This window comes from Somniosus microcephalus, unplaced genomic scaffold (assembly GCF_052327205.1).
Source record: "Somniosus microcephalus isolate GS21.2 unplaced genomic scaffold, FLI_Smic_1.0 unresolved_chr8, whole genome shotgun sequence".
In the NCBI taxonomy this organism is placed as follows: Eukaryota; Metazoa; Chordata; class Chondrichthyes; order Squaliformes; family Somniosidae; genus Somniosus; species Somniosus microcephalus.
Genome location: NW_028225186.1, coordinates 31,534,060 through 31,606,148, shown reverse-complemented (window position 1 = coordinate 31,606,148; position 72,089 = coordinate 31,534,060). Strand labels below are relative to the sequence as shown.

Sequence of the window (72,089 nt, the reverse complement as noted above, 5' to 3'; positions counted from 1 at the left end):
CCAAGCCTTGCCAGTGACCCTGTCCCTAGTCCCAGAATGATCGAGGACTGACAGTTGATCCCTTTTATACACACACAGAATGAATCACTTTATTACTGGGACAAGCAAATCGTATGCATCATTCAGTCCAAAAAAGCTGTTGGTTAGGAACGTCCTGAATTGATGAATCACAGGCAGCCATCAGTTGTCTGTGAAGAAGCAGACTGTCTAACATGCACCATGCACATTCAGCCACCAGGGTGCACACTACCTTTACTTACACTGCAGATCTGCTTACATGCACCGTGCCTATTTACCCACCAGGTGGGTCACACTCGCCATCCTTTTTAAAGTACACTTATATTAATAGAAATTTTTGTTAAACAAGTCTGTTATTTTCCCCTAATAACCTGATCTAGCAAAAGTCTATCGATCTCAGATAAACAATCATTAAATGATCTAGCAACAACTACCGTTTGTTGGAGGGAGCTCCACACTTCGACCTTTTTTGTATGAAGAAATGGTTCCTAAATTCTCTCTTGAACGGCCTGGTTCCTATTTTAGGGTAAGGTCCCCTTGACCTAGACTCCACCTCCCCCCAACTCACTGGAGTTTAGAAGAATGAGAGGGGATCTCATTGAAACTTATAAAATTATAACAGGATTAGACAGACTGGATGCAGGAAGGATGTTCCCGATGGTCAGGGAGTCCAGAACCAGGGGTCACATTCTAAGGATAAGGGGTAAGCCATTTAGGACTGAAATGAGGAGGAATTTCTTCATCCAGCGAGTGATGAACCTGTGGAATTCTCTACCACAGAAGACAGTAGAGGCCAATTCATTAAATATATTCAAGAAGGAGTTGGATATATTTCTTAAGGCTAAAGGGATCAACGGTTATGGGGAGAAAGCAGGGACCGGGTCCTGAATGTGGATGATCAGGCATAATCGCATTGAATGGTGGAGCAGGCTCGAGGGGCCGAATGGGCTACTCCTGCTCCTATCTTCTATGTTTCTATGTTTCTATTAGCCAAGGTATAGAATTCAAGAACTGAGTTGTTATGTTTGAACTGTATAAAACATTAGTTAGGCCACAGCTAGAGTACTGCAGACAGTTTTGGTCAGCACAGTACAGGAAAGATGTTATTGCACGAGAGAGGGTACAGAGGAGATTTACTAGGATGTTGCCAGGACTGGAAAATTTTAGCTATAAGTAAAGATTGGATGGGGTTGGGTTTTTACTTTGGAGCAGAGGAGGTGGAGGGGAAACACAATTGAGGTGCATAAAATACTGAGGGGCCAAGATACAGTGGATAGGAAGGACCTATTTCCCTCAGCAGAAATGTCAATGATCAGGGGCGTAGATTGAAAGTAACTGGTAAAATGATTAAAGAGGAGTTGACAAGAACCATTTTCACACAGAGAGTGGAGCGGATCTGGAAGTCACTACCGATCACATTAATAGAAAGCACTATGGATATGCACTTGAAGTGCTGTAACCTACAGGGCTACGGACCCAGAGCTGGAAAGTGGGATTAGGCAAAATATCTCTTTTTCATCTGGCAAAGACCCGATGGGCCTAATGGCCTCCTTCTCTGGCGTTAATTTCTGTATTTTAAGCCTAGATTATGTAATCTCTGCTCATAGTCTAACTTTTGGAGCCCTGGTAACTCCACTCGTGAACCTGCACCGCACTTCCTCCAAGGTGCAGTGCGCAGAACTGTACACAGATGCCTAACCAGGCCTCTGGACAGCTGTCACACAACTTCCTTCCATTTATATTGTGCAGGGCTGTTGTCTAATAGTTTGCACCAGTCATTCCAATGTTGAACATTTACATTTGCCCAGCTGCGATGGCCGAGTGGTTAAGGCGTTGGACTTGAAATCCAATGGGGTTTCGCTGCGCAGTTTCGAAACCTGCTCGCAGTGATTCTACTGCAAATTCTTTATTTTATTTCATCGGTTCCCTGTGGAGATCACTGGCCCCGAAACTGATCAGAATTCCATCCACTGCACGTTATGACACTGATTAACACAAAGCTGTTGTTCCAATTGAAAACACTAATTTGTCATCAATTAGATATTGTGGATTTGTTTGAAACTATTTGCAAAGATCAGTGAGAAATTTACACGTAAGAACACGTAAAAATTCCATTTAATAACGAACCCTGCAATGTTTGGAAGGACAAGAGTGGAAACGCGGTTTGGTTTTCTAAAGTTGAACACAAATTAAAAAGTGTATAAAAGGACCGTGGCAGGACTCGAACCTGTAATCTTCTGATGGCATCAAAATTTATACCGAAGTCAGACGCCTTATCCATTAGGCCACGCAGCCACCCAAATATAAGCTAAACAAATCCTAATAATGAGTGATTAAACTCCGTCGTTGTGTTCATTTCAATAACAACAGAGAATGCTGGAAACACTCAGCAGGTCAGGCAGCACCGAGTGAGGCAGAAACAGAGTTAACCTTTCAGGCCGAACCCTTCGTCAGAACAGGAAAAGGTTAGGGAAGAGGGATTTTTAAGCAGGGGTGGGTGGAGGCGAGGTAAGAACAAAGGGAATGTCTGTGATAGAATGGAAGGCAGGAGAGATTGACTGACAAAAGGGATGATGGTGCAAGGCAAAAGGAGAGGTAATAGGACAAGTTAATGAACAAAGGATGGCTCAAGATGAGGTGTGAATGATTATGGCAGAAACATTAACAACTGTCATGTCAGGAAATATGAGAACAAATTAAAAAATTAAAAGACAAACAGGGGCCAATTTATAGCCTGAAATTGTTGAACTCGATGTTAAGTCCAGAAGGCTGTAAAGTGCCTAATAGAAAGATGAGGTGCTGTTCCTCGAGCTTACGTAAAGCTTCATTGGAACAGTGTAACAGGCCAAGGAAGGAGAGATCAGAGAGGGAGTGGAGCAGATAATTATAGTGGCAGGCGACCAGAAGCTCGGGGTCACACTTGCCGACTGTTCTGCAAAGCGGTCACCCAATCTGCTGTTGGTGTCACAATGTAGATTCAGCGAATACAGTAACTAAATTGTAAGAAGTACAGGTAATCGCTGATTCACCTGGAAGGAGTGTTTGGTTCCCTGGGCGAAGGGAAGGAAGGAGGTAAAAGGGGAGGTGTTGCATCATCTGCACATGCATGGGATGGTGCTGGGCGAAGGAGAAGGGGTGTTTGCGTGATAGAGGAGTGGACCAGGCTGTCATGGAGAGAGCGGTCCCTTCGAAATGCAGAAAGGGAGGAGGGGAAGATGTGTTTGGTGGTGGGATCATGCTGGTGGTGGTGGAAATGGCGCAGAATGATCCGTTGAATGTGAAGGCGGGTGGGGTGAAAGGTGAGGACAAGGGGGGAACGCTATTATGTTTCTGGGAGTGAGCGGAAGGGGTGAGAGCAGTAGTGCGGGAAATGGAACAGACTCGGTCGAGTGTCATGTCAACCATGGTAGAGGGTGATCCTCAGTTGAGGAAAATGGAAGACATACCGAAAGCACTGGTATGGAAGGTGGCCTCATCAGAACAGATGCCATGGAGACAGAGAAACTGGGAGAATTGAATATAATGGAATGGATAAATCCACAGGGACTGATAATCTACATCCTAGTGTACTTAAGGAAGTGGCCCTAGAAATAGTAGATGCATTGCTGGTCATCTTCCAAAATTCGATAGACTCTGGAACAGTTCCCATGGATTGGAGGGTAGCTAATGTTACCCCACTATTCAAAAAAGGTGGTAGAGAGAAAATGGGGAATTATAGACCGGTAAGACTGACATCGGTAGTGGGAAAAATGCTATGTGGATGTGGTGTATTTGGACTTTCAGAAGGCTTTCGATAAGGTCCCGCAAAAGAGATTAGCGTGTAAAGTTAAGGCACATGGGATTGGGGGCAAGTTACTGACTTGGATAGATAACTGGTTGGCAGACAGGAAGCAAAGAGTTGGAAAAAACAGGTCTTTTTCCGAGTGGCAGGCAGTGACAAGTGGGGTACCGCAGGGATCGGTGCTAGGACCCCAGTTATTCACAATATACATTAATGATCTTGACGAGATAAATGGATGTAATATCTCCAAGTTTGCAGATGACACAAAGCTGGGTGGGCATGTGTGCTGTGAGGAGGATGCCGAGAAACTCCAGTATGATTTGGACAGGCTGGGTGATTGGAAAGAAGCATGTCTGATGTAGTATAATGTGGATAAATGCGAGGTTGTCCATTTTGGTGGCAAAAACAGGAAGGCAGATTATTATCTGAACGTCAATTGATTGGGACAATGGGAAGTGCAACTAGACCTGGGTGCCCTTGTGCACCAGTCGCTGAAGGTAAGCATGCAGGTGCAGCAGGCGGTTAAGAAGGCAAATGGTATGTTGGCCTTCGTAGCGAGAGGGTTAGAATGCAGGAACAAGGATGTCTTGCTGCATTTGTACAGGGCCTTGGTGAGACCACATCTTGAGTGTTGTGTGCAGTTTTGGTCGCCTTATCTGAGGAAGGATGTTCTTGCCATGGAGGGAGTGCAGTGAAGATTCACCAGACCGATACCTGGGATGGTAGGAATGACGTATGAGGAGAGTTTGGGTCGATTGTTCTTATACTCGCTGGAGTTTAGTAGAATGAGAGGTGACCTCATTGATACTTATAAAATACTAACAGGACTAGACAGACTAGATGCAGTAAGGATGTTCCCGATGGCCGGGGATTCCAGAACCAGGGGTCACAGTCTAAGGATAAGGGGTAAGCCATTTAGGACAGAGATGAGGAGGAATTTCTTCACCCAGAGAGTGGTGAACCTGTGGAATTCACTACAACAGAAGGCAGTTGAGGCCAATTCAGGAAATATATTCAAGAAGGAGTTAGATATATTTCTTAAGGCTAAAGGGATCAAGGGATATGGGGAGAAGGCAGGGACAGGGCCCTGAATTTGGATGATCAGCCATGATCTCATTGAATGGTGGAGCAGGCTCGAGGGGCCGAATGGCCTACTCCTGCTCCTATCTTCCATGTCTCTATGTTTCTATGTTTCTATGAGTCCTTACAGCAAGTGTGGTGGGGGGAAGTGTGGTCCAGGTAGCTGTGGGAGTCAGTGGGCTTATAGTGGATGTTGGTCGATTGCCTAGCCCCAGAAATGGAGACAGAGAAGTCGAGGAAGGGAAGGGAAGAGTCGGAGATGGACCATGTGGAGGTGAGGGAAGGGTGGAAATTGGAAACAAAATGAAAGAAATAATCTAGTTCAGGGCGAGTGCAGGAAATAGCACCAATACAGTAATCGATGCACTGGAAAAAGAGGTGAGGAAGGAGACCTGAGTAGGACTGGAGCAAAGAATGTTCCACATGTCCCACAAAAAGGCAGGCATAGCTGGGGCCCATGGAGGTACCCATAGCAACACCTTTAATTTGGAGGAAGTGAGTGGAATCAAAGGAGAAGTTGTACAATGTGAGAACAAGTTCAGCCAGGTGGATGAAGGTGGTGGTGGATGGGGACTGGTGGGGCCTCTGTTCAAGGAAGAAGTGGAGCCGCATAAGGCCGTCCTGGTGGTGGATGGAGGTGTAGAGGGAATGGACATCCAGAGTGGAAAGGTGATGTTTGGGGCCAGAAAATTGGAAACTGTTAAAGTACGGAGGGTGTTGGAAGAGTCGCGCATGTAGGTGGGAAGGGGCTGGACAAGTCGAGAAAAAATAGAGTGAAGATACGAATAAATCAGTTCTGTGGAGCAAGAACAGGCTGCAACAATTGGTCAACCAGGGCAGTCCTGTTTGTGGATGTTTGGAAGGTTGTGGAAGTGGGCAGTGCAGTGTTGAGGAACTGAGAGATTGGCGGCCATGGGGGGAAGATCTCCAGAGGAGATGAGGTCAGTGACAGTCTTGGAAACAATTGCTTGATGTTCAGTAGTGGGGTCATGGTCCAGGGGGAGGTAGGAGGAGCTGTCAGAGAGTTGCCGTTCAGCCTCTGGATGGTAGAGGATGGTTCTCCAAACAACAACAGCACCACCTTTGTTAGCAGGTTTAATGACAATGTTAGGGTTGGATCGGAGAGAAAGGAGTGCTGCAAGTTCAGAGGGAGTTAGGTTGGAGTGGGTGAGGGGAGCAGGGAACTGGAGATGGCCGATGTCATTTCAGTCCCATTCTTTGCACTCCAAACCAACAGAGAGAGTAGACAATGGTAATGCAGTAGATGCAGTTTATCCGGATTTTCAGAAGGCCTTCGATATCGTACCCCATAATAGACTGATGAACAAGGTCAGAGAATTCAGAGTCAGGTGAGAAGTAGCGCAATGGATTGCTGACTGGCTTAAGGAGAGAAGGCAGATAGTCCAACTAACGGGTAGCTTATTCACAGTGGCAGAAGTTGGGTAGTGGTGTTCCACAAGTATCAGAGCTGGAGCCACTGCTGTTCGCAATTTGTATTAACGATTTAGAATTAGTAATCAGAAACACAATTTATAAATTTGCAGATGACACCAAATTGGGGTGATATTCAATACTGAGGAGGACTGCAACAAGTTGCAGGAGGACATTAATAAACTTGCAGAATGGGCATGGAATCGGCAAATGAATTTGAACACAGATAAGTGTGACGTATTTCATTGTGTTAGGAAGAATAGGCAGGTCACTTATTTCTTGGAGGGTGTGAGTTTAGGTGGGGTAGAGGAACAAAGTGATCTCGGAGTACAAATACACAAATCACTGAAAGTTGTTCCATATATAAAGCAAACCAAGCAGTACGGTTTATTTCTAGAGGGTAGAAATGAAAAGTAGGGAAATTATGCTAAACCTGTAACAAACCTTGGTTATACCAAGGGTACAGAGAAGATTTACAAGGAAGATACCAGAAATGTGAGGGTATGCATACCAGGAAAGGATTTACGGGCTGGGTCCCTTTTCTCTTGAAAGAAGAAGGCTGAGAAGTGTGCTAATAGAGATCTGTAAAATTATGAAAGGTTTTTACAGAGTGAATATAGAGAGAAAGTTTCCACTTGTGGGGAAGAGCATAACTAGAGGCCATCAATATAAGATAGTCAGCAAGAAATCCAGTCGGGAATTCAGCAGAAACTTCTTTACCCAGAGTGCTGAGAATGTGGAGCTCGCTACCACAGGGAGTGGTTGAAGCGAATTGCATAGATGCATTTTAGGGGAGGCTAGGTAAGCACATGAGGGAGAAGTGAACAGAGGGTTGTGCTGATAGATTTGGACGAGGAAAGACGGGAGGAGGCTCGAGTGGAGCATAAACGTCGGCATGGACTGGTTGGACCGAACGGTCTGTTTCTTGCGATATGTTAATAATGAGTGATTAAACCCCGGGATTGTATTTATTTCAGTTCTATTCTTTGCACTCCAAGCCAATAAGCGGCTGTGAACCGTTCACTGACTGAAATATGAGAAGTCCCGATGGATCTGGAATTGTTCATTTAATGTTGGAAACGCTACACAGGTCATAACTCAGGATTTCCAGCTTTGCTTCAAAGTATTACAGGTCCCGTGTGAGTTTCCATCCAAACTTTTCAAAAAATAACAAAATAAAGAAACTACCCTCTCTAACAAGAAGCAAATAATCCTTACGGGAACCGAACCCGCGACATTGCTGTTATTTGCATCACAGTCTAACCAACTGAGCTAACCAGCCTTTTGGACTTTTTTATTCAGTTTATTTTTGGTTGATTTTTCCTTTTTTGTCGGCTCATTCACTTTTTTCTCAGCAGGCTCTAAAAGAAAGATTTGTATTGATAGAGTCTTTTATAAGAATGGTTACTGCACAGGAGGAGGCCATTCGGCCCGACGAGCCCGTGCCGTGTCTCTACAAGATCACTTCAGCTTGTCCCACTCACCCGCCCTTTCCCTGCAGCCCTGCAATGTTTTTCCCTTTTGAATGCCACTCTTGAATCTGCCTGCACCATCCTTTCAGTCACTGCACTCCTGATCATGACCACAACATTTGTATTTCTTTATAGAAGCGGGGACACTGCAGTAAAATAAAGCAAATTGCAGCAGATGCTGGTTCTGGAATTGTTCATTAAATGCTGGAAACTCTCCACAGGTCAGGGAACATCTGTGGACGTCGAAACACAGCGTTAACCTTTCAGGTCCATGAGCTCTCGGCAGAACTAACTCGGCAGCTTTGCATCAAAATATTACAGGTCCCATGTGACTCTCCTTCCAAAGTTTTTAAGCTGCTCAAAAAGAACAAGAAGAGACTAACCTCAAAACAAAAATATTAATGGCCCATACGGGGATCGAACCCGCAACCTTAGCATCATTAGCATCATGCCCGAACCAAATGAGCTAACCGGCCATCGGATTTGATGCATATCTGTATGCTTATATTTTCGAGACTCCATCTGACAATTTCCTGTATTAATCTTTCAGCATACAACCTGCAGTTGTCAATCATACACCATCCGATCGGCAAATACTGTACATATGTCACTCTGTGCCACACATGACAACAGCCAACACAAGTGCCAGGCAATGGCCAGCTCCAACAAGCGAAAGTCGAACCACCGCCCCTTCACATTCAACAGCATAACCATCACCGAATCCGCTACCACCATCATCAACAACAACTTGCATTTATATAGCACCTTTAACATAGTTAAACGTCCCAAGGCGCTGCACAGGAGTATTTTCAGACAAAACATTTGACACCAATCCACATAAGGAGAAATTAGGGCAGGTGACCAAAAGCTTGGTCAAAGAGATAGGTTATAAGGAGCGTCTTAAAGGAGGAAAGAGAGGTGGACATGTTTAGGCAGGGCAATTCCAAAGCTTAGGTTGGGAAAGGTTGAGCGATTATACTCAGGGATGCTCAAGAGGGCAGGATTAGAGGAGTGCAGATATCTCAGGGGGTTGTGGGGCTGAAGGAGATTACAGAGATAGGGAGGGGTGAGGCCATGGAGGGAATAGAAAAGCAAAATATTATTAAAATGGAGAGAGACTACAGAATGCTGCGGTTAAGAGGGATCTGGGTGTCCTCGTACATGAAACACAAAAAGTTAGCATGCAGTAATGAAGTAGGCAAATGGAATGTTGGCCTTTATTGCAAGGGGCATGGAGTATAAAAGTAGGGAAGTCTTGCTACAACTGTACAGGTGAGGCCACGCCTGGAGTACTGCATACATTTTTGTTCTCCTTATTTAAGGAGGGATATACTTGCATTGGAGACAGTTCAGAGAAGGTTCTCTAGGTTGATTCCTGGGAGGAAGGGATTGTCTTATGAGGAAAGGTTGAGCAGGTTGGGCCTATACTCATTGGGGGTTAGAAGAATGAGAGGTGATCTTATTGAAACATATAAGATTCTGAGGGGGCTTGACAGGGTAGATGCTGAGAGGCTGTTTTCCCTCATGGGGGAATCTAGAATCAGGTGGCATAGTTTCAGAATAAGGGTTTGTCCATTTAAGAGGCAGATGAGGAGGAATTTCTTCTCTCAGAGGGTTGTGAATCTTTGGAATTATCTAGCCCAGAGAGATGTGGAGCCTGAATCATTGGTTATATTCAAGCCTGAGATAGACAGACTGTTGAACTATCGGAGAGTCAAGGGTAAAGGGGGAACAGGCAGAAAAGTGGAGTTGAGGCCCAGATCAGATCAGCCATGACCTTATTGAATGGTGAAGCAGGTGCGAGGGGCCAAATGGCCTACTCCTGCTCCTATTTCTTATGTTCTTATGTTCTTATAAGGGCAGCAGGTGCATGGGAACACCACCACCTCCAAGTTCCCCTTCAAGTTACACAACATCCCGACGTGAAAATATATCACCATAACTTCAGCGTCGCTAGGATAAAATCCTGGAAATCCCTCCCTAACAGTACTATTGGAGTACCTTCACCTAATTGACTGCAGCGGGTCAAGATGGCTTCTCACTACCACCTTCTCAAGGCCAATTAGGGATGGGCAATTAATGCTGGCCTTGCCAACAGCGATGCCCAAATCCTAGGCACAAATTAAATTAAATTAAAATAGTCACGACTGGATGTGGTAGGATTGCAGAGCTTTGATCTGATCCGTTGGTTGTTGGATCGCTTCGCTCTGTCGACACATGCGGTTTCCATAGCTTAGCATGTGTGTAGTCCTGTGTTTTAGCTTCATGAGGTTGGCACCTCATTTTAGATACGCCTGGTGCTGCTCCTGAAATGCTCTTCTTCACTCCTCATTGAACCAGGGTTGGTCCCCTGTCTTGATGCTAATGGTAGGGTGAGGGATATGCCGGTCCATAAGGGTACCGATTGTGGTGGAATACAATTCCAAAACTGAGGCCCCCTCTGCCCTCTCGGGTGGACATAAAAGATCCCATGGCACTATTGGAAGAAGAGCAGGGGGTGGTGAGATTTACCCCGGAGTCCTGTAGCCAAAATTTATCCTCAAATCAGCATCACTAAAACAGGTTATCCTCGATTATCACATTGTTGGAGCATGCTGTGCACAAATTGGCTGCTGCTGCTTTTCCTACATTACAACAGTGACTACAACTTCATTGGCTTTAAAGTGCTTTGAGACGTCCTGAGGTGAAAGGCGCTGTTGAAATCAGAGTCTTTCTTTTACAGCCTTCGAAGTCAACTGACAAAAATCAAAAATCAACATAAATTGAATTTAACAGCAAATTACATGAAGTCAGGCCGGTTAGCTCAGTAAGTTAGAACGTATTGCTAATCACGCCAAGGTCGCGGGTTCGATCCCCGTGTGGGCCATTTACTTTTTGATGGTGTGGGTAGTTTCTTAATTTTGCTATTTGCTGAAAAGATTGTAGCCGCAATACTTTGAAGCAAAGCTTCAAAACCTTAGTTCTGCCGAGAGCTCAAGGAACTGGAAGGTTGACCCTGTATTTCTCTGTCCACAGATGTCATCTGATCTGCACGCTGCTGCTAGTGCCCGCGTGGCCTAATGGATAAGGCATCTGACTTTGCTACTTAATTCTGTGGTTATCAGAAAATTGCAGGTTCGAGTCCTGTCGTAGTCTTATTACACACTTTTTAATTCGTGTTCAGTTTTATAAAACCAAACCGTGTTCCCACTTAATAGCTGAAGGTGAATCCCTACCAAACGCTGCAGGGCTCTTTATTAATTTTTTTTTGATGCTGCTTTGTCTGTGTATTGCTCACTAGTTCCCAACAAATCCACAATATCTAACTAATGCCGATAATTTATTAGTGTTTCAATTGGAACAACAGCTTTGGGTTAATCAGTGTAATAAAGTGCAGTGGAGGGAATTCAGATCAATTTCGGGGCCAGTGATCGCCACAGGGAGCCGATGAAATAAAATAAAGACTTTGCATCAAAGTTGCTGCGAGCAGCTCGAACCTGCGCGGGGAAACCCCATTGCATTTCGAGTCCAACGCTTTAACCACTCGACCATCGCAGCTGCACATTAGCTGTATGAAAATACTTCCTACTGTGAGTGAGTCAGGAAATAGCTCAGAGAAGACAGGTCACAACAACTCACCGATAATTCCATCAGGGAATTCAGGATTAACTTCTTTGCCCAAAGAGTGCTGAGAATGCAGTAGTTCAGGCGAATACTACAGATGCATTTAAGAGGAAGGGAGAAAGGAATAGAAGGATATGCTGATAGGACTTTTTTAAATTCGTTTATGGGATGTGGGCGCGCTGTCAAGACCAGCATTAAATTCCCATCCCTAATTGCACCTTCAGAAGGTTGTGGTGAGCCGCCTTCTTGAACCGCTGCAGTCCGTGTGGTGAAGGTACTCCCACACTGCTGTTAGGGAGGGAGTTCCAGGATTTTGACCCAGCGACGATGAAGGATCGGCCGAAATACTTCTAAGTCAGGATGGTGTGTGACTTGCAGGGGAACTTGGAGGTGGTGGTGTTCCCATGCGCCTGCTGCCCTTGTCCTTCTAGGTGGAAGAGGTTGCGTGTTTGGCAGGTGCTGCCGAAGAAGCCTTGGTGAGTTGCTGCAGTGCATCTTGTAGATGGTACGCTGTGCAGCCATGGTGCGCCGGTGGTGGAGGGAGTGAATGTTTAAAATGGTAGATGGGGTGCCAATCAAGCGGGCTGCATTGTCCTGGATGGTGTCGAACTTCTTGAGTGTTGTTGGAGCTGCATTCATCCAGGCAAGTGGAGAGTATTCCATCACACTCCTTACTTGTGCCTTGTAGATGGTAGAAAGGCTTTGGGGAGTCAGGAGGTGAGACACCCGACGCAGAATGCCTAGCCTCTGACCTTCTCTTGTTGTCACAGTATTTATGGTCAATGGTAACCCCCAGGATGTCGATGGTCAGCTCTTTTGTTCATGTTGGACCAAAGTTTTAAGGAAGTCGGGAGTCGAGTGCTCTTGGCAGAACCCAAACCAGGCATCAATGAGCAGGTTATTGGTCAGTAAGTGCCACTTTACAGCACTGTGGATGACACCTTCCATCACTTTGCTGATGATTGAGAGTAGAGAGTAGACTGATGTGGTGGTAATTGGCTGGATTGGATTTGTCCTGCTTTTTGTGGACAGGACATACCTGGGCAGTCTTGCACATTGTTGCATAGATGCCAGTGTTGTAGCTGTACCAGAACAGCTTGGCTGGAGCACAAGTCTTCAGAATGATAGCCGGGGTGTTGTCAGGGCCCAGAGCCATTGCTGTATCCAGTGTGCTCAGCCTTTTCTTGATATCACGTGGAGTGAATCGAATTGGCTGAACACTGGCTTCTGTGATGGTGGGGACCTCAGGAGGAGGCTGATATGGATCAGGCCTGGTGGTCCGTCCAGTTACATTTTTATTATTTTGTTTCGTAGCGGTTTGTTACAACTGAGTGGATTGCTAGGCCATTTCACAGGGCAGTTAAGAATCAACCACATTGCTATGGGACTGGAGTCACACAAAGGCCAGACCAGGTAAGGACGCAGATTTACTTCCCTGAAAGACATTAGTGAACCAGATGGGTTTTTACGACAATTCGATAGTTTCATGGTTACCATTACTGATTCTAGTTTTTTCGGGGGGTGAGGAGAAATAGAGAAGGAGGAGCCTCGTGTGGAGACCAGTTCGTGCAAATGGACTGTTTCTGTGGGGCAGACTTTATAATATTATGTAACATCCGCTTTAATCAGATACAGAATGATCCGGGACTGACAGCACATCCCTTTTAAACAGACACAGAATGACCAGGGACTGACAGAACATCCCTTATAAACAGACACAGAATGAGCAGGGACTGACAGAACATCCCTTTTAAACAGACACAGAATGATCCGGGACTGATAGCACATCCCTTGTAAACAGACACAGAATGATCCGGGACTGACAGCATGTCCCTTTTAAACAGACACAGAATAATCCGGGACTGAAAGCATGTCCCTTTTAAACAGACACAGAATGATCCGGGACTGTCAGCACATCCCTTTTAAACAGACACAGAATAATCCGGAACTGAAATCATGTCCTTTTTAAACAGACGCAGAATGATCCGGGACTGACAGCACATCCCTTTTAAACAGACACAGAATGATCCGGGGCTGACAGCATGTCCCTTTTAAACAGACACAGAATAATCCGGGACTGACAGCATGTCCCTTTTATACAGACACAGAATAATCCGGGACTGACAGCATGTCCCTTTTAAACAGACACAGAATGATCCGGGACTGACAGCATGTCCCTTTTAAACAGACACAGAATGATCCGGGACTGAAAGTAGATCCCTTTTAAAGAGACATGGAATGCTGCCTGACCTGCAGAGTGTTTCCAGCATTTCATCTGTTTATATTTCAGATTTCCAGCATCAACACTATTTTGCTTTTGTAATAGAGTTTGACGTAATTGGCTCTGTGGCGCAATGGATAGCGCATTGGACTTCTAGTTGTATGACAGATTAAGACATTCAAAGGTTGTGGGTTTAAGTCCCACCAGAGTCGGATTTTGGATCAGGGTTTGGTGTTTCCTTCGCTAATTCAGAGAAGGGAATCTGCCGCCCCGACACTTTCTATCTGAGTCCTCTCAAACCCTGACTCTGTTACACAGGAGCAGCAGGAGGCCATTCCGTTCCATGGCCGTTTCACATAGGAACAGGAGGAGGTCATTCAGTCCCATGGCCGATTTATATAGGAACAGGAGGAGGCCATTCAGTCCCATGACCCTTTTACACAGGAACAGGAGGAGGCCATTCAGCCCCTCGAACTTGTTACACAGGGACAAGAGGAGGCTTTTAACGCCTCGAGCCTGTTGCATTGGACAGGAGGAAGCCGTTCAGCGATACAAGATCTGTACAAGAACAGTAGAACTCCATTCAGCGCCTCGAACCTGTTACATAGGATGAAGAGGAGGCAAATCAGACCCATGATCCAGTTAAAAAGGAACAGGAGGAGGCAATTCAGACCCACAAGTCTGTTTCACAGGAACAGCAGGAGGCCATTCAGCCCCTCAAACCTGCCACACATGAACAGGAGGAGGCCATTCAGTCCCTCAAGCCTGCTACACAGGAACAGGAGGCGGCAATTCAAACACACGAGTCTGTTATACAGGAACAGGAGGAGGCCATTCAGCCCCTCAAGCCTGTTATACGTGAACAGGATGAGGCCATTCAGCCCCTCGAGCCTGTTATATATGCACAGGAGCATGCCATTCAGCCCCCCGAGCCTGTTACACGGTAACAGAAGGAGGCCATTCAGCCCCTCAAGCCTGTTACACAGGAACAAGAGGAGACAATTCAGACACACGAGCCTGTTATACAGGAACAGGAGGAGGCTATTCAGCCTGTCGAGCGTGTTATACAGGAAAAGGAGGAAGCCACTCAGCCCCTCAAGCCTGTTAGACAGGAACAGGAGGAGGCCATACAGCCCCTCGAGCCGGTTACTCAGGAATAGAAGGAGGCCATTCAGCTCCGCAAGCTCGTTATGCATGAACAAAAGGAGGCCATTCAGCCCCTCGAGCCTGTTATACATGCACAGGAGGATGCCATTCAGCCCCTTGAGCCTGTTACACAGGAGCAGGAGGAGGCCATTCAGCCCCTTGAGTCTGTTATACAGGAACAGGAGGAGGCCATTCAGCCCTTCGAGTCTGTTATAAAGGAACAGGAGGAGGACAATCAGCTTATCGGGTATGTTACACATAAACAGGAACAGGCCATTCAGCCCATCGAGCCTATCAAACAGGAACAGGAGGAGGCCATTCAGCCCCTCGAGCCTGTTATGCAGGAACAGGAGGAAGCTATTCAGTCTGTTAAGCCTGTTATGCAGGAAAAGGAGGAAGCCATTCAGCCCCTCAAGCCTGTTACACAGGAACATCATGGGCAAGGAAACCTCCTGCTGATTACCACCTACCACCCTCCCTCAGCTGATGAATCAGTACTCCTCTATGATTAAAGCAACTACAAGCATGCACACATCTATAAACTTAACTCTATAGAAATGGGGAACACACGGCACATCGTGAAAGGGGCAACACATTACAATTACCCTTAACCCCCTCCCCTAAACCTAACTAAGTTTCGATTTGAGAGACGCGGGATCATGCTCACCACTTTAAGAATTGCGAAAAATGCTTTGCAGCCTTTCAACACAGCTTTCCGTCATCACATGGGTTTGGAAGCTTCTGGCGCAGCTTGTTTTCCTCTTGGTTCTCCTGCGAGGAGGCAGCCAATACAGCCTTGGTGAGCGCTCGCCACGGATGGATCCATTACCGATGTGATGTTGAATAACTGGAGTACCCGGGCCCTGAGTGTCTTCTTCTCCGGCCTAGGTCGTCGATGATCTCCCGACAAAAGTACCCGGGCCTCCCTCGTCATCTTCCCATCGTGGCCGAGCCTTGCCTGGCCGAGCTGGCTTCCAAGCCGAATTCTTCTCGTCGTCTTCTTGTCATGGCCGGGACTTGCTTGGCCGAACCTCCCAAAGTCGCGAAACACATGGCTGAACACCCCGCTGGACACCGTTTACCGAACCACGAAACAAACACATTCCGTACCGAAGCAGAAGAGTCGAAGCAGAAGAGTCGAACCCCTGATGGACTTTACTCAATCAACAGTTATACTTTTTGGAACATTCTGATCTCCCGCCAAATCATAGTCCTGTCTTTGTAATAATTTTGGCGGGCAGAACTCTCTGCAGGGGCGTTTTGTCTTCATAACGGCAGTCGGTGATAGCTTAACTGGCCTTCCTGGGCCGATAATGTCTTTGCATTGTTACCGTAACTTGGTTTGTATATTGATCGGTATGGAGATTGCCCTGGATGGCTGTTAAACGGCTTCTCTTTGTACAGTGTAATGGGTTAAAGCGTTCGTTCAATTGTCTGCCCATTTCTTGATGGGTCTCATCCTGCCACCCAAATCTGTCCTGTACTTATAATGCAATCAATATGTATGCTCAGTTCCATGAGTTTCAGCTTCCCGAAACTGGTTTTCGCGGGCTTTTAATGTCCTCAATCCACAAACCTATCTGGCTTGCAGTAACAGAAATTCAAACGGTCCCAGAAGCTGGTCATGAGGTCCGGCGGCCATTTTGTGTGCCCTTTTATCCAAAGTTTCTCTGTATAAGCTTCTTTTGGTCAATAAAGCTGTTTTATTAACCCTATTTTCCTACGTGATTATTTAATGAAAATTTCGCGAATCTTACAGTGGGGACCTCAATGCCCATCACCAAGAGTGGCTCGGTAGCAGCACTTCTGACCAAGCTGGTCGAGTCCTGAAGGAGATGGCTGCCAGTCTGGGCCTGCGGCATGTGGTGAGGGAACCAACACGAGGGGAAAACCTGCTTGACCTCCTCCTGACCAATCTACCTGTCACAGATGCAAAACAGTTCAAAAAGTATTCATTGGCTGTAAAGCACTTTGGGATGTCCTGAGGTCGTGAAAGCCCTGTAGAAATTCAAGTCCTTCTTTTACAGCCTTCCAAGACAAAGTGACTTAGCTTGCAAAGACCAGAAACAGGGATGTTACTATAGGTTAACGCTATGGATGGGCTGGTTAGCTCAGTTGGTTAGAGCGTGGAGGAAATAATGCCAAGGTCGCGGGTTCGAACCCAGTATGGGCCATTTATTTTTCGGGGGCAGTTTAATTTCTCAATTTTGTAATTTTTGAGCAGTTTAAAAGTTTAAAAATTTGGAAGGAAGCTCACACGGGACCTACAAAGCTGCAAAATCTTAGTTCTACCGAGAGCTCATGGACCTGAAAGGTTAACCCTGTGTTTTTCTGTCCATACATGTTCCCTGACCTGTGGAGTGTTTCCAACATTTAATGAACAAATTCAGATCCAGCATCTGCTGCATTTCGCTTTTTATTTTACCGCAGTGTCCTTGCGTCTATTAACAAAAGTCAAAAATAAATTGCAGCTACCGGAAAATGGAGCTTGTTATCAATGTGAGCATTGGTGGTTCAGGGATAGAATTTTTGCCTGCCATGTGGTGAGACCCGGGTTCGAATCCCAGCCAATGCAGGCTAAACTTTTTAATAATTTATTTCAGAGCAAACACATCACATGAAACATTAATAATAAATTAGCTGTTCCTGTGCAACTGGGCCAAGGGAATGAATGGCTTCCACCTGTTCCTTTGTAACAGGCTTGTGGGGCTGAATGGCCTCCTCCTGTTCCTGTTTGACAGGCTCAAGGGGCTGAATGGCCTCCTCCTGTTCCTGTTTGACAGGCTCGAGGGGCTGAATGGCCTCCTCATGTTCCTGTTTGTCAGGCTCAAGTGGCTGAATGGCCTCCTCCTGTTCCTGTTTGACAGGCTCGAGGGGCTGAATGGCCTCCTCCTGTTCCTGTTCGAAAGGCTCGAGGGGCTGAATGGCCTCCTACTGTTCCGGTTTGACAGGCTCGAGGGGCTGAATGGCCTCCTCCAGTTCCGGTTTGACAGGCTCGAGGGGCTGAATGGCCTCCTCCAGTTCCTATTGAACCATGTTTCAGGCACTGATGTGGCTGATGTTCCGATTGTGCCCTCTGCTGTCCCGGCGCAGAAAGAAACACAGTGCCAGAGTATAAAACCCCAAGTCCTTGTACTTTCTTTCTTTCTTTGAATCTTTCTTTCATTTCTTCCTTTTCTGTGCCATATGCTCCTTATTCTATTGCTGCTTAGTGATAAATATGTTTATATTTGCCGGTTTCAATGTGTTCATTGCTTCTGCTGCTTTGAATTGTGTCGAAAAAGTGAACTGAATTTCTCCACCTGTGTGACGTATCCTCGGGTTTGAAGCCGTTTTGGTTTCAATCAAACAAATGCACAGGTTTCTCGAACTCGCTGAGACTTTCCTGGCCAGTATTTGTTTCTTACTTCTTTGCATTTGGAAAGCTCCAGGCTCCATTCCGGCCTGTGCTGAGGGTGCTGGCCTGAGCCTGGCAGCGGTTACAATTGGTGTCAGTGGCCCTGTGTTAGGGAGAGGGTGAATGACCCTGGCGTCTTGTCCACTCGCCCTGCTGGCTGTGGGCAATGGCTGAGCAGAGGACCAGCTGTGATGGGTTTCAGCAGGAGGGGAGAGGTGGAGAAGGGAAGTTGTCAAGATAAAGAAAGGGGCTCCCAGCTGTTACAGCTGCTGCTGCCCACAGCAGGCAGTTTGGACAGTGGGTGACCACAGCCCATGACACACACGAGCCAATCCAGCCTCCTCGTGGACTGCCTTCACTTACACGTCTCCTTTTTAAGATGAAACTGTCATTTCATTCATGTGACTTCTAAACCACATCCCCTCTGATAGTCATTTCATAACCATTGCACTTACAGTCTCAGCTCAACATCGGCAAACCCCAGCAGCAAGCAGGTGAGATTTACAATCTCTTAATGATCAATGACCTTTCACAGGAACGTGCCAAATCAGTGCTATGCTATTAAAGTCAACACAGGATGTCAAGTTCTTAGAGAGGGTGCAGAGGAGATTTACCAGAATGGTACCAGGGATGAGGGAATTCAATTATGTGGAGAGACTGGAGAAGCTGTGATTGTTCTCCTTACAGCAGAGAGGGTTAAGAGGAGATTTGATAGTGATGTTCAAAATTTTGAATAGTTTTGATAGCGTAAATAAGAAGAAAGTGTTTCCACTGGCAGAAGGTTCGGTAACCAGAGAACACAGATTTATGGTGATTAGCAAAAGAACCAGAGGTGACATGAGGAAACATTTTTTTTAAGCAGCAAGTTGCTGTGATCTGGAATGCACTGCCTGAAAGGGCGGTGGAAGCAGATTCAATCGTAACTTTCAAAAGGAAGTTGAATAAATACTTGAAGCAAAAACATTACAGGGCTATGGGGAAAGGGCAGGTGAATGAAATTAATTGCAAAGCTCTTTCAAAGTGCCGGCGCAGGGCTATGGGCAGAGAGTGGAGCACTGGGATTAGTTTGTGATTGATACAGGTCTATGGGGTGTGAGCGGGGCACTGGGATTTGTTTGGGGTTTGATACAGGTCTATGGGGAGATAGCAGGGCAGAGGGATTAGTTTGTGATTGATTCAGGGCTTTGGGGAGAGAGCGGGACAGTGGGATTAGCTTGTGATTGATACAGGTCTATGGGGTGTGAGCGGGAAAGTGTGATTAGTTTGGGATTGAATCAGGGCTATGGGGTGAGAGCGGGGCAGTGGGATTAGCTTGTGATTGATACAGGTCTATGGGGTGTGAGCGGGGCAGTGTGATTAGTTTGGGATTGATTCAGGGCTATGGGGTGAGAGCGGGGCAGTGGGATTAGTTTGTGATTGATACAGGCCTATGGGGTGTGAGCGGGGCAGTGGGATTAGTTTGGGGATTGATGCAGGTCTATGGGGAGATAGCGGGTCAGTGGGATTAGTTTGGGATTGTTACAGGGCTTTGGGGAGAGAGCGGGACAGTGGGACTGGTTTGGGATTGTTACAGTGCTTTGGGGGGAGAGTGGGGCAGTGGGATTAGTTTGCGTTTCATCCAGGTCGATGGGGAGATAGTGGGTCAGTGGGTTTAGTTTAGTATTGCTGTGTCAAAGACCCAGAATTAACGCAGTGGGCCGAATGGTCTCCTCTGCTCTATAAATATCTATTTTTGGGGACTCCTCGGCAGCTTTTAACACACCATTTGGTGTACATTTCCTCTCCATATTCTTCTCTAAATGTTCACTGACGGTTCCTTCACAGCTACCCAGGCTCCCTGTTTTTCGTGTTAGCAGCAAATGTCAATACGTCTGCCTTCTGTACCCAAGTTGAAATAGCAAGAAGGGCAACGGTCGCAGCAGTGATGCAGGGGGGCCCACTCTTTACATCGTCCAGTCAAAAAAACACCCAATAACTAGCGCACTCTGCTTCTGCCTTTTAACCAGCTTCCTGGTTTCTAGAACGGTTTCTAGTTGAGTATTAATTTTATCCCATATAAGGTCATAGAAACATAGAAACATAGAAGATAGGAGCAGGAGTAGGCCATTCGGCCCCTCGAGCCTGCTCCGCCATTCAATGCGATCATGGCTGATCATCCAAATTCAGTACCCGGTCCCTGCTTTCTCCCCATACCCTTTAGCCTTAAGAAATATATCCAATTGCTTCTTGAATATATTTAATGAACTGGCCTCTACTGCCTTCTGTGGTAGAGAACTCCACAGGTTCACCACTCTCTCGGTGAAGAAATTCCTCCTCATTTCTGTCCAAAATGGCTTACCCCTTATCCTTAGACCGTGACCTCTCGTTCTGGACTCCCCGACCATCGAGATCATCCTTCCTCCATCTGGTCTGTCCAGTCCTGTCAGAATTTTATAAGTTTCAATGAGATCCCCACTCATTCTTCTAAATTCCAGCGACTATAAGCCCAATCGACCCAACCTCTCCTCATACGTCAGTCCTGCCATCCCAGATATCAGCATGGTGAATCTTCGCTGAACTCCTTCCATGGCAAGAACATCCTTCCTCAGATAAGGCGAACAAAATTGCGCACATTACTCACGATGTGGTCTCACCAAGGCCCAGTATAACTGCAGCAAGACATCCTTGTTCCTGTACTCAAACCCTCTCGCTGCGAAGGCCAACATACCATTTGCCTTCTTAACTGCCTGCTGCACCTGCATGCTTACCTTCAGCGACTGCTGTACAAGGACAGCCAGGTCTCGATTCACTTCCCCTTCTCCCACTCTATTGCTATTCAGATAATAATCTGCCTTCCTGTTTTTGACACCAAAGTGGATAACCTCGCATTTATCCTCGTTATATTGCATCTGCCATGCTTTTGCTCAATCACCCAACCTGTCCAAATCATACTGGAGTTTCTCGGCATCCTCCTCACAGCACACATGCCCACCCAGCTTTGTGTCATCTGCAAACTTGGCGATATTACATCTAGCTCCCTTGTCTAGATCATTACTATATATTGTGAATAGATGGGGTCCAAGGACCAATCCCTGCTGTGCCCCACAAGTCACTGCCTGCCGCTCGGAAAAAGAACCATTTATTCCAACTCTTTGCTTTCTGTCTGCCAACCAGTTCTCTCTCCAAGTCAATACCTTGCCCCCAATCCCATGTGCCTTAACTTTACACGCTAATCTCTTATGCGGGACCTTATCGAAAGCCTTTTGAAAGTCCAAATACACCACATCCACTGGTTCTCCATTATCTATTTTAGCAGTAACATCCTCAAAAAATTCCAGTAGATTAGTCAAGCATGATTTACCTTCTATAAATCCATGTTGACTTTGTCCGATCCTGTCACTGTTTTCCAAGTGCTCTGCTATTACATCTTTTATAATGGACTCTAGCATTTCCCCACTACCGATGTCAGGTTTACCGGTCTGTAATTCCCATTTTTCTCTCTACCACCTGTTTTGAATAGTGGGGTAACATTAGCTACCCTCGAATCTATGGGTACTGTTCCAGATTCCATCGAATGTTGGAAGATGATCAGTAATGCATCTACTATTTCTAGGGCCACTTCCTGAAGTACCCTAGGATGTAGATTATCAGCCCCTGGGGATTTATCGGCCTTCAATCCCGTCAATTTCCCTAACACCATTTCCCTACAAATACTGATTTCTTTCAGTTCCTCCCTTTCATCAGACCCTTTAAGAACATAAGAACATAAGAAATAGGTGCAGGAGTAGGCCAATCGGCCCCTCGAGCCTGCTCCACCATTCAATAAGATCATGGCTGATCTGATCCTAACCGCCAATCTACTATCGCAGAACCATCTCCTGAATCTAAAAGAATTAGACACACGAAATAGGAGCAGGATCAGGCAACACGGCCCTTGGGCCCGCTCCGCTACCCACAGGGCCATGTCCGATCCGAACCTAGACTTATGTCCAAATTCCTGCCCGCTCCCCGTAACCCTTTATTCCCTTTACTTCTAGGAAACTGTCTATTTTTGTTTTAAATTTATGTAATGATGTAGCTTCTACAGCTTTTTGGGGCATCATATTCCATGGACCTACCACCCTCTGAGTGAAGTAGTTCCTCCTCATCTCAGTTTTGAAAGAGCAGCCCCTTATTCTAAGACTATGCCCCCTAGTTCTAATTTCACCCATCATCGGGATCATTCTCCCTGCATCCACCCGATCCAAACCTTTCACAATCTTATATGTTTCAATAAGATCGCCTCTCATTCTTCTGAACTCCAATGAGTAGAATCCCAATCTACAAATCCTCTCCTCATATGCCCATTCCCTCATCCCCGGGATTTACCGAGTGAACCTTCTTTGTACTGACTCGAGAGCAAGTATGTTTCTTCTTATGTATGAACACCAAAACTATATGCAGGATTCCAGGTGCGGTCTCACCAATACCTTGTACAACTGAAGCAATACCTCCCTATTTTTATATTCTATCCCTCTAGCAATGAAAGTCAACATTCCATTTGCCTTCTTAATCACTTGCTGCACCTGCATACTAACCTTTTGAGTTTCGTGCACCAGGACCCCCAGATCCCTTTGTACGTCAGTACTTTCAAGTTTCTTGCCATTAAGATAATAACTTGCTGTACGATTTTTCCTGCCAAAGTGCATAACCTCACACTTTCCGGTATTGTATTCCATCTGCCAAATCTCTGCCCGCTTACTTAGCCTGTCTATGTCCACTTGCAGGTTTTTTATGTCCTCCTCACTCACTACTTTCCCTCCCATCTTAGTATCATCTGCAAACTTTGATATATTACACTCGGTCCCCTCCTCCAAATCGTTAATATAGATTGTAAAGAGTTGGGGACCCAGCACTGACCCCTGCGGATCACCACTGGTTACTGATTGGCAGTCTGAGAATGAACCATATATCCCAACTCTCTGCCTTCTGTTAGATAGCCAATATCTATCCATGCCAGAATATTACCCCCAATCCCGTGATTTTTTTATCTTAAGCAATAATCTTTTGTGTGGCACCTTGTCAAATGCCTTTTGGAAGTCTAAATACACTACATCCACTGGTTGCCCTTTATCCACCCTATATGTTACTTCCCCAAAGAACTCCAGCAAATTTGTCAAACATGACTTCCCCTTCATAAAACCATGATGACTTTGACCTATTAAATTATGATTATCCAAATGTCCTGTTACTGTCTCCTTAATAATGGATTCCAAAATTATACCTACCTCAGTTGTTAGGCTAACCGGTCTATAGTTTCCAGCCTTCTGTCTGCGGCCCTTTTTAAATAAGGGTGTTACATTAGCAGTTTTACAGTCTGCCGGGACCTTTGCTGAGTCCAGGGAGTTTTGGAAATTATTACCAATGCATCCACAATCCCTACCGCCACTTCCCTCAAGACCCTAGGATGTAAGCCATCAGGTCCAGGTGATTTATCCACCTTGAGTCCCATTATTTTACCGAGAACCACTTCCTTAGTGATTTTGATCGTGCTTAGCTCCTCCCCCCCTTTAGCCCCCTGTTTGTCCAGTGTTGGGATATTCTTAGTGTCCTCTACTGTAAAGACTGATACAAAATATTCATTCAGTGTTTTTGCCATCTCCATATTTCCCACCATTATTTTCCCGGTCTCATCCTCTAAGGGAACAACATTTACTTTAGCCACCCTTTTTCTTTTTATATAAATATAAAAACTCTTACTATCTGTTTTTATATTATTGCTAATTTACTTTCATAATCTATCTTCCCTTTCTTAATCAATTTTTTTGTTATTTTTTGCTGTCTTTTAAAGTTTTCCCAATCCTCTATCCTCCCACTAGATTTGGCTACCTTATATGCCCTTGTTTTTAGTCGAATACTATCCTTAATTTCTTTACTTAGCCACGGATGGCTGTCTTTTCTTTTACACCCTTTTCTTCTCAGTGGAATATATTTTTTTTGGAAGTTGTAAAGTAACTCCTTAAATGTACAACACTGATCATGTATCGTCTTACCCTTTAATCTATTTTCCCAATCCACTCTACTCAATTCCGCTCTCATACCTTCATACTCTCCTTTATTCAAGCTTAGCACGCTTGTTTGAGATCCAACCTTCTCACCCTCTAATTGAATATGGAATTCAACCATGTTATGATCACTCATTCCAAGGGGATCCTTTACTAGGACATTTTAAATTAATCCTGTCTCGTTACACAGGACCAGATCTAAGGTTGCTTGCCCCCTGGTCGGTTCAGTTACATACTGCTCAAGAAACCCATCCCTAATACACTCAATCAACTCATCCTCAAGGCAGCCCAACCCAATTTGATTTGTCCAATTCATATGATTGTTAAAATCCCCCATAATTATAGATGTTCCCTTACTACAAGCCTCAACTATCTCCTGATTGATACTCCGTCCAAAAAAGTTGCAACTGTTTGGAGGCCGATAGACTACGCCCACTAGTGTTTTTTTCCCCTTATTATTCCTTACCTCCATCCAAACTGTTTCATTATCCTGATCTTTTGACCCAATATCATTTCTCTGTATTAAAGTGATTCCTTCCTTTATTGACATAGCCACCCCACCTCCCCTTCCTTCCTGCCTGTCCTTCCTGATCGTTAAATAACCTGGTATATTTAATTCCCAGGCATTGTCACCCTGCAGCCATGTTTCTGTAATGGTCACAAGATCATACCCATATGTAGTTATTTGTGCCATTAACTCGTCTATTTTCTTACGAATGCTACGTGCATTCAGATAGAGAACTTTCATATATGTTTTGTGACACTTTGTTCCTGCTTTTGCCCTTTTTATTACTTTACCTTTTACTCCATACCTTCTGCCCCTTCCTGACACGCTCTGGTTTTTAATTTCCCCACTACCCAAGTCTATGACCTTCTCAGTTGTCATTTTTATTATTTGCACTCTAGGAACCTCCCCCCGACTAGTTAGTTTAATAGCCCTCTCTACAGCCCTAGTTATATGATCCGCCAGGACTCTAGCCCCAGCACTGGCCAAGTGAAGCCCGTCCCAATGGAAAAGCTCCCTCCTGCCCCAGTACTGGTGCCAGTGTCCCAGGAAGCAAAACCCATTGCTCCCACACCAGTCTTTGAGCCACGCATTTAACTCTCTAGTTTTATTTGCCCTTGCCAAATTCGCTCGTGGCTCTGTTTTTTAATTTGACCACTAGCTGCTCATACTCCTTTAGCAGAACCGGCTTCCTAATACTATCTACCTCGTTTGTACCAACATGGACCATGACAACTGGATCCACCCCCTCCCACTGCAAGTTTCTTTCCAGCCCAGAGGAGATGTCCTTAACCCTGGCACCGGGTAGGCAACACAGCCTTCGGGACTCTCGCTTTCGGCTGCAGAGAAATCTATCTATCCCCCTAATAATACTATCCCCTACCACTACAACATTTCTATTTACTCCCCCCTCTTGAATGGCCCTCCGTTCCACGGTGCTGTGGCCAGGTTGCTCATCCTCCCTGCAGTCCCTGCTCCCGTCAGCCGTGCCTCAGTTGGAAGCACCCTTGACCTGAGTCACTCTCGCTCTCCCCACTCCAGTGACTTGAGCACCAAAATCCAGGCTGACACTCCAATGCAGTAGAGAGAGTGTGCTGCACTGTCGGAGGCTCTGTCTTTCAGATGAGATGTTAAACCGAGGCCACGTCTGTCCTCTCAGGTGGGCGTAAAAGATCCTATGGCACTATTTCGAAGAAGAGCAGGAGAGTTCTCCCCTGGGTCCTGGGCCAATACTCAATCAACATAACTAAAACAAATTATCTAGTCATTATCACACTGCTGTTTCTGGGAGCTTGCTGTGCGCAAATTGGCTACCACATTTCCAACATTACAACAGTGACTACACTTCATTGGCGCTAAAAAGTTGGGACGTCCTGAGGTCATGAAAGGCGCTGTAGAAATGCAAGACTTTCTTTTTTCTTTCTCTGGGAGCTCACCCACCACCAATGTTAGGCCGACTGGTCTGTAGTTATCTGATTTATCCCTTTCACTCTGATTGAAGAGAGTTGTTATATTGGCAACTGCAGGCATGTGGCACAACTTCCATATCCAAGGCTTACATGGAATTTTACAGCACAGACACAGGCCATTCGGCTCGACCTGTCCACGCCAGCGTTTATGCTCCACACGAGCCTCCTCCAACCCTACTTCATCTCACAATATCACCACATCCTTCCATTCCTTTCGCCCTCAGGTCCTTATCTAGCTTCCCCTCAAATGACATTCGCCTCAATCACTCCTTCTGATAGCATCATCCACATTCTCACCACTCCCTGGGTAAAAAAATTTCTCCTGAATTCCATTTTGGATTAATTAGTGACTATCTCATATGTATGGCCCCCAGTTTTGGTCTCCCCCCACAACTAGAAATATCTTCTCTCTGTCTACCCTATCGAACCCCTTCATAATTTTAAAGACCTCTATCAGGCCACCTCTCAGTCTCTTTTCTAAAGAGCCCCAGCCTGTTTAATCTTTCCTGATAGTTGAAACCTCTCAGTTCTGGTAGAAAACTTTTTTGCAGCTTCTCCAGTGCCTCTATATCCGTTTTATAATATGGGGACCAGTGCACAGGATGTTTGGAGCATTGTCCTCAAGGCCTCTTTTATCTCCTCTCTGTCTTCCCTCAGTATTCGAGAACACAGTCATCAGGTTCTGGGGCCTTTGGCACTTCAATACAAAGAGGAAGCAGACATTAATGAGAAAATAGCCGTGGCCTGGGAGAGCCGCAGGTGATGATGGAATGGGCGAGGTATGCGAGAGCGTGAGGTGCTCAGAGGAGTAAGGGGTCTTCAGGGAGCTGGTAATATCTGGACAGAAAGGAGCCTTCCGCATATCACAAATATTTAACATGGTAATGGCTTTTCAGAGCAGTGGAGAACAGAGTATCCATGGAAGCAGGTTAACTGATTTGCTTAATTTCTACTAAACTGACAATGTAAACCATCTCTGACTTTACAGGCTGTTCTGGCAGCGACAGAGAAAAAACATCTCACACCCACAGAATTTTTCTTGAGTGAGGTCTTGCAAAACATCTGATCCCTCGGATGGAAGAAGGAGGCTGTGAAGCTGAGACTGAGCGTTCACTGCCTGCTGCTTCTCTGTGCCCTCTCCTGCAATGTGTTGCTGCCCACAGTCCCCGGGTACAGTTTCAATAACTGCATGCAGGATGCCAACCACAATGGTACCTTTAAGTGCATCCACCGCTTCCTGACACAGGTCTCTAGTGCCGTGTCCGACCTCCCAGCCAGCACCGTGCACTTGAACATCTCCCACAACTGGCTCACCCAACTGCAAGCGGACAGCTTCCACAGCCTGCCCAATCTGCTCACCCTGCGGCTGGATTACAATTGGATTGAGAATGTTTACTGCAGTTTGTTCAGTAATCTCACCAGCCTACTGACCCTCAACCTGTCCTACAACAGTATCTCTCGTCTGAACTCTTCGGTCTTCCAAGAACTTGAAAAGTTAGATCAACTCCTGCTCCATCACAACCGCTTAGCCACAGTTGAACCCAAAGCCTTCGCTGCATTGGACAATCTTCAAACACTTGTCTTAAGCTCCAATAAACTCCAGAATTTCTCCCATCTGGTGAGCGCTGTCTCTGGGCTCAGTAATCTGATGGTCCTTGATCTGGGCAACAGTCAACTCGCCTCCCTGCAACATCGCACCGCCCTCCCACCCTCCCTCCGAAACCTCTCCCTCTCTAACAACTCTCTCACAACATTTGACTGCCAGCGGGACTTCCTCAGCAACATTCTCAAGTTGGATCTGTCCAATAACAAACTCTCCGAAGCTTTGGAATTTTCTGAAGTTGACCTGAGGAACATCTCGTGTTTGATCATCAAGAACAACCCCTTAAATGTCACTGAGTTTCTCAAATCTGCAAACCTGGATCTACAGAATGTTCAATTATCTGGGTTAAGGCTGCACAACCAGAGTAAGCTGTCCAACCTTTGCCACTACCTGGTCTCAGGCCTATGAAGAGCCTGGTCCTGCAGAACAATCAGATCTTATTCCTCCCTGCCCATTCCCTATCACAGTGCCCACCCATCACCAGCTGGGATTTATCACACAATCTCCTGACATCTGTGGCCTGCTTTGAATTTGCATCGAAAAGAAAGCAAGTTGTTTCTTTCATTATCGAGCACAACAGAATCAACAAGTTACCTTCCTGTTACAAGGACAGGAGGGCAGTCACGGTGTTTCCCAAGCTGTTGCTCCTAATCTTTCGCTACAACAGGAGTTTCACCATTTATAGTCAAGCCTTCTCTTATGCTCCCTATCTCCGGACCCTAAAGCTGAGCATTAACAACATTGCTGTCATCAACAAGGCTGCCTTTTCTAACCTCACCAACTTGCAGGAGCTCCGACTCAACAACAACCTCATAACTGACATCTGTGAACACACCTTCAGCAACCTTGGGAGTCTCAGGAATCTCAATCTCAGAAACAACAGGATCTCAATTGTTTTCATCAAGGTGTTTGCAAATCTCAATTACCAGGACACCTTGGACCTGGGAGGATCAAAATTCGAAGCCTCACCAGCCAGTCTTTCTGTGGATTACATAAGCTGACCAAGCTTTATCTCGATAGGAACTGTATAGCTCGTATCAGCAGGGAGATCTTCGACATCCTCCCATCATTAGGAGCGTTGGACTTGGACAGTAACCGGATCAGATACAACACTGGCCTGATTGCAGCATCTTCCTTTGTTAGCCTCACAAAGCTGTACATTCTCAAACTACAAGCCCAGCAATCCTGCGGCATCAACATTATTCCTTCAAAGTTTTTCAATGGCCTCATCTCTTTAAGAAGCCTGTATATAGCAGTGAATAAAATGTCGCTGTCCAAAGACAGGTTTGAAGACCTGATCAATTTGAGAATCCTCTCCATGCTCGATGCTTGCAACGGGATCCACAGTCTGAATCCAGGGATCTTCAAGAATCTCCAGAGTCTAAAGAGACTCAACCTTGAAAATGTCGGCCTCCAATGCATGTCTCTTGACATCTTTGGAAACCTTTCCAACCTGAGGACATTGTTCTTGGGGAAAAACGCCATTCAGATCATCAATAGCACGGTTGTGGAACACCTGCCCTCCCTGACCTACCTGGATCTGCGGAAGAACCCGTTCCCCTGCACCTGTGACATCAATTGGTTCCAAAACTGGTCCCTGTCCAACCCCAGGATGCAGATTATCTATTTTTACAACCAGACCTGTGCAGATCGGCCAACTGAATACTTGTACAAGTTTGATGCTCGCGTTTGTTACTTGGCCATTGGGCAGATCATGCTCCATATAACTGTGCCGGTCTTGATCTTGTTCATTTTTATCCCTATATTCGACAGCAAAGGGTACTGGCACATCAAGTATGGGTTTAATATTTTCCTATCGTGGTTGAAAATCCACAGAGGGAGAGGAGAGAGTCAGCAGTCCTACAGGTATGATGCATTTATCTCCTATAATTCTCAGGCCGAAGACTGGGTTCTGCAAGTGTTGGTGCCAAACCTAGAAACGAGAGGACCTCAATGCTTCAAACTCTGCCTCCACCACAGAGATTTTGAGCTGGGCAAATATATCATCGACAACATCGTGGACAGCATCTACCAAAGCAGGAAGACCATCTGTGTGATGAGCCGCAACTACCTGTACAGCGAGTGGTGCTCCATGGAACTGCAGCTTGCGAGCTACAGGCTCTTCCACGAGCTGAAAGATATCATCATCCTGATCTTCTTGGAGACGATTCCAGAAGCTGAACTCTCAACCTACCACAAGACGAAAAATGTCATGAAAAAGAAGACTTACATCCAGTGGCCATCAGACATCGAAGCTCAAAAATTGTTTTGGGTCAAATTGAGAGATGCGATTAAAGGCTCCAACTAGGCCAAGGAGGCGAATCCCGCTGCTGAAAGTTAAGCTTCAAGGCCTAGAAATCTGCAGTCTTACCGCAGGCCCTTATGGCCAGATTCGGGGTGACATGGTGGCTGCCGCACTTCCCATGTGTTTTGGATTGCGCCGCTCAACTAACCGCCCTGTATTAATTGTGAACAACTCCCCCAGTGGCTGCGGAATGGCCGGTGGAACGCTGCTGACTTTCAGTGGGGGAGACTGCAAATGGTCTTGCAGGACGACCTCGAACAGCTCTGGCCCTAGAACGCCTGGCTGCAGACTGCACCACCTCGGCATGGGTGGCAGCAGCCTAGGCTGGCTGACAGGCAGCGGCAAGGGCAATGGTGGAGTGGAGAGGTGGGAGTAGGAATGCTGTCATCCTGAGAGAGGGCAGCAGGTTCCTGCTCCCCAAGCCCACTGCCACACCCTCCGGGACGGTGCCTCAACATTCCTAGCAATCTGTTGGTGGCCAGATGGTGGGGCGGCTGTGACACCCTGCAAGCCCCGTTCGACACTGGTAAACCGAGCCATGGTGGCAGCAGTCTGAGCTTGGCTGGCAGCAAGCTGAGGCTGCAGGAGAGCACTCTGATACAGCGTGATCGTCCAAATGGCGCTCCAAATGGAATGACAATGAGGAGCTGCTTCATCAAAGAACCTCCCCTTTAAGTAGTGGAGAAAGCCGAGGCCTAACATGACTTGCAGTTAGACTGCACCTGATATTGTCCCATCTGTTGAGCTGTAAACCAATGAGCAGCGGGTTTACTGCTCAGATCAGCACTATAATCATGTAAAAGAGCACTTAGCATGCATTTAGCGTGCTACTTAGACCACTTTGCCCAGACGCAGCTAAGTAACGCTGGGCCATGACGCCGTCCATTTTCAGGCCATATCCGATTTCTTGGCCCGTGTTCCTCAAAGCCCCTTTGGTTCTACTGGCAGGATACCCACTCATCTCGGAACCCGCTGCCACACGCTTCCATCCACCACCGACACAGTCCCTCTTTATTGATAATCCTGTCATTGCTGCTATTGATCCAGGATATGGCAAAGGTACAGACAGACAATGTAATCACAGAATAAAGCCTTAAACTTCTCACCCCCATATGTCGGCTCACTGTCGTCTTTCCATCCAACACCTGTTCGAATCTGGGACAAACTGATGGAGTGAACGACTCCTCGATCCGTGGTAATCTGACACTGGTGGACATCAATCCACTGCACAAGACTGTCCACACTGGAGCCCAACAGGAGTTCTCAGTCACACTCCCAGTGGCCTGAGGATTGGCCGGTGTGAGAAAACCAGCTAATTAACCTTTCATATTCGCTAATTTTCATACAGTACTGGCTCCCATGGCAGGATAGCCCTGGTGCTAACCATTGCAGGTAATTTCAGGATATACCTGCAGGGACGGCGATAACAGGTAATGGAAAGATATCCCTGGTGGGACAGTGATTACAGGTAATGCCCAGATGCCCCTGGTGGGACGGTGATTACAGTGAATGCCCAGATACCTCTGGTGGGACAGTGATTACAGGTAATACCCAGATACCCCTGGTGGGACCATGATAACAGGTAATGCCCAGATACCCCTGGTGGGACAGTGATTACCACCTTTCACCACCTCAGGACTTCCCAAAACACTTTACAGCCAAAGAAGTGCTTTTTGAAGTGCAGTCACTGTTGTAATGTAGGAAACGCAGCAGCCAATTTGCACACAGCAAGCTCCCACAAACAGCAATGTAAAATGGCCAGATAATCTGTTTATTAGTCATTTTGATTGAGGGGTAAATATTGGTCCTGGACACCAGGGAGAATGACCCTGCTCTCCTTCGAATAGTGGCCGTGGGCTCATTTACATCAACATGAGAGAGCAGTTTAACGTCTGATCCGAAAGACAGCACCTCCTACAGTGCGACACTCCCTCCCTCCCGACAGTGGGGCGCTCCCTCAGTACTTCCTCTCAGATAGTGCAGCGCTCCCTCAGTACTGATCCTCCGATAGTGCAGCACACCCTCAGTACTGCCTGTCCGACAGAAACATAGAAACACAGAAGATAGGATCAGGAGTAGGCCATTCGGCCCGTCGAGCCTGCTCCACCATTCAATGCGATCATGGCTGATCATCCAAATTCAGTACCCTGTCCCTGCTTTCTCGCCATATCCCTTGATCCCTTTAGCCTTAAGAAATATATCCAACTCCTTCATGAATATATTTAATGAATTGGCATCTACTGCCATCTGTGGTAGAGAATTCCACATGTTCACCATTCTCTGGTAAAGAAAGTCCTCTTCTTTTCTGTCCTAAATGGCCTACACCCTAACCTTAGACTGTTAACCCTGTTTCTGGCCTCCCCGACCATCGGAATCATCGTTCCCGCATCTGGTCTGTCCAGTCCTGTCACAATTTTATAAGATTATGATATCCCCTCTCATTCTACTAAACTCCAGCGAGTACAAGCCCAATCGACCCAATCTATCTTCATACATCATTCCTGCCATCCCAGGTATCAGCCTGGTGAATATTTGCTGAACTCCTTCCATGGCAGGAACATCCTTCCTCAGACAAGGCGACCAGAACTGCACGCAATACTCAAGATGTAGTCTCACCAAGGCCCTGTACAACTGGAGCAAGACGCCCTTGTTCCTGTACTCCAACCCTCTCGCTACAAAGGCCAACATACCATTTTCCTTTTTAACCGCCTGCTGCACCTGCATGCTTACCTTCAGCGACTGCTGCACAAGGACACTCGGGTCTCGTTGCACTTCCTCTTCTCCCAATCTATTGCCATTCAGATAATAATCTGCCTTCCTGTATTTGCCACCAAAGTGGGTAACCTCACATTTATCCACGTTATATTGCATCTGCCATGCTTCTGCCCAATCACCCAACCTGTCCAAATCATCCTGTAATTTCTCAGCATCCTCCTCACAGCACACACGCCCACCCAGCTTTGTGTCGACTGCGAATTTGGAGATATTACATCTAGTTCCGTTGCCTAGATCTTTAATATATATTGCGAATAGCTGGAGTCCAAGGACCGATCCCTGCGGTACCACACTAATCACTGCCTGCCACTCAGAAAAAGACCAGTCTATTCCAACTCTTTGCTTTCTGTCTGCCAACCAGTTCTGTATCCAAGTAAATACCTTGCCCACAATCCCATTTGCCTTAAATTTACAGTGCGGCACTCACTCTGTACTGTCCCTCCAACAGTGCAGCACTCCCTCAGTATTTCCCCTCCGACAGTGCAGCGCTCCCTCAGTATTTCCCCTCCGACAGTGCAGCGCTCTCTCAGTATTAACCCCCGACAGTGCAGCAGTCACTTAGTACTGCCCCTCCGACTGTGCAGCGTTCCGTCAGTACTGCCCCTTCGACAGTGCAGCACTCCCTCAGTACTGATCCTCCAATAGTGTAGCGTTCCATCAGTACTGCCTATCCGACAGTGCAGTGCTCCCTCCGCACTGCCCCTCCGACAGTGCAGCGCTCCCTCAGTACGGCCCCTCCGCCAGTGCGGTGCTCCCTCAGTACCGCCCCTCTGACAGTGCAGCACTCCCTCAGTACCGCCCTTCCAACAGTGCAGCGCTTCCTCAGTACTGCCCCTCCGAAAGTGCGGCGGTCATTCAGTACTGCCCCTCCGACAGTGCAGCACTCCCTCAGTACCGCCGCTCCGACAGTGCAGCGCTCCCTCAGCGCTGCCCCTCCGACAGCTCAGCTTCCCTCCGTGCTGCACCTCCAACAGTGCGTTGCTCCCTCAGTACTACCCATCTGACAGTGCGGCTCTCCCTCAGTACTGCCCCTCCGACAGTGCGGCGCTTCCTCAGTGCTGCCCCTCCGACAGTGCAGCACTCCCTCAGTACCACCCTCTGACAGTGCGGCTCTCCCTCAGAACAGCCCCTCCGACAGTGCAGCACTCCCTCACTGTCACCCTCTGACAGTGCCGTGCTCCCTCAGTACCGCACTTCCGACAGTGCAGCACTCCCTCAGTACCACCCTCTGACAGTGCAGTGCTCCCTCAATACCACCCCTCCAACAGTGCAGTGCTCCCACTGTATTGCCGCTCCGATATTGCAGCATACCCTCGGTACTGCACTGGGAGTGTCAGCCTGGAATTTTTTGCTCAAGTTTCTGTATTAGGATTATGAAACCACTACCTGCTGACTCAGAAGCAAGATGCCGACCCACTGAGCCGCAACTGACTCGATCCAGAGCATCCTATACAACATGAGTAATAAACCTTGGGCAATTCTTAAACATGTTCCCATCATTACTGGCAGGTGGATCACGGAGTCCAGTTTGGAAGTTCCACCCTGCTGGTCTCTCCGTCCAATCCCCCTCAGTGTCTCTGGACTTTCTGCTGGAGTGACTGCAGGAGACCAGCGATGATTCCACGGGATCTCGGGAACTGAGTGGGACAGCATGGCTCACGCACTGCTCGAAATCACAAGAGAACCTGCCTCAAAATTTATAAAATATTTCAGTATTTGGATTGCGCCGTATTCCCTTTCGAAGCACTAGACAGGAGGACGGGCAGTACAAGGCTTCAGACTGCAGGAATATGTCAATGGACTGGTCAGGTGGGCAGAACAGAGGCAAATGGAATTCAATCCGGAGAAGTGTGAATTAATGCATTTGGGGAGGGCTAACAAGGCAAGGAATGCACTTTAAATGGTAAGACATTGAGAAGTACAGAAGATCAGAGGGACCTTGGAGTGCAGGTCCACAGATCCCTGAAGGTAGCAGGACAGGTAGATAAAGTGGTTAAGAAGCCATACGGGATACATTCCTTTATTAGCCGAGGCATAGAATATAAGAGCAGGGAGGTTATGCTTGAACTGTATAAAACACTAGTTAGGCTGCAGCTGGAATACTGTGTGCAGTTCTGGTCACCACATTGCAGGAAGGATGTGATTGCACTATAAAGGGTGCGGAGGATATTTACGAGGATGTTGCAAGGCTGGGGAAATTTAGATATGCGGAAAGATTGGATAGGCTGGGGTTGTTTTCCCTGGAACAGAGGAGGCTGAAGGGAGACCTAATTCAGCTGGATGTAATTATGAGGGGCCTAGAAAGATTGGCTAGGAACGACTTATTTCCCTTAGCAGAAGGGTTCGTAACCAGGGGGCATAGATTTCAAGTAATTGGTCGGAGGTTGAGAGGGGATTTGAGGAGAAATATTTTCACCCAGAGGGTGGTAGGGTCCGGCGCTCATTGCCTGAAAGGGTGGTAGAGGCAGAAGCCCTCATCACATTTAAAAAGGACTTGGATATGCACTTGAACTGCCGTAACCTACAGGGCTACGAACCAAGAGCTGGAATGTGGGATTAGGGTGGATTGCTCTTTGTCGGCCGGCACGGACGATGGGTCCAATGGCCTCCTTCTGTGCTGTAAATTTCGATGATTCTATGATAAGGACGCACGGGTGCGTTATATCCAGACTAGTCATTTGTGCTTCATCCGTTGTAGATTAAATTCACTCAAGTGTCTTCCGTGGCTCAGTGGGCAGCACTCTTGCCTCTGCATCAGAAGGGCGGGGGTTGAAGTCCCCACTTCAGAGAGTTGAGCCCATAATCCAGGCTGACACCCCCAGTACTGGCATTTACCCCACAACGTGGCTGATTGCCCAGGTATGTCCAATCCACAGTAAATGGATAAATCACTCTCCCATCATTCCCCTCCCAATCTTCAGTGAAGTGTTGGAAGGAGTCATCAATAGTGGCATCAATCATAACCCGCTCACCATTAATCTGGTTAATAATACCACTTCGAGATCCGCCCAGAATCACCACGGTTCCCCAATAAGAACTTACATTTCTGTAACGGCTTTGAACACAGCGAAACGACCCCAGGCAGTTAACAGGCAAAAAAGACCAGAGCCCAGTCGAAGAAGATATGATGAGGGGTGACAAAAGGCTGGGTTCAAAGCGATGGGTTATAGAGGAGGAACGTGTGGTGGAGAGGCGTAGGAAATTAGGGAGGGGATCCCAGTGTGTGAGCCCTAGGCGGCTGAACGCACGGCCGCCAATAGTGGGATGAAGGGAGGCCTGGTGCGGGGACGGGTCGGGCGATGTTAGAGGTGGGTCAGAAGTTCCCCTGCGGATTAAATAGGATGCCGAGGTTGCAACCAGTCTGGGTCAGCCTCAGGCAGTGGCCAGGGGGAGGGCTGGAGTCCCTAGCTAGTGAACAGAGTTAGTGGCGGGGTCCGAAGACAATCGCCCAGAAATTCGCGTCCCAACGCGTGAGTGCGCACGGGGTACTCACGCGTAGACCCAACGAAAGTGCCGGTTTCGTGCATGCACTGTGCATGCGCGGGAATCCGGCACTTCCATTCCCCTGAAAGAAGGGGTTAAGAGCTGGAAGGCGTGCGCGGGAGAGTCAGCGTGTGCACTTTGAACTTTCCATTTTTTTCCAGGTTTCTCCGGGAAGGTAAGTCTCCAGAAGTTAGACATGTAAAAAGCAGTCGCAAGGCCTGCTTTTAAAATGGTAAGTGGTGAGTTCATTACAATTAAAACATTTTTACCACAGGTTTATTATTTTTAAATAATTTAAAGAAAGGTAAGTTTATTTTTTAGCCGCATTAGAAAATGTAATACATTTTTTCAAAAATTTAAATTGTTATAAAGCCATAGAGTCATAGAGTTATACAGCACAGAAAGAGGCCCTTCGGCCCATCGCGTCCGCGCCGGTCATCAATCCTTGTCTAATCTAATCCCATTTTCCAGCATTTGGCCGGAGCCTTGTATGTTATGGCATTTCAAGTACTCATCCAAATGCTTCTTGAATGTTGTGAGTGTTCCTGCCTCTACCACCCTTTCAGGCAGTGAGTTCCAGATTCCAACCACCCTCCGGGTGAAAAAGTTCGTCCTCAAATCCGCTCTAAACCTCCTGCCCCTTACCTTGAATCTATGCCCCCTTGTTATTGATCGCTCTACTAAGGGAAAAGTTCATTTCTATCTACACTATCTATGCCACTCATAATTTTGTACACATCAATCAGGTCCCCCCTCAGCCTTCGATGCTCCAAGGAAAACAACCCCAGCCTGTCCAGTCTTTCTTCATAGCTGAAGCGCTCCAACCCAGGTAACATCCTGGTGAATCTCCTCTGCACCCTCACCAAAGCAATCACATCCTTCCTATAGTGTGGCGACCAGAACTGCACACAATATTCCAGCTGTGGCCTAACCAACGTTTTGTACAGCTCCATCATTACCTCCCTGCTCTTATATTCTATACCTCGGCTAATGAAGGCAAGTATCCCATATGAATTTTTAACCATCTTATCCACCTGTTCTGCTGCCTTCAGGGATCTATGTATATACACACCAAGGTCCCTCTGATCCTCTGTCTTCCCTAGGGTCTTACCATTCATTGTGTATTCCCTTGCCTTGTTAGTCCCTCAAAAATGCATCACCTCACACTTTTCACGGTTAAATTCCATTTGCCACTGTTCCGCCCCTCTGACCAACCCATCTATATCATCCTCAGGCTGAGGCTACCCTCTTCGCTATTTACCACCCTACCAATTTTCTTACCATCTGCGAACTTACTGATCATACCTTTTACATTCACATCCAAAGAATGATTGTTAACCACAAACAGCAAGGGAACCAGCACCGATGCCTGCGGTACCCCACTGGACACAGGCTTCCAGTCACATAAACAACCTTCGACCATCACCCACTGCCTTCTGCCACTAAGCCAGTTTTGGATCCAATGTGCCAAGGCACCCTGGATCCCATGGGGTGTTACATTCTTGGCCAGTCTCCTGTGCGGGAATTTATCGAAAGCCTTACCAAAATCCCTGTAAACCACATCCACTGCACTACCCTCATCCACACACCTAGTCATCCCCTCAAAAAATTCAATCAAATTGGTCAGACATGATCTTCCCTTGACAAAGCCATGCTGACTATCGCTGATTAATCCTTGCCTCTCCAAGTGGAGACTAATTCTGTCCCTCAGAATTTTATCCAATAACTTCCCTACGACTGATGTTAGGCTCACTGGCTTGTAATTCCCTGGTTTATCCCTATTACCGTTCCTGAATAATGGTACTACGTTAGCTGTTCTCCAGTCCTCTGGCACATCCCCTGTGGCCAGAGAGGTTTTGAAAATTTGTGTCAGAGCCCCTGCAATCTCCTACTTTGCCTCACACAGCTGCCTGGGATACATTTCGTCCGGGTCTGGGGATTTATCCACTTTTAAGCATGCTAAAACCTTATTACCTCCTCCCTCACGAGGCTAATATATTCAAGTATATCACAGTCCCCCTGCCCGATTACTATGTCTACAACGTCCTTCTCCATAGTGAACACACAGGCAAAAAAATCATTTAAAACCCCACCTTCATCTTCTGGCTCCACACAAAGATTTCCACTTTGGTCCCTAATGGTCCCTACTCTTTGCCTAGTTATTCTCTTGCCCTTAATATATTTATAAAACACCCTAGGATTTTCCTTTATTTTGCTCGCCAGTGTTATTTCATGGACCCTCCTCGCTCTCCTAATTTCTTTTTTAAGTATCCCCCCGCACTTTTTAGGGCTTCCTCTGTCTTTATTCCTTTGTATCTGCCAAAAGCAACCATTTTTTCCCTAATCCATTCTCGTATATCCCTTGACAGCCAAGGTTCCCTGGGCTTTTGCTCACATCCTTGACCTTTACGGGAACATGTTGCCATTGTACTCTCTCAATTTCCTTTCTGAAAGACTCCCATTGCTCCGATGTTGGTTTTCCTACAAGTAGCTGATCCCAGTCCACTTTGGCCAGATTCAGCCTTTTCATATTAAAATCGGGCTGCCCCCAATTTAGAGTTTTATTTCCGGTCCATCTCTGTCCTTTTCCATGACTACCTTAACTCTCACCGAAATATGTTCACTGTCACCAAAGTGCTCACCTACTAACACTTCTACCACTTGCCCGGCCACATTCCCTAGAATTAGGTCCAGCACAACCCGCTCTCTTGTAGGACTTTCTACATGCTGGATCAAAAAGCTCTCTTGGATGCACTTTACGAATTCTGTACCCTCTACGCCTTTCACACTCTGACTATCCCAGTTAATAGTGGGGAAGTTGAAATCCCCCACTATTATTACCGTATTATTTGCATATTTCTCTGAGAATTGCCTAATTATCTGTTCATCTATCTCCCCCTGACTGTTTGGGGGCCTATAGTACACTCCCAGCAAAATGCTTGCCCCCTTTTTGTTTTTAAGTTCTACCCATATGGCCTCGTTAGAGGAACCTGTTAATATATCATCCCTCCTTACAGCAGCAATTGACTCCTTAATTCATATTGCGACACCCCCTCCTCTTTTACCCCCCCACCTCTCTCTCGCCTGAAGATTCTATACCCCGGAATATTGAGCTGCCAGTCTTGCCCCTCCCTCAACCATATCTCCGTGATAGCAACAATATCATACTCCCATGTATTCATCAACATCTTCAGTTCATCCACCTTATTCCCAAGACTCCTTGCATTAAAATAAATGCCATTCAGCCTTGCCCTTCTCCCTTGGCCGTTACATATTTGCTCTGCCTTCCAAGCTGACTAGTTTTTTCCTCTATATTTGGCTGTCCATCACACCCTATTATAGCTCCACTCTGTATCCCATCCCTCTGCCAGGTTAGTTAACCCCCCCAACAGTGCTAGCAAACCTCCCCGCAAGGATTTTTGACCCGTTCTGGTACAGGTGCAACCCCTCTGACTTGTACAAGTCCCACCTTCCCCAGAAGCTGACACAGTGTTCCAGGAAACTAAAGCCCTCCCTCCTGCCCCAACTCTTTCGCCACGCATTCATCTGCTCTATCCTCCTATTCCTGTACTCACTAGCACGTGGCTCCTGGAGTAATCCAGAGATTACAGCCTTTGAGGTCCTGCTCTTTAATCTGCTACCTAGCTCCCTAAATCTTTGCTGCAGGACCTCATCCCTCTTCCTACCCATGTCATTGGTCCCAATGTGAACCACGACTTCTGACTGTTCACCCTCCCCCTTCAGAATGCCCTGCAGCCGTTCAGTGACATCCTTGACCCTGGTACCAGGGAGGGAACAAACCATCCTGGAGTCACGTCTATGGCCACAGAAATGCCATATTTTCATCTTACGATATAATCCCCTACCACTCTTGCTCTCCCACTCTTATTCCTCCCTTCCTGAGCATCAGAAGCACCCCCGGTGCCAGGACGTTGGCTGCTACTGCCTTCCCCTGGCAAGTCATCCCCCTCAACAGTATCCAAATCGGTATATCTGTTTGAGAGGGGGATGGCCACAGGGGTCCCCTGCACTACCTGCCTGCTTCTACTGCTCCGCCTGATGGCCACACCTTTCCCTTCTGCCTGTGCAGCCCTTGCCTGCGGTGCGACCAACTCATAAACTAAATTATTGTTTAAAATAGTTATTTCATGTAATTTATAGTTATTTTAAAAATGTGGTTTATAAAAAAAAATTATTTGAAGTTTTAGTAATGTTTTGGGGCATATAGTGTTTATAGGTTTGACAGCTCTTCCTGTCAAAATTATGAATGAATCATTCCCTGCCACAATTGGCTCTCCATGGCCCACGTGATCCCAGGGGACGCATCGAACTAACTGCGCCCCTGGGATACACAAGCACTGCACGCCGGCAGTTGGAGGAGGCCCAGGATCGGAATCCCATGTGGGCCCACACCTCAATGACCCGTGCGCAAGGGAAGTGCAGGTCGGGGGGCTTGCACCCGCAGGAAGCCTCCGACCCGAATTTCTGGGCAAATGGCTTCACTCTTCCCAACATTCAATAGGAGGAATTTCTCCACATCCAGAACTGGAAGTCAATGTGACAAATCATAGGCAACGCAGAGGTTGAGAGAGGTGGTGGTGATGTCAGCACACATGTGGATACTGGTGATGTGTTTACAGATGATATCTCCGAGGGGCAACATGTAGATTAGAAATAGGAAGGGGCCATGTATAGATCCTCGGTGGACACCTGAGTTGACGGTGCAGGAGCAGGACGAGAAGCTGTTACAGGAGATTTTCTGGCTATGATTAGATAGGTAAGAGTGGAACCATGGAATGGGCAGTCCCACCCAGCTGGACGACAGTGGAGGGATGTTGGAGGAGGATAGTGTGGTCAACTGTATCAAAGACTGCAGGCAGGTTGAGAAGGACGAGGAGGGACAGTGCACCACGGTCCCACTCACAGAGGATGCCATTTGTGACTTTGTGAGGCCGTTTTAGTGCAGTGGCGGGGCCGAAATCTGATTGGAGAGATTCAAACATGGAGCTGCTGGAATGATGGGCACGGATTTGGGAGGCGACAACACGTTCAAGATCTCAGCCCATCAGTTTCAGCTGCTTCATCAATGACCTTCTCTCTGTCAGAATGAGACGATTCTAGTGATCAGCTTCTTTCACAAACTCCTCCAATAATGCAGCATCCCAAAGCCTCTCAGTGCGAGTCGTGGCTCAGTGCATCTCCCTACCTCGCCTCTGAATCAGGAGGATCCACGCCAGAGGACTGAGCCCATGCCAACTCTACGGGAGAGAGCTGGAGTGAGCGGGGGAGTGTTGTAGTGAGCGAGAGAGCTGGAGCGAGTGGGTGAGTGCGTGAGTGAGCGGGAGAGCTAGAGTGAGCGGGGAAGTGAGCGGGCAAGCTGGAATCAGTGTGGGAGTGGGTGGGAGTGCTGGAGTGAGTGTGGGAGTGAGCGGGAGAGCTGGAGTGAGTGTGGGAGTAGGCGGGAGAGCTGGAGTGAGTGTGGGAGTGAGCGGGAGAGCTGGAGTGAGTGTGGGATTGAGCAGGACGGCTGGAGTGAGTGTGCGAGTGAGTTGGAGAGCTGGATTGAGTGTGAGAGTGGACGGGAGAGCTGAAGTGAGCGGGGGAGTGAGCGGGAGAGCTTGAGTGAGTGTGGGAGTGGGCGGGAGAGCTGGAGTGAGTGTGGGAGTGGGCGGGAGAGCTGTAGTGAGTGTGGGAGAGGGCGGGAGAGCTGAAGTATGTGTGGGAGTGGACGAGAGAGCTGCAGTGAATGTGGGAGTGAGCGGGAGAGCTGGAGTGAATGTGGGAGTGAGCGGGAGAGCTGGCGTGAGTGTGGGAGTGAGCGGGACAGCTGGAGTGAGTGTGCGAGTGAGCTGGAGAGCTGGATTGAGTGTGGGAGTGGGTGGGCGAATGGGGGAGGGCGCAGGAGTTCGTGGGCGGGTGCTGGAGAGTGCGGGAGAGTGCAGAAGTGATGATGATCAGCAATTATCTTATTGAATGGTGGAACAGGCTCGAGGGGCCATACGCCCTACTCCTCTTCCTAATTCTTATGTCCTTATGTGTGAGCTGGAGTGAGCTGCAGAGTGCTGGATTGAGCTGGAGAGTGCTGGAGTGAGCTGGAGAGTGCTGGAGGGAGCTGGAGAGTGCTGGAGTGAGTTGGAGAGTGCTGCAGTGAGCTGGAGAGTGCTGGAGAGTGCTGGAGAGAGCTGGAGAGTGCTGGAGTGAGCTGGAGAGTGCAGGAGTGAGCTGGAGAGTGCGGGAGTGAGTTGGGGGAGCTGGAGTGAGCTAATGTAAGGTAGAATGAGCTAAGGTGAGGTAGAGTGAGCTAAGGTGAGCTGGAGTGAGCGGGAGTCAGCCAGTCCCACTCACAGCACTATACTCATTAGATATTTGCATTCAGGACATGAAAATCAGTCCTTCATACACTGCACTAACTGACTCGAAACTAACGCTTGTTACAACACATAAAATCAGTAGGAAAATTCTGACCTTGAGCTATTTTAAACCAGGTGCAGAGGGTGTGGGTTTAGTACTCTGCGTGGCAAACAGACCGACCAGAATCACACACCACCCACAGTCCAACTCCGCTAACAGTCGTTTCCACGCCCTGACCTTCCCCAGCCCACCAGCTTTAAAATCCATTCCAGCTACACCTCTCCAATCAAATTAAAATCAAATCAAATCAATTCAACATTTATTGTCATTTTTAGTGCACAAGTGCAGTACAACGAAATGTAAGCTTGCGGCTCCCGAGAGTGTACATTTAGATTAAGACATTTAAACATTCAGCATACATTTGGCTTGTAGTATATTAACATAAAACATAACCATAATAAAGTGCATTGGCAGATGTGTAGGCTTTAGAGTTTATTTGTGGAGTTCAGTAGGATGACAGCCCTGGGAAAGTAGCTGTTCCTAAATCTGGTCGTACGGGTGTGAAAGCATCTGTAGCGTCTCCCAGATGGCAGGATGGCAAACAGACTGTGGCTGGGGTGGGTAGGGCTGGGGTACAGTCCCCGGGCACTCCCTTTTACTGGCGTACAGTCCCTGGGCCATCCCTGTTACTGGGGTACAGTACCCTGGCACTCACCTTTGCTGGGGTACAGTCCCTGGGCACTCCCTGTTACTGGGGTACAGTCCCGAGGCACTCCCTGTTACTGGGGTACAGTCCCTGTGCACTCCCTGTTACTGGGGTACTGTCCCTATCCATCAGTTCTCCTCCTGTACCATGCCAAATCACCATAATCTGTGTTGAAACCAGACAAGGTTGGCTGGATATTTTATTGTGGGAACAACCCCCACTAAATAAGACGAATGATTCAGCTGTGGTCGGCTGTCGTACATGTAGGTGGGTGTGAGTGCATTGATCAAAAACCAAGTTACCTCTATTTTAAAGGATTTGTTTTTAATCAGGGCATTTTTGGTCTGATGAATGAAGATTTAAAGAGCATGTGTATGATACTGAAATGGCAGTATGGGATTGGCAAGGAGAGGCCATTCCTTATAAACTTGCCGCTGCTCTTTGAGAGATTGATTAACCTGGAGGGGAAGGGCAATCCAACAAAGGCCATTTAGGATCATAGAATGGTTACATCACAGACGAAGGCCATTCTGCCCATCGAGCCAGTGCCGGCTCCTGCAAGAGCACATCAGCTAGTCCCACTCGCCCACCATTTCCCCATAGCCCTGCAAATTTATTTCCTTGAGATACTTATCCAGCTCCCTTTTGAATGCCATGATTGAGTCTGCCTCCACCACCCTCTCAGGCGGTGCATTCCAGATCTTAAATACTTGCAAGGGGGAAAAATTCAGTATCGCCCCGTTTGGGGCGCCATTAGTGGCCGTGCGCAAAGTTTAGCGCCTGGCACTAATTATCACCTCCAACAGCAAACTTGGCTTTTATCACCCCAGGAGGTGAATGGAGCGCTAAATCATATGCTCCATACCTGTCTTAAGGCACAAAGGCCGAGGAGCGAGGCGCTACCTCAGAGCGCTGGCGAAGCTCATGTGATGTCAGTCAGCAATGGAACACAGACACACTGGCGACGGCCAGTTCTGACGAAAGGTCATCGACCTGAAACATTAACTCTGTTTCTCCCTTGACAGATGCTGCTTGAACTGCAGAGTTTCTCCAGCATTTTTCTGTTTTTATCTTAAAGGGGAGGGTTGACCTTGCTCTCCATCCACATCCTGCTCATTGCAGCCTTGAATCTCGGCCTGGAGAGAGCTGTGCATCAAATCTGCTGGTAAGAACAATGGAGAGACCGAGGGAAAGTGCTCAGACTGCAGCCCCCACAGTCTCTTCCAAATAGATACAAGGAAGGGCAACTCAAAATGAACCTGCAAAGTACTGCTCAGTATGCAAAACTCCTTCACACAGTGTTGAATCTCTCCAGAAGTCTCTCTCGCTCTCTCAGAATGCGTGCTGCAAAAATGTCACCAACAAAAAAAGGCAGGAAGTGGTTGCCTTTTAAAAGCGCTCCCCCAGTCCCTTCCTGACTGCAAAACGCTCCCCTCAACATAGCGTTGTTAGCGGCAGGCGGTAAGTCAGGGGGCGCCACTCAATATCCGGTCCGGGGCACTACCGGGGCATTGCACGCTCGACTGACGTCACGATCTGCCGGCACAAACATCGCCGCACGCGGGCGCTAGATGATTTGCGCCCCATTAGCGCCCTCTTAAGGCGCTAACGGGAGGCACAGGCAACTGAATATTTCCCCCTTGCTGCGTAAAAAAGTATTTTCTTACGTCGCCTTTGGTTGTTTTGCAAATCAACTTAAATCTGTGTCCTCTAATTAACTACCCTTCTGCCAATGGGAACAGTTTTTCACTCTCTACTCTGTCCAGACCCCTCATGATTTTGAGCACCTCTATCAAATCTCCTCTCAATCTTCTCTGCTCCAAGGAGAACAACCCCAGCTTTTCCAGACTGTCAACGTAACTGATGTCCCTCAATGCTGGAATCATTCTCAAAAATCTTTGCTGCTCCCTCTCAAAGGCCTTCACATCTTTCCTAAAGTGCGGTGCCCAGAATTGGGCACATTTGGACTTTCAACATACTTTTGTTGGAAAGCTTGGCATGACAGGATCTGTTGGAGATTGAGGCTAAGAGAGATATCATCAAGATTACCGGGTTATGTACCGATCAGTCAGCGAGTTTCGTCGGGCCAAGCGTCAGGCATCCTCCCTGCCATAACCAGGGGACTCACTGCGCAGAATGGTCCTGGGAGACTTGCTGCCCTGTTTACACTGCTGATCTTGGGTCCGGGGACCAGGGGCTGGAACTCCTGCCTGTTTGAGACCACTTGGAATAAGCAAATCCACCACTCAGAAAATGGCCAAAGTTTCTTTTTAACTCTTATTTTAGGGGGGCCAAGAGGAGCAGGAGGTTTTGCTGCTGCTCCAGCCGTGGCTCAGTGGGGAGCACTCTCTCGCCTGAGTTAGATGGTTGTGGGTTCGAGCCCCACTCCAGAGACTTGAGCACAAAAATGAAGGCTGACACTCCTGTCCAGTATTGAGGGAGCGGCGCACTGTCGGAGGGGCAGCACTGAGGGAACGCCGCACTTTCGGAGGGGCAGCACTGAGGGAGCGCCGCGCTGTCTGAGGGACAGTACTGAGGGAGCACGGCACCATTGGAGGGGCAGAACTGAGTGAGCACCACATTGTCGGAGGGGCAATACTGAGGGAGTGACGTACTGTCGGAGGGGCAGTGCTGAGGGAGCGCTGCACTGTCGGAGGGGCAGTATTGAGGGAGCGCTGCACTGTGGGAGGGGCTGTGCTGAGGTAGTGCTGCACTCTCGAAGGGGCGATACTGAGGGAGTGCCGCTTTGTCGGAAGGCTGTTACTGAGCTGCACTGTCGCAGGGGCAGTAGAGACGGAGCGCAACACTGTTAGAGGTGCAGCACTGAGGGAGTGTAGTGCTGTCGGAGGGGCATTACAGCGGGAGTGCAGCACTGTCTGAGGGGCAGTGCTGAACGAGCGCCGCTCTGTCAGAGGGGCGGTATTGAGGGAGTGCCGTACTGTCGGGGGGCAGTACTGAGGGAGCGCTGTACTGTCGGATGGACGGTACCGAGGAAGCACCGAACTATCGGAGGGGCAGTACACAGGGAGCGCCGCACTTTCGGACGGGCAGCACTGAGGGAGTGCCGCACTGTCGGAGAGGCAATACTGTTGTAGCGCTGCACTGTCGGAGGGGCAGTACTGAGGGAGCGCTGCACTGTCGGAGCAACAGTACTGAGGGAGCACTGCACTGTCGGAGAGGTAGTGCAAAGGGACTGCCGTGATGTCGGAGTGGCAGTACTGAGGGAGGGCTGCACTGCCGGAGGGGCAGTACTGAGAGAGCGCTGCACTGTGGGAGGGGCAGTACTGCGGGACAGCAGCAGTGTCGGAGGGGCAGTACTGAGCGAGCGCCGCCCTGTCAGAGGGGCGGTATTGAGGGAGTGCCGCACTGTCGGAGGGGCAGTACTGAGGGAGCGCTGCCCTGTCGGGGGGCTGGTAATGAGGGAGCACCGAACTATCAGAGCGGAAGTACACAGGGAGTGCCGCACAGTCGGAAGGGCAGTACTGAGGGAGTGCCACACTGTCGGAGGGGCAGTAATGATGGAGCGCTGCACTGACAGAGTGGCAGTACTGTAGGAGCGCTGCACTGTCGGAGGGACAGTACTGAGGGAGCGCTGCACTGTCAGAGTGGTAGTGCTGAGGGAGCGCCGCGCTGTCGCAGGGGCAGTACTGAGGGAGCGCTGCACTGTCGGAGGGGCAGTACAGAGGGAGCGCTGCACTGTGGGAGGGGCAGTACTGAGGGAGTGCAGCACAGTCGGAGGGGCAGTACTGAGGGAGCGCCGCACCGTCGGAGGGGTAGTACTGAGTGAGCGCCGCTCTGTCAGAGGGGCGGTACTGAGGGAGTGCCATATTTTCGGAGGGGCAGTACTGAGGGAGAGCTGCACTGTCAGAGGGAAAGTACTGAGGGAGCATCTCACTGTCGGAGGGGCAGTACTGAGGGAGCGCTGCACTATCGGTGGGGCAGTATTGAGCTGCACTGTCAGAAGTGCAGTTCTCAAGGAGTGCTGCACTGACGGAAGAGCAGTACTGAGAGAGTGCCGCATTGTCGGAGGGTCGATACTGAGGGAGCGCTGCACTGTCGGAGGGGCAGTACTGAGGGAGTGCCGCACTGTCGGAGGGGCAGTACTGAATGAGTGCAGCACTGTCAGAGGAGCAGGGCTGAGAGAGCGCCAAACTGTCGGAGGGGCAGGACTGAGGGAGAGCCATGCTGTCGGAGGGGCAGTACTGTGGGAGCGCCACACTGTCGGAGGGGCAGTACTGAGGTGGCGCCGCACTGTTGGAGGTGCCATCTTTCAGATGAGATGTTAAACGGAGGCCCCATCTGCCTTCTCGGTTGGAGGTAAGATCTCACGGCCACTACTGGAAGAAGAGCAGGTGGAGTTCTCCCCGGTGTCCTGGGGTCAATATTTACCCCTCAACCAACATCACAAAAAACAGATGATCTGGTCATTATCACATTGATGTTTGTGGGAGCTTGCTGTGCACAAATTGGCTGCCGCGTTTCCTACATTCCAAGAGTGACTGAATTCAGAAAATACTTAATCGGTTGGAAAGCGCTTTGGCATGTCTGGTGGTGGTGAAAGGCGCTAATATATGCAACTCGCTGGTTGCATGCAAATCAGGCTCACGTCTCACGGTGGTGGGAGTTGCTGATGGGCGCACTCTGTCCGCTGCCTGTCTCAAGTTGTCAAGGCCCTGGAGAGGTTGCAAAGCAGGTTTTCTGGGATGGTACCAGGGATGTTCAGTTCCGTGGAGAGGCTGGAGAAGCTGGCGTTTTTCTCTTTAGATCAGAGAAGGTTCAGGGGAGATTTAATGGAGGTGCTCAACATCATGAGGGGTTTCGATTGAGTAAATAAGGAGAAACTGTTTCCAGTGGCAGGAGGGTCGGTAACCAGAGGACACAGATTTAAGATAATTGGCAAAAGAACCAGAGGAGGATATTAAGAAGGCAAATGTTATGTTGGCCTTCATAGCGAGGGGTATTGAGTACAAGAACAAGGATGTCTTGCTGCAGTATATCAGGGCCTTGGTGAGACCATTGTGTGCAGTTTTGGTCAGTACGTGGAGAGTTTGTGTCGATTGGGTTTATACTCGCTTGAGTTTAGAAGAATGAGAGGGGATCTCATTGAAACTTATAAAATTCTAACAGGACTAGACAGACTAGATACAGGAAGGATGTTCCCGATGTTCGAGGCAACCTGGGCTGATTGTGTGACAGGACAAGACCCAGACCTCAGGGTACAGGTGTGTGACAGACCCAGACCCAGTCACCAGGGGAGAGGTATGTGACAGACCCAGACCCCAGGGGACAGGTGTGAAACAGGCCCTGACCCAGACCCCACGAGACAGTTGTGTGACAGGCCCAGACCCCAGGAGACAGGTGTGTGACAGGCCCAGACCCAGACCCCTGGATAAAAGTGTGTGACAGGCACAGACCCCAGGTGACAAGAATGTGACAGGCCCAGACCCAGACCCCAGGATAAAAGTGTGTGACTGGCCCAGACCCCAGGAGACAGGTGTGTGACAGGCCCAGGCCCAGACTCCAGTACACAGGTGTCTGAAAGGCCAAGGCCCAGACCTCAGGGGACAGGTGTGTGACAGGACCAGACCCAGACCACAGGGGAGAGGTGTGTGACATTCCCAGGCACAGACCTCAGGAGACAGGTGTGTGGCAGGCCCAGGCACTGACCCCAGGAGACAGGTGTGTGATAGGCAAAGGCCCAGACCCCAGGGGGCAGGTGTGAGACAGACCCAGACCCAGGCCCCAGGAAGCAGGTGTGTGACAGGCCCAGACCCCAGGAGACAGGTGTGTGACAGGCCCAGGCCCAGACCCCAGGAGACAGGTGTGTGACAGGCCCAGGCCCGGACCCCAGGAGACAGGTGTGTGACAGGCCCAGAGCCCAGGAGACAGGTGTGTGTCAGGCCCAGGCCCAGACCCCAGGAGACAGGTGTGTGTCAGGCCAAGGCCCAGACCCCAGGAGACAGGTGTTTGACAGGCCCAGACCCCAGGAGACAGGTGTGTGATAGTCCCAGACCCAGACCCCAGGGAACAGGTGTGTGACAGGTCCAGGCCCCAGGGGACAGGTGTGTGACAGGCCCAGGCACCAGGAGACAGGTGTGTGACAGGCCCAGACCCCAGGGGACAGGTGTGTGACAGGCCAATGCTCAAACCCCAGGAAACAGGTGTGTGGCAGGCCCAGACCCAGACCCCAGGAGACAGGTGGGTGGCAGGCCCAGACCCCAGTGGACAGGTGTTTGACAGGCCAATGCCCAGACCCCATGAGACAGGTGTTTGACAGGCCCAGGCCCAGATCCCAGGAGACAGGTGTGTGACAGACCCAGGCCCAGACCCCAGGGGACAGGTGTGTGACAGTCCCAGGCCCAGAGCCCAGGGGACAGGTGTGTTACAGGCCCAGAACCCAGGGGAAAAGTGTGTGACAGTCCCCTGACTCTCCCTCCTCCTCCCCACACAATCCCCCTGCTCTGTCTCGACTCTCCCTCTCATCTTACCCCCCTCTCCCTCTCACCCACCCCTCCCTTCCCCTCTGTCTCTCCCCTCCTCCCTCCTCCCTTCCCCCTCTCCTCCTCGGCTGCAGTGTCAGCTGATGCTCAGGTGGTAGCACATTCGCTTCTGAGTCAGAAGGTTGTGCGATCAAATCCCACTCCAAATACTTGAGATCATAATCCAGGCCGAGACTCCCAGTGCAGTACTGAGGGAATGCTGCACTGTCGCAGGTGCCGTCTTTTGGATGAGATGTTAAACGGAGCCCCCGTCTGCTCTCTCAGGTGGACATCAAAGATCCCATGGCATTATGTCAAAGAAAAGCAGCGGAGTTATCCCCAGCGTCCTGACCAATATTTATCCCTCAATCAACCTAACCAAAAAAAAGTACCTGGTCATTATCACATTGCTGTTTGTGGGAGCTTACTGTGCTCAAATTGGCTGCCGCGTTTCACACATTCCAATAGTGACTACACTTCAAAAGTATTTCATTTATTGTAAACGTTTTGAGACGTCTGGTGGTCGTGAAAGGCGCTATATAAATGTTTGTCTTTCTTACTCTCTTTCCCCCTACCTCTCTCTCTCTCCACTCGTCTTTTGCTTCCACTCCCTCTCTCTCTGTCCTCTGCGCTCGCTATCTACCACCTCTCCCCCTCCTTTTACTCCCCATCTCTCTCTTCCCTCCAACTGCCCCTCTCTCACTCTCTTCTACTCTGCCTGCCTACCTCCCTCCCTCTCCCATCTGTCCTTCTCTATCTCCCCCTCACTATCTCTCCCCTTCTCTCTACCTATCTCCCCCTCACTCTCCCTTCCCTCTCTCTGCCCCTCCACCTCTCTCTCTCTCTCCCCTCCACCTGTCTCTCTCCCCCTCTCCCTACCTATATCACCCCCCTCACTCTCCCTTCCCCTCTCTCCGTCTATCTCTGCCCCCTCCAGCTCTCTCTCTCTCTCCCCACCTGTCTCTCTCAACCCCACCCTCTCTCTCTACCTCTCTTCCTACCTGTAACACCCCCTCTCTCGCATTCCCTCTCCACTCGCCTCACTTTCTCTCACTCCCCTTCTCCCCTCTTCTCTCTACCCCCCTCCCTCGATATCTCACCCCCTCACTCTCTCTCTCTCTCTCTCTCGCTATCTCTCCTCTCGTCCCTCTCCCCCTCTATCTCTCTCGACCTCCTCTCCCTATCTCCCCACATCTCTCTTTCCCCTTCTCTCTCATCCACTCTCTCCGACACTCTCCTCTCATTATCTTCCCCTCTCTCCCATCTCCCGCTCTCTGTCCCCCACTCTGTCCCCCTCTCTCCCTCTCCCTCTCTCACTCCGCTTTTCTGTAGCTCTCTCCCTATTTTCTCTCCCCCTCGCTTTCCTAACTCTCGCCCCACTCTCTCCACCCCCACCTCTCTCTCTCGCCATCTCCTCTCCCACTTTCCCCCCTCCTCTTGCTCTCTCTCGCCCTCTCTCCTCTTTTCTCTACGCCCTCCCTCTTTCTCCACTTCACTCTCTCCCCTCTGCTTTCCTTACCCCACTCCCTCCCCTTCTCCCTTTCTTTCTCCACCCAATCACTCTCCCACTCTTTCCCTCTCCCCCTCTTCCTACCTCTATCTCCCACTCTCGTGCTCACCCTCTCTTTTACCTCCTCTCTCTCTCTCTCCCTCTCTCTTTCTCTCATGCCGCTCGCCTCTCTCCCCCTCTCACTCTCTCTCCCGCTCCCTTTCTCGCTCTCCATTCCATCTCACTCCCCCCTCTCCCTGTCCCCTCTATCTCTCTCAAACTCTCTCTCCCTCTCACTCTTCCTGTCTCTCTCTCTCGGTCTCACTTCTCCCGCTCTCTCCCCTCCTATCCCTCCCCTTCTCCCGTTCTTTCCCCAATCTCTCTCCTCCCCCTCCTCTCCCCTCCCTCCTCCCCCTCTTCTCCCCTCTCTCTCTCCACCGCTCCTCTCCCCTCTCTCTCCTCCCCTTCCTCTCCCCTCTCTCTCTCCTCCCCCTCCTCTCCCCTATCTCTCTCCTCCCCCTACTCTCCCCTCTCTCTCTCCTCCCCCTCCTCTCCCCTCTCTCTCTCCTCCCCCTCCTCTCCCCTCTCTCTCTCCTCCCCCTCCTCTCCCCTCACTCTCTCCTCCCCTCCTCTCCCCTCACTCTCTCCTCCCCCTCCTCTCCCCTCTCTCTCCTTCCCCTCCTCTCCCCTCTCCCTCTCCTCCACACTCTCTCTCCTCTCTCGGACCCGCTCCCTCTCTCTCTCTACCCCCTCCCTCTCTCTCCACCTCACTATCTCCCCTCACTTTCCACTTCTCTCCCCTTCTCCCTTTCTCTCTCCTCTCTCTCTCTCCACATCCTCTCCCTCCCTCTCTCTCCCTCCCTCTCTCTCCCCATCTCTCTCTCTCCCTGTCTCTCTCATCTCACCCCTCCTCTCCCTCCCTCCCCCTCTCACATTAACACCCCCCTGTCACTCTCCCCCTTCATCTCTCCCCCTCTCGTTGTCTCTACCCCATCTGTCCACCTGTCTCTCACTCTAACCTCTCTTTTCTCTCTCTTTCTCCACTCCTCTCCCTCCCTCTCTCTCTCCCTCTCCCTTTCCTAATCTCACTCCCTTCCCTTCACTCTCTCCCTTCCCTTCTCTTTCTCCCCCTCTCCCTCTCTATCTCCCCTCTCTCACTGTCTCTCTCCCCTTCTCCACCTGTCTCTCTCTCTCCCCCTCTACCACTCTTGCCGCTCATTCTCTCTCTCTCCCCCTCTCCATCTCTCTCTCTACCACTCTATCTCTCTGACTGACTTACTCCTATCGCTCCCTCCCCTCTCCCTCCGGCTCCCCCCTCCCTCTCTATCCCCTGTCCCCGTCTCTCTCCACGACTGCTGTCTCTCTCCTCTCACCACCCCTCTCTCCCTCCCCCTCACACTATCTCCCCCTCTCTCGACTCCTTTTCCCTCTATCTCCTATCTCTATCTCTCCTCCTCTCTTTCCAGCCCTTCTCTCTCCCCCTCCCTTTCTCCATCTCAAACTCTCCATCCTCCCTCTCTCTCTCCCTCTCCACCTCTTCCTCGTACCTCTTTCTCCCTCCCTCCCACTCTCACCCTTTATCTATCACTCTCATCCTCTCATCTCCCCATCACTCAACCTATCTCCCCTCTCTCCCCCTTGCTTCTCTCTTCTATCTCTCTCTCCCCCTTGTTCCTCTCTCACCCCCATTTCCCCACCTCACCCTCTCTCTTGCTCTCTCCCTTACTCGCTCTCTCCCTTTCTCTCTCTTCCCTCTCCCCGCCCCTCTCTCTCACTCGCTCTCTCTTTTCGCACCTCTCGCTCCCCCGTCTGTCGCACTCTCTCCCCCTCTCTCTCCAGCTCTTTCTCTCTTCCCGCTCTCCCTCTCTTTACCCTCTCCCACATTCTCCTCCCCCTCTCTAACCTGTCTCTATCTGCACCTCTCTCCCTCTGCCGCCTCTATCTCCACCTCTCTCCCCTTTCCCTCTTCCCTCACTCTCTCTCCCGCCTTCTCCCTCCCCCCTCTCCCTCACGCTGCCTCTCTATCACTCTCTCCCTCTCTGTCTGTACACCACTCTCTCTCTCCCCCCTCTCCCCACTGTCTCTCCCCCTCTCTCTCACAATTCCTTTCTCTATCCCCGCCCTCTCTCTCTCCCCCTTACGCGCTCTCCCCTCTCTGCCCCATCTCCCTGCCCCTCTCTCTCTCTCTCCCCCTCCCTCCCCACTCCTGTCTATGCCCTCTCTCTGGCCCCCCACCCTCTCTATCTAGGCCACTCTCTCACTCACTATCAATCCCTCCCTCTCTGTCCGTCTCTCTCCCCACATCTCATTCCCCCCATCACTTTCTCCACCTTGCTCTCTCTCAATCTCTCTAACTCTCTCTCTCCATCTCTCTCCCAATCCCTCTCTCCCCCTCTCTTTCCCTCTATCTCCATCAATCTCTTCCAATCCCTCTCTCTCCCTCCCTCTCCCCCTCTACCTTCTCTCTCTCGCTGCCCGTCTCTCACTCTATCTCTCTCTCTCCCTCCCTCCTTCACAACTACTTTGTCTCTGTCTCCCTCTCTCTCACCACTCTCCACCAGTCCCCCTGCTCTCTCTCTCTGCCTCCCTCTGTCACTTTCCCCTTCTCTCTCCCTATCCCTTTCCCTCACTTTACACCTCGCTCCCCTCCCTCTCCCGCTCTTTTTCCATCCCTCTCTCACCCTCTCCCCATGACTCTCATTCCCTCCCCATCACTCTTCCTCTCGCTCTCTCTCTCTCTCCCTAGCTCCTCTCTTCTATCTCTCTCTCCTCTTCAATCCTCCCTCTGTCACCCCCACCTCCCCACCTCTACCTCTCTCTCTACCCCCCTCGCTCTCCGTCTCTCCCTCTCCATCTCTCTCCTCGCTCTCCCCCTCTCTTTCTCTCACAACCCCTCTGTCTGTCTCCCATCTGTCTCTCTCCATGTCTCTATCACTCTCTCTCCCACCACTCTCTCCCCCTAACTCCTCCTTCTCTCTCTCTGCCTCTCCCTCTCTCTTCCCCTCTCTCTATCTCTACCCTCTCTACCCGTTGTCTCCCCGCTCACGCTCTCTCCCCACCCGCTACCCCATCTCTCTCCCCATCACTCTCTCTCCCTCTCCTCTTCCCTTCCCCTCTCTCCCCCGACTCCATCCCTCTCACCATCTCTCCCCATTCTCTCTCTCTCCCCATCCCTCTCTATCCCCCTCTCCCTCCATCTGTCAATCCCTGTCTCTCTCCACCTCTCCCTCGCTCTTCCCTCCCTTTCTCTCTCCCCACTCCCTCCATCTCTCCCCACACCCTCGCTCTCTCCCCACTCACTCCCCCTCAACCCACTCCCTCCATCTCTCCCCACTCCCTCTCCATCGCGCTATCTTTGGCTCTCTCTCCTGCTCTCTCACCACCTTTCTCTCACCACTCTCCCCTCCTCTTCCCTCCCCCTCTCCCCTCCACTTTCCTTCCCCTACTCTCATTCTCCCTCCCTCCCCCTCTATTACTCCCATTCTCTCGCACTCTCTCCTCCTCTCTCGCAGCATCTCTCACCCCGCTCACCTCCCTCCCTGCCCCTCTCCTTCTTTATCCACCTGTCTCTTCTCCCTTCTTTCTCTATCCCCTCTCCCTCACTATCTCTCTATCCCCCTCACTCATTCCCCCTCTCTCCCCTCTTCTCTCTATATCCATCTCTTTATCCCCCTCACTCTCTCTCCCTCTCTCTATCCACCTCACCCTCACTCTCCCTCTCTATCGCCCTCGCACATTCACTCTCTCTCCCCTCCTCTATCTCTATTCCACTCCCCTCTCCCAATTCCTCTATCTCCCCACCCTCTCCAGCATACTTTGTCTCCCCTCCCCCACTCTCCCTCCCTCACTCTCTCTCCCCCTCTCTCTATCCCTCTCCCCTACCTTCCCCTCCCTCCCTCTCATTCCCCTTCCCTCATTCTCTCTCCCACTCCCTCTCTCCCACCCCTCCCCCTCCCTCCGTCCCTCTCTTATCCCTCTCCCTCTCTCTCCCTCCCATTCTCTCTATCTCTCACTCCCCCCTCTCGCCCTCACTCTCATCCTCCCCTCTCTCGCACTCCCACATTCTCTCCCCTCCCCCCTCTCTCCCTCTCTCTCCCCTGCCCCTCTTTCTATCCCTCTCTCCCACCCTCCCTCTCACTCTCCCCCTCCCTCTCTCCCGCCCTCTCTCTCTCTCCCCCTCCCAGTTACTCTGCCCTAACTCTGCCCACTCACTCGCTCTCTCTATCTCGCTCACTCGCTCACTCTCCCTCCTCTATCTCTCCCTCTCCCCTCCCTCCCTCTCTCTATCCCTCTCTCTATCACTCACTCTTTCCCTCCCCTCCCTCACTCTCTCCCTCCCTCTCTCGCTCTCTCTCCCTCCCCTGTCTCTCTATCCCCCTCCCTCACCCTCTCTCCCACCCTCTCTCTCTCTCTCCCCCTTTCTCTCTCTCTATCTATCCCCCCTCACACTCTCCCTCACTCACTGTCTCTCCACTTACACTCTCCCTCCCTCTTATAATCCCTTTCTCTCTCCCCTCCCTCGATCTCTCCCCTCTCTACCCAACTCTCTGCCCCTCTCTCTCTCTCTACCTCCCCGCCCATTCTCACGCCACCTAGCCTCTCATCCTCTCGCTCTAACGCTCCTCTCTCTGTCTATCTGTCCCTGTCTCTCTCCTCATCTCTCACTCCCCCCTCTCCCCCTCTCCCTCTCTCTTACAACCCCTCTGTCTCCCTCTCCCCTCTCCCTCTCGCTCTCCGTTTTACTGCTCTCTCCCTTTCCCCGTCTGTCTCTCTGCATCTCTTATTTTCTCCCACCCTTCACCTCTCTTCCCCCTCTCCCTCCCCTCTCTCTTTCCTCTATCTCCAACGCTCTCTCCTATCCCTCTCTCTCCCTCTCTCCCTCCCCCTCTCTAACTCTCTCTCTCTCTCGTCTCTCTTACTCTCTGCCCTCTCCCTCTCATCATTCTCTGACTCTCTCTCTGCTCACTCTACCCCTCTCCCTCACACCATTCTCCGACTATAGTCCTGCTCTCTCTCTGCCTCTCACTTTTTCTCTCTCCCCCCTTTAACTCTCCACTCTCTCTCCCTCCCGCTCTTGCTCTCCCACTCTCCCCACTACCACTGCTCTGCACTCCCTGTTTCCCCCTCTGACTCCATCCCTCCCTCCCCCTCGGACTCCATCCCTCCATCCCTGACTCTCTCTCCCCATTCCTCACTTTCTCCCTTTTTCTCTCCTCTCCCCATCTCTCTATCCTCTCTCTCTGCTCCGATCCTCTCCCCCTCCCCTTCTCCATCGCTCTCTCTCTCCCCACTCTCTCTCCTCCCTCTCTCTTTCTCTCTCTCCTCCCTCTCTCTTTCTCTCTCTCCTCGCTCTCCTCCCCCTCACTCTCCCCCTCTCCTCACTCCCTCTCTTCCTCACTCTCACCCTCCCTCACCCCTCCCTCACTCTCCCCTCCCTCACTCTCTCCCTCATTCTCCCCCTCACTCTCTCTCCCCCTCACTCTATCTCCCCCGCTCTCTCCCCAACTCACTCTCTCTCCCCACTCTCTCTCTCCCCCTCCCCTCTCACTCTCTCCCTCCCCCTCTCCCTCTCTCCCTCCACCCCACTGTCTATCCCTCCCCCCTCACTCCCACTCCCCCCTCTCTCTTTCTCTCTCTCCACCCTCTCTCTCAATCCTCCACCTCTCTCACTCCCTCCTTCCATCCTTTCTCTCCTTCCTCTCTCCCTCTCTCTGCTTCCTCCCTCACTCTTTCTCCTCCATCCCACTCTCTCATTCCTCCCACTCTCTCTCCTCCCACTCTCTCTATCTCTCCACTCTCTCTCCTCCCTCTCTCTTTCTCTCTCTCCTCCCTCTCTCTCTCCTCCCTCTCTCCCTCTCAATCCTCCACCTCTCTCACTCCCTCCTTCCACACTCTCTCTCATTCCTCTCTCCCCTTCCTCCCTCACTCTCTCTCCTCCATCCCACTCTCTCATTCCTCCCTCTATCTCTCCTCCCTCCCTCTCTCTTTCCTCCCTCTCTCTCTCCTCCCTATCTCTTCCTCTCGCTCCTCCTCACTCCTTCTTCCCCCTCCCTCACTGTTTCCACTCCCTCACTCTCTCTTTCCCCCACTCTCTCTCCCCCTCTCTCTCTCTCTCTCTCCTCCCGCACTCTCTCTACCCCTCACTCACACCCCCTCTCGCTCTCCTCCCCTCACTCTCCCCCTCTCCTCACTCCCTCTCTTCCTCACTCTCACCCTCCCTCACCCCTCCCTCACTCTCCCCTGCCTCACTCTCTCCCTCATTCTCCCCCTCACTCTCTCTCCCCCTCACCCTATCTCCCCCGCTCTCTCCCCAACTCACTCTCTCTCCCCACTCTCTCTCTCCCCCTCTCTCTCCCTCCCCTCTCACTCTCTCCCTCCCCTCTCCCTCTCTCCCTCCACCCCACTGTCTATCCCTCCCCCTCACTCTCACTCCCCCCACTCTCTCTCCCCCAATCTCTCTCGCCAGAACTCTCTCTCCCCCTCACTCTCTCTCCCCTCCACTTTATCTCCCCCCTCCATCACTCTCTCTCCCTCCCTCAATCTCTCTCCCCCCCACTTCACTCTCTCTCCCTCCCTGTTGGAACTAACATCATAGTCAGGGCAATTAAAGAGGGGGGTGGAGAGAGTGTGAGGGAGGGAGGAGAGCGAGTGAGGGAGGGGCAGCGAGAGTTTGGGAGGGGGAGAATGTGAGGGAGGGGAGGGAGTTAGTGGGGCAGTGAGAGAGAGGGAGGTGGGAGAGTGAGCGAGGGGGGAGAGAGCATAATGGGAACGTAACACAAGAAAATAACATAAGAAATAGGAGCAGGAGTAGGCCATATGGCCCCTCAGGCCTGCTCCACCATTCAATAGGATCATGGCTGATCCGAACTTAGACTCACGTCCACTTCCCTGCCCTCTCCCCATTACACCTTGTTCCATTATCAGCTAGGAAACTGTCTATCTCCGTATTCAATTTATTTTATGTCGCATCTTCCACAACTCTCTGACGTAGCAAATTCCATAGATTTACTACCCTCTGAGTGAAGAAGTTTCTCCTCATCTCAGTTTTGAAAGAGCAGCCCCTTATTCTAAAATTATGCCCCCTAGTTTTAGTCTCAGCCATCAGTGGAAACATCCTCACCGCATCCACCCGATCAAGCCCTTCACAATCATATATGTCTCGATAAGGTCACCTCTCATGATTAGAGGCCCAACCTGATCAACCTTTCCTCACATGTCACCCCCCTCATCTCCGGATACAACCGAGTGAACCTTCGCTGAACGGCCTCAAGAGCAAATATATATTTTCTTAAATATGGAAAACAAAATTGTACGCAGTAATCCAGGGGTGGCCTCACCAGTGCCCTGTATAACGGCAGCATGACTTCCCTGCTTTTATACTCCATCCCCCTTGCAATTAAAGCCGAGATTCCATTGGCCTTCCTGATCACCTGCTGTACCTGCATACTACGCATTTGTGTTTCATGCACCAGGACCCCCAGATCCCTTTGTACTGTGGAACTTTGCAGTTTCTCTCCATTTAGATAGTAACTTGGTCTTTGATTTTTTTCTGCCAAAATGCATAAGCTCACACTTTCCAACAGTATATTCCATCTGCCAATTTTTGCCCACTCACTTAGCCTGTCTATGTCCTTTTGCAGGTTTTTTATGTCGTCCTCACTCACTGCTTTCCCTCCCATCTTTGTATCATCGGCATATTTGGATAGGTTGCACTCGGTCCCTTCCTCCAAATCGTTAATATAGATTGTTAAGAGATGGAGTCCCAACACTGACCCCTGTGGAACACCACTTGTTACTGATTGCCAACCCGAGAATGAACCATTTATCCCAACTCTCTGTTTTCTGTTGGATAGCCAATCTTCCACCCATGCCAGTACATTGCCCCCAATCCCGTGATTTTTTATCTTGTGCAGTAATCTTTTGTGTGGCTCCTTGTCAAATGCCTATTGGAAGTGCAAATACACCACATCCACTGGTTCCCCTTTATCCATTCTGTTTGTTACGTCCGCAAAGAATTCGAGCAAATTTGTCAAACTTTGCTGACTCTGTCCGATTAAATTATGCTTATCCAAATGTCCTGTTACTGCTTCCTTAATAATGGACTCCAACATTTTACCAACCACAGATGTTAGGCTAACTGGTCTATAGTTTCCACCCTTTTGTCTGCCTCCCTTTTTAAATAAGGGCGTTACATTAGCAGTTTTCCAATCTGCTGGAACCTTTCCTAAATCCAGCGAGTTGTGGAAAATTATCTCCAATGCATCCACAATCCCTATCGCTACTTCTCTCAAGGCCCTAGGATGTAAGCCATCAGGTCCAGGGGACTTATCCGACTTTAGTCCCATTATCTTTCCGAGTACCGAGATTTTAATCGTGTTTAGCTCCTCCCCCCCATAGCCCACTGTTTGTCCAGTGTTGGGATATTTTTAATGTGCTCTACTGTAAAGACTGATACAAAATACTTGTTCTGCATTTTTGCCATCTCCATGTTCCACACCACTAATTTCCCAGTCTCGTCCTCTAAGGGACCAATATTCACCTTAGCCACACTTTTACTTTTTATATAACTGTAGAAACTCTTGCTATCTGTTTTTATTTTTTTTGCTAGTTTACTTTCATTATCTATCTTCCCTTTCTTAATTAATCTTTTAGTTATTCTTTGCTGGCTTTTAAGTGCTGCCCAATCTTCTATCTTTCCACTATTTTTGGCTATTTTATATGCCCTCGTTTTCAGTCAGATACTATCCTTTATTACTTTATTTAGCCACAGATGGCTATCTTCTCTTTTACGCCGCTTTTTCCAAACTGGAATATATCTTTCTTGAAATTTGTGAAATATCTCCTTGAATGTACATCACTGCTCATGTACTGTCTTACACTTTAATCTATTTTCCCAGTCCACTTTAGTCAACTCTGCTCTTATGCCTTCATAGTCTCCTTTATTTAAGCTTAGTACGCTGGTTTGAGTTCCAACTCTCTCACGCTCCAACTGAATTCGGAATTCAACTATGTTATGGTCACTCATTCCAAGGGGATCCCTTATTGGACATTTTTTATTAATCCTGTCTCATTACACAGGACCAGATCTAAGATTGCCTGCCCCCTGGTTGGTTCAGTTACATACTGCTCAAGGAACCCGTCCCTAAAGCACACTATGAAGAGTACCTCAAGGCTGCCTGCCCAATTTGATTTGTCCAGTCAATATGAAATATAATATCGCCCATGACTATAGCTGTTCCCTTATTCCAAACCCCAACCATTTCCTGATTTATACTTCGACCAACAGAGTTGCAACTGTTAGGAGGCCTATAGACCAAGCCCACCAGTGACTTTTTCCACTTATTATTTATTATTTCCACCCAAACTGTTGCACTCTCCTGATCCTTTGACCCAATATCATTACTCACTATTGCAGTGATTCCATCCTTTATTAACATAGCCACCCCACCTCCCTTTCCTTCCTGTCTGTCCTTCCTAATTATCAAATGTCCCTGTATGTTTAGTTCCTAGTCATCGTTAGCTTGCAGCCATGTTTCTGTAATGGCCATCAGATCATACTCATGTGTAGTTATTTGTACCATCAACTCATCTATTTTATTAGGAATGCTGCGTGCCTTCAGCTAACGAACTTTTAAATATGTTTTGTGACATTTTATTCCTGCTTATACCCCCTTTCCTAGTTTACCTTTATCTTTCTACATCCTGTCCCTTCCTGACACGCTCTGGTTTTTAATTCCACCACTGCTACCTTGCTCCTTTGCCTGGTCTGCTGACCTTTTTATTTTTCGGTCTTTTGAAACCTCCCCCCCACTAATTATTTTAAAGCCCTCTCTACAGCCCTAGTTATTCGATTTGCCAGGATACTAATCCCAGCACTGGACAAGTGAAGTCCATCCCAACGGAACAGCTCTCTCCTGTCCCAGTACTGGTGCCTGTGTCCCAAGAAGCAAAACCCATTTATCCCACACCAGACTTTCAGCCACGCATTTAACACTCTGATTTTATTTACCCTCGCCAAATTTGCTCATGGCTCAGGTAGTAATCCAGAGATTATTACCCTTGTAGTTCTGCTTTGTAGTTTGTCCCCTAGCAGCTCATAGTTGGGCTAGAAAATGCTCCAGAGAGCCAGGTAGGCCTCAGTGCATCGGCGGGACTTGCAGCGGCAGCAGCGGGTCAATAAAAGGCTCCAGAGACCCAGGTAGGCCTCAGTGCAATGGCGGGAATTTCAGCGGCAGCAGCGGGGCTAAAAAAGGCGCCAGAGTCCCAGGTAGTCCTCAGTGTGTCAGTGGGAATTTCAGCGGCAGCGCGGCTATAAAACGCTCCAGAGACACAGGTAGGCCTCAGTACATTGGGGGGAATTTCAGCGGCAGCAGCCGGGCTATGTAAGGCTCCAGAGACCCAGGTAGGCCTCAGTGCGTTGGTTGGAATTCCAGCGGCAGCAGCGGGGCTATATGAGGCTCCAGAGACCCAGCTAGGCCTCAGCGTGTCGGCCGGAATTTCAGCAGCAGCAGCGGGGCTATAAAATGCTCCAGAGACCCAGCAAGGCCTCAGTGCGTAGGCAGGAATTGCAGCGGCAGCAGCGGGTCTATAAACGGCTCCAGAGACCCAGGTAGGCCTCAGTGCGTCGTCGGTAATTTAAGCTGCAGCAGCGGGGCTATAAAAGGGTCCAGAGACCCAGGTAGGCCTCAGTGCGTTGGCGGGAATTTGCGCAGCAGCAGCGGGACTACATAAGACTCCAGAGACCCAGGTAGGCCTCCGTGCATCGGCGGGAATTTTAGCGGCAGCAGCGGGGCTATAAAATGCTCCAGAGACCCAGCTAGGCCTCAGTGCATCGGCGGGATTTGCAGCGGCAGCAGCGGGGGTATAAAAGGCTCCAGAGACCCAGGAAGGCCTCAGTGTGTCGGCTGGAATTTCAGCAGCAGCAGTGGGGCTATAAAATGCTCCAGAGACCCAGGTATGCCTCAGTGCGTCAGCGGGAATGTCAGCGTTAGCAACGGGGCTATAATAGGCTCCAGAGACCCAGGTAGGCTTACCAGTCTCCTAACTCGGAACTCAGAGGGTAGGAGAGAAGTAAAAATTAATCGAAGTGTGACGTCACCCGAAAGCAGGTAAGTGATGGGTTGGTGAGTATTTCTCTCTTTTTAAACGTTAACTCTGTGGTTTATAGTTTCTAAAGTCTCTGTGGTGTAGCGGGGAATGTTTATAAACCAGGGCCCTTAAATATATTATTTAACTGTAGTGTAATTGGTCGGATTGATTTGATTTAATTTAATTGCAATTCATTAAAGTGTAAGTCATGGCAGGACAGCCCAGTGCCGTATGCTCGTCCTGCGCTATCTGGGAACTCAGGGACACTTCCTGTGTCTCTGACAACTATGTGTGCAGGAAGTTTGTCCAACTGCAGCTAATGGCAGACCGCATTGCGGCGCTGGAGCTGCGATTGGGTTCATACTGGATCATTCGGGAGGCTGAGGACATTGTGAATAGCATGTTTGAACCATTGGTCGCACCGCAGGCAAAGGTTGGACAGGCAGAAAGTGAATGGGTGACCAACTGACAAAGTACTAGACACAGGCAGGTAGTTCAGGGGTCCCCTGTGCACATCCCCCTCTCAAGCAGTAAAACCACTTTGAGTGCTGTTGGGGTGGATGGCTTACCAGAGGAAGGCAGCAGCAGCCAACTATCCTTTGCACCAGAGGTGGCTCTGCTGCACAGGACGGGAGGAAAAAGAGGGGTAGAGCTACACTAATAAGGGATTCTATTGTAAGTGGAATAGATAGGCGTTTCTGCAGCCACAAACGAGATTCCAGGATGGTGTGTTGCCTCCCTGGTGCAAGGGTCAAGGTTGTCTCAGAGCAGCTGCAGAACATCTTGGAAGGGGAAGGTGAAAAGCCAGTTGTCGTGGTGCATATAGGTACCAACGATATAGGTAAAAAGCGGGATGAGGTCCTAAAAGCGGAATATAGGGAGTTAGGAGGTAAATTAAAAAATAGGACCTCAAAGTTAGTAATCACAGGAATTCTGTCAGAGTAGTCTTTGCTGCCACGTGCTGAAGGATATTTCAGATGAATACGTGGCTAGATGAATGGTGCAAGGGGGAGGTATTCAATTTCCTGGGACATTGGAAACGGTTCTGGGAGAGGTGGGACCAGTTCAATCCGGACGGTTTGGAGCTGGGCAGGGCCGGGACCCATGTCCTAGGGGGAGTGATTGCTAGTGGTCTGGCAGAGTGTTTAAACTAAGATGGCAGGGGGTTGGGTACCTGAGCATGGGGACAGAGGAATGGGAAAAAATGATAAAAGCAAAAGATAGGAAGGAGAAAACAAAAGTGGCAGTCAAAGAAATCAACGGTTTAACTCAAACAGGGCCACAGTAAATAATAATTCTAATAGGTGTAAGTGCGTTAAAGAAACAAGCCTGAATGCTTTGTGTCTTAATGCGAGGAGCATTTGTAATAAGGTGGATGAATTAGCTCCTCAAATAGAGGTAAACGAATATGATTTGATTGGGATTGTGGTAACATGGCTCCAGGGTGGCCAAGGCTGGGAACTCAACATCCAGTGGAATTCAATATTCAAGAAAGGTAAGCAAAAAGGAAAGGGAGGTGGGGTAGCATTGCGGGTTAAAGAAGGGATTAACACTATTGTAAGGAAGGATATTAGCTCTGATGATGTGGAATCTGTATGGGTAGAACTGAGAAATACCAAGGGGCAGAAAATATTAGTGGGAGTGGTATTTAGACCTCCAAACAGTACTGCAGAGGTTGGGGATGGCATTAAAAGGGAAATTAGAGAAGCGTGCAATAGGGCACAGCAGTCATCATGGGTGAATTTAATCTACATTTAGATTGGGCTAACCAAATTAGAAACAATAATGTGGAGGAAGAATTCCAGAGATCAGGCCATCTTACACGGGGTATTATGTAACGAGAAAGGATTAATTAGCAATCTTGTTGTATGAGGCCCCTTGGGTCGGAGCGATCATAATATGATTGAATCCTTCATTAAGATTGAGAATGAAGTAGTCGACTCAGAGACTAGGGTCCTAAATTTAAATAAAGGAAAGTACGATGGTCTGAGGCATGAGTTGGGTTGGATTGATTGGGGAATGTCACTCAAAGTGTTGACAGTGGATAGACAATGGCAAACATTCAAAGACCGCATGGATGAACTACAGAATTAGTTCACCCCAGCTTGGCATTAAAGTAAAACAAAGAAGGTGACTCCACCGTGGATAACAAGGGAAATTATGGATAGCATAAGATCCAAGGAGAGGTCATATAAGTTGGCCAGAAAAAGCAGTAAACCTGTGGATTGGGAGCAGTTTAGTATTCAACAAAGGAGGACAAAGGGATTAATTAAGAAAGGGCAGATAGAATATGAGAGTAAGCTATCAAGGAACATTAATACTGACTGTAAAAGCTTTTATAGATATGTGAAGAGAAAAAGATTGGTGAATTCAAGCGTAGGTCCCTTGCAGTCAGAATCAAAAGGAATTTATAATGCAGAACAAAAATTTGCAGCCCAATTAAATACATATTTTGTTCTGTCTTCACGAAGGAGGACACAAATAACCTCAAAGAGATATCGGGAAACATAGGGTCTGATGAAAGGGAGGAACTGAAAGAAATCAGTATTTGTAGGGACATGGTGTTAGGGAAATTGACGGGATTGAAGGCCGAAAATTCGCCAGGGCCTGATACTCTACATCCTAGGGTGTTAAGGAAGTGGCCCTCGAAATAGTTCAGCTTTGCTGATCATCATCCAGCATTCGATGGAATCTGGAACAGTAACCATGGATTGGAGGGTAGCTAAAGTTACCCCACTATTCAAAAAGGTGGTAGAGAGAAAACGGGGAATTAGAGACCGGTAAGCCTAACATCGGTAGTGGGGAATATGCTAGAGTCCATTATAAAAGATGTAATAGCAGAGCACTTGGAAAACAGTGACAGGATCGGACAAAGTCAACATGGATTTACAAAAGGTAAATCATGCTTGACTGATCTACTGGAATTCTTGGAGGATGTAACTGGTAAAATAGATGAGGGAGAAACAGTGGATGTGGTGTATTTGGACTTTCAGAAGGCTTTCGATAACGTCCTGCAAAAAGAGATTAGCGTGCAAATTTAAGGCATATGGACTGGGGGCAAGGTATTGACTTGGATAGAGAACTGGTTGGCGGACAGAAAGCAAAGAGTTTGAATAAATGAGTCATTTCCCGAGTGGCAGGCAGTGACTAGTGGGATACCGCAAGGACCCGTCCTAGGACCCCAGCTATTCACAATATATATTAATGATCTGGATGAGGGAATTGGAAGTATTATCTCTAAATTTGCAGACGACACAAAGCTCGGTGGGCGTGTGCACTCTGAGGAGGATGCTGAGAAACTCCAGGATGATTTTGACAGGTTGGGTGATTGGGCATAAGCATTGCAGATGCAATATAACGTGGATAAATGCGAGGTTATCTACTTTGGTGGCTAACACAAGAAGGCAGTTTATTATCTGAATGGCAATAGATTGGGAGAAGGAGAAGTGCAAAGAGACCTGTCTGTCCTTGTGCACCAGTCGCTGAAGGTAAGCATGCAGGTGCAGCAGGCGTTTAAGAAGGCAAGTGGCATGTTGGCCTTGGTAGCGAGAGGGTTTGAGTAAAGGAACAACGATGTCTTGCTGCAGTTATACAGGGCCATGGTGAGACCAAATCTTGAGTATTGTGTGCAATTTTGTTCGCCTTATCTGAGGAATGATGTTCTTGCCATGGAAGGAGTTCAGCGAAGATTCACCAGGCTGATACCTGGGAAGGCAGCAATGACGTATGAGTAGAGATTGGGTCGATTGGGCTTGTACTCGCTGGAGTTTAGAGGAATGAGAGAGGATCTCACTGAAATTTATAAAATTCTGACTGGAGTGGACAGACTAGATGCTGGAAGGATGCTCCCGATGGTCGGGGAGTTCAGAACCAGGGGCCACAGTCTAAGGATAAGGGGTAAGCTATTTAGGACAGAAATGAGGAGGAATTTCTTCACCCAGAGAGTGGTGAACCTGTGGAATTCTCTACCACAGAAGGCAGTAGATGCCAATACATTAAATATATTCAAGAAGGAGATGCATATATTTCTCAAGGCTAAAGGGATCAGGGGCTTTTGAGGAGAAAGCAGGGACAGGGTACTGAATTTGGATGATCAGCCATGATCGCATTGAATGGCGGACAGGCTCCGGACCCCGAATGGCCTACTCCTGCTGCTATCTTCTATATTTCTATGTTTATTATAATCTGTTACATCTCTAACTTTTTGCCATTTTGATGAAAGCACATCGACCTGAAACGTTAACTTTTTTTCTCTAGCCACAGATGCTTCCTGACCTGCTGAGAATTTCCAGCATTTTCAGTTTTTATTTCAGATTTCCAGCATCTGCAATATTTTGCTTCATATTAGACCAAGTTATCAGCAATTGCTAGTGTGCACCCCTGGAGGTTGCATGTGCATGATGCATGACCGCAGGTCAGCATTACAAGTAACGGCAAGTGTGCGCACCCCCAGCAGGTCTAATGTGCGTGGGGCATGTTAACGGGACTGCATTATAAGTAACCGCAAATGTGCGCCCCCTGCTGGTCTTATGCGCACGGTGCACATTAGACATTCTGCAGTGTAAGTAACGGCAAGAGTGCTCCTCCTGCTTGTCTATGGTGCACGGTGCATGTTAACAGGACTGCATTATAAGTAACGGCGAGTGTGTGCCCCCTGCTGTTCTAATGCGCACGGTGCACATTAGCCGATCTCCAGTAAAAGTAAAGGCGAGTTTGTGCCCGCTGCTGGTCTAAGGTGCACGGTGCATGTTAGCAGCTCTCCAGGATAAGTAACAGCAAGAGTGCGCCTACTGCTGGTCTAAGGTGCACGCTGCATGTTAGCAGGTCTGCAGTATAAGTAATGGCACGAGTGTGCCTCCTTCTGATCTAAGGTACATGGTGCATGTTAGCAGGTCTGTGGTATAGGTAACGGAGAGTATGCACTTCCTGCTGGTCTAATGTGCAAAGTGCATGTTAACCGGTCTGCTGTACAAGGAATGGCGCGTTAGCGCCCCCTGCTGGTCTAAAGCTCACATTGCACGTTAGCCGGGCTGCAGTGTAAGTAACGGCGAGTGTTCGCCTCCTGCATGTCTAATGCTCACGGTGCACATTAGCCAGGCTGCCGTATAAGTAGCGGCGAATGTGCGCCCCCTGTATGTCTAAGGTGCACAGTGCAAATTAGCGGGACTGCTGTACAAGTAATAGCGTGGTTGCGCCCACTGCTGGTATAATATGCATGGTGCACGTTAGCCGGTCTGCAGTATAAGTGCGAATGCCAGAGCGCCCTCTGGGTGTTTAATGCAGAAAGTGCGATACGGTCAACCGTTGACATGCGTGTGTTCGATAGTTATTTATTAATTTTTTAATAAAATATTTATGAAGACATTAAATTCCTGATATTGATATAATTCAACTCAGACAGAAAAATTGAGCGAATCTTACAGCGGATAATTTAGTCTATGGCTGGAAGGAATGGTTAAGTGGGTTACTGAGTGGTGGTAAAAATATTAGTACTTTTCTGCCATTCAGCCGAATTGAGATGAACTTTGAGGTTTTTCCCAATTTATAGACTGTATTTTAAGGGGTTCAGTATAAATGCTCAGCGTTTATGACACCAGGGTTCAGTGTGAGGAGCTGGTGAGTTTAACAGGGTCAGCACTGAATGCTGGAAGTTCTCTGAGAGTCTGTCTCTCTGAATGCTGCGGGTGGTGTGGGCGGGACAGGGTTGATTGACAGCTGAAGGCTGTTTCTTGTTCAGTAAATGTAGAATGTTCCTTCCAAGTGTGTATTGATTGACAGCTGCAAACGACTTCTTCGTCTCAGGTCACATTAAGTGAATCATTCTTTGATCATACCGTGTCTGATTTAAAGGGGTTTCCTGTCAGTCACGGAACATTCTGAATCTGTTTGACACGGGTTTACTGTCACTCTCGATCATTCTCTGTCATCTTAAAATGGGTTAGCTCTCAGACCCGGATCATCCCGTGCCTGTTGAAAATTGGTGTGCTCTGAGTCACGGAACACAAACATATAAAAAATAGGAGCAGGAGTAGGCGATACACTCCATGCAGCCTGCACCGCCATTCAAAAAGATCATGGCTGAACTTATACATTAATGTATAAAGGCTCCAGAGTCCAGGTAAGGCCTCAGTGTGAGAATCGGCGGGAATCGCGGGCTGAGCGGCTGTATAAAGGCTGCCGAGACCCAGATGAGGCGTTCCAGTCTCCAATCTTGGAACTCGCAGGCAAGGAGAGGGGTAAAAAGTAATCCAAGTGTGACGTCACCAGAAAGCCGGTAAGTGATTGGTTGGTAAGTATTTCTCCCTTTTTAAGCTTCAATCTCTTTGGTTTTAATTTCTAAGGTGCGATATTCACCATCTAGAATCGGGGCAGAGGGTATTTAAGAATAATATTAATAAATTTAATTAATTACATAGAATGGGAGATCAGGTGATGTGATGCTGCTGCAATATGTGGGAGCTGGTGGACACCATTGAACCTCACGGTGATCATATTTCCAGTAAGTCTTGGCTGCTCGAGGAATACCGGCTCCGTGTTGAAGAGCTGGAGTCCGAGCTTCAAACACTGAGACACATCAGGAAGGGGGAGAGTTACCTGGACTCTGTGTATCACGAGGTATTCACACCAATTAGATTAATTAATTCAGATGAAGTCCGTGGCCAGGGTCAGGATGGTGTGACTAGAAGTGAGGCAGGTACGGGGAACCAGGAGGTAGTGTTGAAGGAGCCGCAGCCCTTGCACTTGTCCAACAGGTTCGATGCTCTTACTCCCTGTGAGGATGGGAATAGGGACTGCGGGGAGGATGAGCAACCTGGCCACAGCACCGTGGAGCGGGGGGTCCATTGAAATGGGGGGAGTTAAAAGAAATGTTGTACTGGTAGGGGATAGTGTCGTTAGGGGGATAGATAGAGCTCTTTGCAGCTGAGAGCGAGAGTCCCGAAGTCTGTGTTGGCTGCCAGGGTTAAGGACATCTCCTCTGGACTGGAGAGAAACTTGGAGTGGGAGGAGGAGAATCCAGTTGTCGTGGTCCATGTTGGTACCAACGACATAGATAGGACAAGGAAGGAGGTTCTGCTGAGGGAGTTTGAGCAGCTGGGGACCAAATTAAAAAGCAGAACCACAAGGGTAATAATCTCTGGATTATTACCTGAGCCACGAGCGAAATTGGCTAGGACAAATAAAATTAGAGAGTTAAATGCGTGGCTCAAAGACTGGTGTGGGAGAAAAGGGTTTTGCTTCCTGGGACACTGGCACCAGTACTGGGGCAGGAGGGAGATTTTCCGTTGGGACGGGCTTCACTTGGCCAGTGCTGGGACTAGACTCCTGGCGGATCATATAACTAGGGCTGCAGAGAGGGCTTTAAACTAACCAGTGGGGGGGAGGTTCCTAGAGAGCAACTAATAAATATGACAACAGAGAAGGTCATAGACTTAGGTAGCAGTGGGGAAATTAAAAACCAGAACGTGTCAGGAAGGGGCAATAGGTATGGAGTAAAAGGCAAAGTAATAAAAAGGGCAAAAGCAGGAACTAAGTGTCACAAAGCATCTTTGAAAGTTCTCTATCTGAATGCACGTAGCATTCGTAACAAAATAGACGAGTTAATGGCACAAATAACTACATATGGGTATGATCTGGTGGCCATTACAGAAACATGGCTGCCGGGTGACAATGCCTGGGAATTAAACAAACCAGGTTTTTTAATGATCAGGAAACACAGGCAGGAAGGAAGGGGAGGTGGGGTGGCTATGTTAATAAAGGAAGGAATCACTGTATTACAGAGAAATGATATTGGGTCAAAAGATCAGGATAATGAAACAGTTTGGGTGGAGGTAAGGATTAATAAGGGGAAAAAAACACGAGTGGGCGTAGTCTATAGGCCTCCGAACAGTGGCAACTCTGTTGGACGGAGTATCAATCAGGAAATAGTTGAGGCTTCTAATAAGGGAACATCTATAATTATGGGGGATTTTAACTAACATATTAATTGGACAAATCAGATTGGGCAGGGCTGCCTTGACGATGAGTTCATTGAGTGTATTAGGGATGGGTTTCTTGAGCAGTATGTAACTGAACGGACCAGGGGGCAAGCAACCTTAGATCTGGTCCTGTGTAACGAGACAGGATTAATTAAAAATGTCGTATTAAAGGATCCCCTTGGAATGAGTGACCATAACATGTTTGAATTCCATATTCAATTAGAGGGTGAGAAGGTTGGCTCTCAAACAAGCGTGCTAAGCTTGAATAAAGGAGACTATGAATGTATGAGAGCGGAATTGAGTAGAGTGGATTGGGAAAATAGATTAAAGGGTAAGACGATACATGATCAGTGGTGTACATTTAAGGAGTTATTTTACAACTTCCAAAAAATATATATTCCACTGAGAAGAAAAGGGTGTAAAAGAAAAGCCAGCCATCCGTGGGTAAGTAAAGAAATTAAGGATAGTATTCGACTAAAAACAAGGGCATACAAGGTAGCCAAATCTAGTGGGAGGAGAGAGGATTGGGAAAACTTTAAAAGACAGCAAAAAATAACAAAAAGATTGATTAAGAAAGGGAAGATAGATTATGAAAGTAAATTAGCAAAAAATATAAAAACAGATTGTAAGAGTTTTTACAGTTATATAAAAAGAAAAAGGGTGGCTAAAGTAAATGTTGGTCCCTTAGAGGATGAGACCGGGACATTAATGGTTGGAAATATGGAGATGGCAAAAACACTGAATGAATATTTTATATCAGTCTTTACAGTAGAAGACACTAAGAATATCCCAACAATGGACAAACAGGGGGCGAATGGGGGGGAGGAGCTAAACACGATCAAAATCACGAAGGAAGTGGTACTCGGAAAATAATGGGACTCAAGACGGATAAATTACCTGTACCTGATGGCTTACATCCTAGAGTCTTGAGGGAAGTGGCGGGAGGGATTGTGGATGCATTGGTAATAATTTTCCAAAACTCCCTGGACTCGGCAAAGTTCCCGGCAGACTGGAAAACTGCTAATGTAACACTCTTATTTAAAAAGGGCAGTAGACAGAAGGCTGGAAACTATAGACAGGTTCGCCTAACATCTGTGGTAGGTAAAATTTTGGAGTCCATTATTAAGGTGACAGTAACAGGACATTTGGATAATCATTATTTAATAGGACAACGTCAGCATGGTTTTATGAAGGGGAAGTCATGTTTGACAAATTTGCTGGAGTTCTTTGAGGAAGTAACATATAGGGTGGATAAAGGGCAACCAGTGGACGTATTGTATTTAGACTTCCAAAACGCATTTGACAAGGTGCCACTCAAAAGATTATTGCTTAAGATAGAAAATCACGGGATTGGGGGTAATATTCTGGCATGGATAGAGGATTGGCTATCTAACAGAAGGCAGAGTGTTGCGATAAATGGTTCATTCTCAGACTGGCAATCAGTAACTAGTGATGTTCCGTAGGGGTCAGTGCTGGGTCCCCAACTCTTTACAACCTATATTAACGATTTGGAGGAGGGGACCGAGTGTAACATATCAAAGTTTGCAGATGATACTAAGATGGGAGGGAAAGTAGTGAGTGAGGAGGACATAAAAACCCTGCAAGGGGACATAGACAGGCTAAGTAAGTGGGCAGAGATTTGGCAGATGGGATGCAATACTGGAAAGTGTGAGGTTATGCACTTTGGT

At 48.7% G+C, this 72,089-nt stretch overlaps 1 non-coding gene and 1 pseudogene across 1 annotated transcript; both read left to right on the top strand.

Annotated features, from left to right (window-relative positions):
• Positions 1 to 13,725: 13,725 nt before the first annotated feature.
• trnar-ucu (transfer RNA arginine (anticodon UCU)) lies at positions 13,726 to 13,818 on the top strand. The gene is made up of 2 exons: positions 13,726 to 13,762; positions 13,783 to 13,818. It is a non-coding gene; the product is annotated as a tRNA-Arg (tRNA).
• A 14,335-nt stretch (positions 13,819 to 28,153) lies between these two features.
• On the top strand, positions 28,154 to 62,894 carry LOC147085825 (uncharacterized; annotated as a pseudogene).
• Positions 62,895 to 72,089: the final 9,195 nt, after the last annotated feature.